General features: G+C 37.1%; 1 protein-coding gene across 1 annotated transcript; it reads left to right on the plus strand.

Moving 5' to 3' along the window:
* Positions 1-20,781: 20,781 nt before the first annotated feature.
* Positions 20,782-42,262, plus strand: SLC25A46 (solute carrier family 25 member 46). The gene is made up of 8 exons (XM_007118093.2): positions 20,782-21,181; positions 23,732-23,774; positions 24,595-24,652; positions 26,827-26,904; positions 27,357-27,457; positions 34,615-34,671; positions 35,909-35,966; positions 40,315-42,262. Exons 1-8 carry the CDS (start codon positions 20,902-20,904, stop codon positions 40,891-40,893), a joined length of 1,254 nt encoding a protein of 417 aa, XP_007118155.1. The 5' UTR covers positions 20,782-20,901; the 3' UTR covers positions 40,894-42,262.
* Positions 42,263-57,757: the final 15,495 nt, after the last annotated feature.

Raw genomic sequence — 57,757 nt, forward strand, 5'->3', positions numbered from 1 at the left:
GGCATGTGAGATCTTCCCAGACCAGGGCTCGAACCTGTGTCCCCTGCATTGGCAGGTAGATTCTTAACCACTGCGCCACCAGGGAATTCCCTGAAAACACTAATTTGAAAAGATACATTCACCTCAATGTTCACTGGCAGCATTTACAACAACCAAGATATGAAAGCAACCTAACTGTTCATGAATAGATGAATGGATAAAGAATATGTGGTATATACATATAATGGACTACTACTCAGCCATAAAAATTAATGAAATATTGCTGTTTGCAACATGGATGAACCTGGAGGTTATTATGCTTAGTGAAATAAGTCAGAGAAAGACAAATACTGTATGTTATCACTTATATTTGGAGGATAAAAAATAAAACAAACATATAAATGTAACAAAACAGAAACAGACTCACAGATATAGAGAACAAACTAGAGATTACTAGTGGGGAGAAGAAAGGAGGTAGGGGCAAGATAGAGGTAGGGGATTAAGACATACAAACTACTATGTATAAAATAAATAAGCTACCAGGATATATTGTACAGCACAGGGAATATAAATATAATAACTTTAAAAGCAGTATAATCTCTAAAAATTTTGAATCCCTATGTTCTACACCTGAAACTAACATTGTAATCAACTATGCCTCAATAAATTTTTTTTAATTTTTAAATAGAATATGCAGGATATCATTGAAGAAGAAGAAATTTGGAAAAATCTATCATGTTGACTATTAAATGTTATCACTAAGTGACAGTCATTAAAGCAGTGTGGTATTAATATTAAAAAGGGACAAAGAGGCCAGTGAAACAGAAAAGAGATCCCAGAAACATACCCACTACATGTGGACACTTGATTTACATAATCGTTGTACTAGAGAAATAGCGAAGAAGGATGTTCTTTTCGATACATGGTGTTGATCAAGCTGGTACGTACATTAAAAGAAGGGAGGGGCTTTCCTGGTGGCGCAGTGGTTGCGCGTCCGCCTGCCGATGCAGGGGAACCGGGTCCGCGCTCTGTTTACTAAATGGTATATCCAACAATTCCATTCCTAGTTATGTACTTTAGGAAATAGACTGGAAAATACCATTTTTTTTTTTTAGTTATTATTATTATTTTTTGGCTGCGTTGGGTCTTTGTTGCTGCGTGCAGGCTTTCTCTAGTTGCGGCAAGCAGGGGCTACTCTTCGTTGCGGTGCGGGGGCTTCTCATTGTGGTGGCTTCTCTTGCTGCGGAGCACAGGCTCTAGGCGCGCGGGCTTCAGTAGTTGTGACTCGCGGGCTCTAGAGCGCAGGCTCAGTAGCTGTGGCGCACGGGCTTAGCTGCTCTGCGGCATGTGGGATCTTCCCGGACCAGGGCTCAAACCCATGTCACCTGCATTGGTAGGCAGATTCTTAACCACTGCACCACCAGGGAACCCCAGGAAAACGCAATTTTACATTCTTGTATGTTAAAGTACAAAAATGAAGGGAAATAATATATGCCACAATTATTATAATTGGAAGGACATGTGGTCAAAGAGCTTCAAGTTTATCTGATCTATTCTTTATTAAAGAAAAATGTTTGAATCAAACATAACAATATGTCAACACATAAGTTTTATTATGTATTCTATCATGTTAAGTTTGTAAAAATTTCTTAAAATCACAAACAATTTTTAAATTACCAACAAACTTTGATTTAGTAACTTAATTTCAGAAACTTTATCCCAAGGAAATAATTTGAAATGCAGAAAAATATTCTATCGTGGTTTAATTTGAAATAGACAAGCACTTAGAAATAACTAAGATGCTTCACAATTCAGTAGTTATTGAATACTTTCTCTTATGCATTTCATGGATTATTATGGCAAATTAAAAGACTGATTATAGGGACTTCCCTGGTGGCACAGTGGTTAAGAATCCACCTGCCAATGCAGGGCACACGGGTTTGAGCCCTGATCTGGGAAGATCCCACGTGCCTTGGAACAACTAAGCCCATGCACCACAACTACTGAAGCCCGCGCACCTAGAGCCCATGCTCCACAACAAGAGAAGCCACTGCAAGAGATGCTCATGCACCGCAACGAAGAGTAGCCCCCGCTCGCCGCAACTAGGGAAAGCCCTTGCACAGCAACAAAGACCCAACGCAGCCAAAAAATAATTAATTAATTTTAAAAAAAGCACTGATTATAGAAAAAATGCTTAGTTTAAAAAGTATAGAATTCAAAATTTTATAAATATATGATCTTTACAAATAAACGTTACAAAAAATCATTCCAAAGCTATTTATTTATAAAATAGTAAACCTTAACATTTTTATTCTTAGATATCGAACTATGAGTGATTATTTTTTACTGTTCAATTTTCTGTAACCTTCTAAATTCTACAATACATATGGGTCTACTACTTTAACAATATGAAGTTTTTTCAAACTTACTTTGATTTTTCATAAGAGGAAGATACTACTCCATATTTATTAATCACAGATGATTTGTTAGCAGGCATGTTCACAGATCGTAAACCTAAAGAGAAATATTAAATTTTATATTAGAATACAAATGCACTCACAGTACCAAATAAAGCACATCACGCAAATTCATGATTTATGGGGAAAAGGGTGGCAACAAGAAAAATCAGGCTTAAAGGCCAAATTATATCAAGGAAGAATTTAAACTGTCAGACCTAGGAGTCAAACCCAACTTTGAACTGAAAGTCCGTGTTATTTCTATGGTGTTATATTATAAACTTATCCTTTCTTCTAATATTCAGTCTTTATTATACTTAACCGTTCCATCAGCAAAACCACTGAAAGAACAGCACAACATAGTAGTTAAGAAAATACAACCAGACTGATTTACCTAACTGTGACTGTCTCCTCACTTGTACAATGGGAAGAGTACCTCCTTATAGAGTTGTGGGAAGAAATAAATAGCTCAACGTATGTAGATCCGTTAAAAAAGAACCTGGCATATGGGAAGCTTTACCTAAGTGCTTGTGATAATCATTAGATTACAAGTAACTTTAAAAAAAACAGAAAGCATGGTAAAGTTCTTTTTACGTCTGTTTTTTGCCATTTAGATTACGCTTCCTCTGCTTGCTCTCACATCCAGATTTATTTCCCTCTTGAAGTATATCTGAGCACATTTATGAGTGTATGACCCAAACTAGGACATACTACCTGTGTTTAGCAGAGTAGTCAAACACGTAATGAAGTAATTGGATAGTCAGACTTACATTGAATTATTTTGCATTTCATTTTTTAAGATAGTTAATTTTTAAAACTGATGAGTCAGGGTCTGGCAGGAAACAGCACCCTCAAATGGGGTAACTGAAAAAAGAGACTTTCCAAAGATGTGGGCAGAGTTATTCAAGAAAAAAAATATAGTTTAAAAAACCCCAAGATGGTGCCATCCTCAGGGGTAGGCAAGAAGAGGGTGAACTGTCACTACTCTCGGGACTGAGGGGAACAGAGACCCAGAAAGAATAGCTGTAGGAGAGTGGTGCTTAATAAAAATCTTTGGCCTTTGGTGGAGAGATGCAACCGATCTGAGGCTGCCTGCTAAGAAGGAGCCTTCCTGCACTCCACTCCAGTCATCTACCTGTGCTTCCCATTTGCTAAACCAAACTAGAGGCCAGAAGGTTCAGGGCAAAGTGGAGAAGGATGGAAGGTAGATCTGGAGGGGCAATGGGAAAATATCCAGCAAAACAGATTATAAACATAAAACATCATTATCTATTGCTATTGGTTACAGCAAGGTCTGCTTCTTATAATCTATATCCATTAGAATATAGAGCAAATGTACTTTTAAGTCAGCAGCTGCACTGAGCTATTACAGGAATGTCATTCAGAGTTGGCCTAACTTTAATATAAAATACAAGTTATTTTCAAGTAGGATTGATATATTCAGGAGTTTTTTTCTTTTTAACAGTTAACATCACATTGAATATTTCCATCTTAAAAGGCACTTAGGAAAATAACTGCAAACAATTATTAATGAATTCATGATAAAATACATGTAAGCACAGAATAAAGATGTAGAAACAATTTGATAAATCTAGTAATAAATGTTACAAATTACATAAGTATTCATTATGAATCATATAAAATTATGAAGATAGATGTTTAAGTAGACTAGGTAGACAAAGTCTGCAAAACACGACCAAAGGAACCCCAGCACTCATAAAACATTACATATTTCAGAAATAGAGCTCAGAAATACAAACGTCAGTCAGACATACTCTTAGATAAATTTATAACATTTAATGCCAAATGAATAGAAAATAAAAAGTACAGGCCACCCAGAGAAAAATAATTGATGAGAAAGTGAATTGAAGGCAAATGGGTCTTTATGTGCTTGTGTTAAGCATACTGACCTAGAGCTTTTAGCTGTCTCCTGATATATTTCAGAGGACTATGATTAGTCATATTTTTTGAAATTGCAAAAGTTAGAGACTAATTATTTTACAAATTGTCCCTTGATCACTGAACCTACTATCCAAAGAGTCCTCACATCTGTGGGTAAAAGTGGTGGGTATTCGCACCATCTACTCAACATGCAAGTTCCACAACACCCTGTTGATGAGACTTCCCCAGCCTGGATGGGTAGAAAATGTCAAATTGCTGTAAAAGACATGCTTACTTTTGATTTCTGGCATATCTTAAGAGTACCTACCTTGGGAGTAAAAGTGCTTAATGAACACTAGTTTATGAACCACTATTTGAATAGTACTGTTATATATGAGAGAGATAATAAGACTCCCTAATGTATTTTATTAGTTATGATTGCTTTTGGCTAAGAGTAAAAGAAACAGTAACCAAATAATCTCAAATTTCCGAAAAGAAAAGATCAAAGTCTTCAGAAATGTCTCCCATAGAGATGTTGGAATTAAATGCTCAGTCAGGTAACTAAACAAAAAAATAAGATTTAAAATGACTTCCCTTCTCCCCCCGTCAAAAAAACCCTCAAAAAATAGAACATAAAAATGTTATCAACTTTCACAAAAGTTTTAGTCTTTCCATAAGAATATTCTTCAAGTTCTCAGTACCTTCCAAAACCTTAAGTCATCAACAAGGAATTGTTATTGTTACTATTATTGTATGTGCAGCAGGGCTTTTCTGCACTGTATTAATATAACCAGAGTCACACATATTAATCATTAGTCAAGCTAAAACATTCAGCTTCTAATACACTATTTGATAAAATGGTTTTTTGAACCATTTATTAAAGCCTACAGGAGAGATCATCTGTACCATTTTTATGCCTCCCCAGGACAGTTATGTGTGGTGATGTTGACTTCCGAATTTTATAGAAAGAGACAAACACAGTTGCCTATCTCATGCTCTTTAGTAACCTTATGAGACAGTGTGGGATCTGGTACCCTTCACTGCAGTGCTTGCACCTGGACAAACAACTCTAGCAACAGAATACAAAGAAACTAAAAGGGACTAAAAATAACTGCATGCATGCACAGTTGAGGCAAATTATGAACAATTCGATACAAAAAGGCCACAAATCAACTGTTATCCCTGAGGTGCCAAGAGGAAAAGCAGGGTACTGTGCATGATCCCTGCACACAGCACCACCAAGGGGGTGGGCAGACGACCTAAGCCACCCCTCCGGCCTGACCCACTGATCCGCCCCTAACCCTCACCCCACTTAAGGAACCTGCCCGCCATCCTCTGGGAGAGTGAGCAAGGGCACCTGTTTTTGTTTTCACTCCCTTGTGCTGCCTGAATTCTTCATCTGGCCTCATCAATTTCTATTGATTTAAAAGTCCAAGGACCAGAGCTAGTAACACCCAGATCACCTTAAAACAGGAATAGGGCTTCCCTGGTGGCGCAGTGGTTGAGAGTCTGCTTGCCGATGCAGGGGACGCGGGTTCGTGCCCCAGTCCGGGAAGATCCCACATGCCGCGGAGTGGCTGGGCCCGTGAGCCGTGGCCGCTGAGCCTGCGCGTCCGGAGCCTGTGCTCCGCAACTGGAGAGGCCACAACAGTGAGAGGCCAAGTCCAAGGACCAGAGCTAGTAACACCCAGATCACCTTAAAACAGGAATAGGGCTTCCCTGGTGGCGCAGTGGTTGAGAGTCTGCTTGCCGATGCAGGGGACGCGGGTTCGTGCCCCAGTCCGGGAAGATCCCACATGCCGCGGAGTGGCTGGGCCCGTGAGCCATGGCCGCTGAGCCTAAAAAAAAAAAAAACAGGAATAGAAAATTAAAGTGAGGCCAAATTATTTTTAGTTTTATGCTATCAAATACAAAAACTCATTTCATTTATACTGCTGGGAAATCGCAATTAAACGTAAAGAGATTAAAATGGACTTGTTAAATTGGATTTTTTCACATTTAGATCACTGTCAAGAAATAATCATGTTTCCTGAATCAGCAAAATGTGATGTAAATGTAAAAATGAGTTTTATAAGTTAAATAGATCTTTACAATTTAAATATCCTTTTATTCTCTATGGTACCCAGAAATGCAGGGTACTGACCGAGTTTGTGGATTGAAATGGAAACAAAGTCTTATGTGAATAAAACTGATCTTAAAGACTGGATCAGAAGATCTTAAAACTGATCTTTTTAAATAAAGTCTTCCCTCAAATTCTGAAAAAAAAGGTTAAAAAAATAAAAATCAGGGACTTCCCTGGTGCCACAGTGGTTAAGAATCCGCCTGCCAATGCAGGGGACACGGGTTCGAGCCCTGGTCCGGGAAGATCCCACGTGCTGCGGAGCAACTAAGCCCATGTGCCACAACTACTGAGCCTGCGCTCTAGAGCTCTCGAGCCCGCGAGCCACAGCTACTGAAGCCCGCACACCTAGAGCCTGTGCTGTGCAACGAGAGAAGCCACAGCAATAAGAAGCCCGTGCACCGCAACTAGAGAAAACCCACGTGCAGCAACGAAGACCCAATGCAGCCAAAAATAAATAAATAAAATTTTTAAAAATCATCATTTTTTACATCAACTACTCTAAGACCCACCTCTTCTCTTGCTCTAATTTCTTAGCGTATACAGCATTCCACTAAAGAGTATGGTCTGCAGTGACTCATGTTTTCTCTACCACCTTCCAGAGATGATTTTCAATAATTTAAATAGATTGTGAATATTTACCTTGCATATTTATCTGAAGTGGGCAAATAAACAGCTTATTTTACCTTTTACTTACATCAGACATTATTTTTATATTAAATGATATTTACCCTTATATTTATTCCAGTGCACAAAACACGTCTGGAATCTAGTTTCTGTTATCCCAATGCTGAGATAATCTTTCCAAGGCTGACAATGATCTCCAGGTGGACAATTCAATTATGAGTTTTTCAGTACTGATCTCATTGATCCTTCTATAGTTACTGACTCTGTCTACCATCCCTTCTAGAAATAAATGTCGTTTTCATTTATTATGACATTCCTCCCTTGGCTTGTCTCCCTGCCTCTGTTAAGTCTCCTTATCAGACTCCTGCCTGGTGTAATAGATAAGTGTGCAAGTGCAGGAATCAACAGCTTACTTTAAATTCTGTTTCTAGCACAGATTACGTCTGTTACTCTGCAAATTACTTAACTTCCAGATGCCTCAGTTTCCTCATCTATAATATAAATATAAACATAAATATGAATATAAAAGTGTCTTCTGGGGGCTTCCCTGGTGGGGCAGTGTTTGAGAGTCCGCCTGCCGATGCAAGGGACGCGGGTTCGTGCCCCAGTCCGGGAAGATCCCACATGCAGCGGAGCGGCTGGTCCCGTGAGCCATGGCCGCTGAGCCTGCGCGTCCGGAGCCTGTGCTCCACAACGCGAGAGGCCACAACAGTGAGAGGCCCGCGTACCGCAAAAAAAAAAAAAAACAAAAAAAAGAAAAAAGTGTCTTCTGTCCTTATTATCCAAGTGGAGAGTACAACTCATTACTATTTGTTCTTTGTGTAATACTCTTCTAACTAATCATATAAATGTGTTAAGTAAACACTTCAGACAAAATTATTACATAATTAATACAAAATATGGATAGAATTGATAATTTTTAAATATGGGTTAAAAGTAAATGGGGATTCATCTACTAGTCTCCCAACTTTTTTCTGCATGATTTTAAGTTTTTATAATCATATATATATATATATATATATATATTTTTTTTTTTTTTTTTTTTTTTTTTTTTTTTTTTGGTCACACCATGAGGCTTGTAGGATCTTAGTTCCCCGACCAGGGATTAAACCCTGGCCCTTGGCGGTGAAAGCACCAAGTCCTAACCACTGGACCTCCAGGGAATTCCCTATAATAAAATATTTTAAAGTACTGGTTCACAATTACATAGATTTAATCAATTTTTCTCAGCATTTAACTAAAAATCACAAGGCCACCATATTTATATATAGATATAGTATATGATATATATCAAATTTACTCTAAATGTTAATAAACCAAAAAAAAGACATAATATCTAACATTAACACCAAAAGAATAACCAGAACACTTGAACAAAAACTACTTTAAAACTGCTAATACAATTATTTAGTTTGTCATTTTCTTTTACTCTTATGCTCATTCTTTCTCTCCAGAATAACTTTCTAAGGTTTTTCATAATGTTACTATTTTTATGCCTTTTTAGAGTTTCAACAATATTATCAGATCTTATACAAAAAGAAATAAATTTTTAGATCATCCAAGGTTACAGGATCTGGGTCAGTATTTAGTCTCAGAAGAGTGAAGATAATTTAATACTATAAAATCTATTGTTGTAAACTATAACATTGATGGATTTAAGGCAAAAAAGTAGAAAATATTTTTATATATGCCAAAGAATAATTCAATTAAATCCAGTTTCCACTCATGATTATAAAAACAAACAAAAACTCTACAAGTTAGGATTAGGAGTTTTACTCAATTTAATTAAAGTTATCTAGGAAAAACTAAAAGAATCATGATAATTAACAAGAAAACTTTAGAAGCTTCATCTAAAAAGCCAAGAACAACAAAAGAATATCCATTATTATTGCCACTCTTCAACATTTTATAGGTAGTCCTAGCCAACAAAAATATAAGGAAAAAAGAGGCATAAACATGGGAAAAGAGGAACAGTATATTTACTTGAAAAATACTTGCATAAAATCTCAGAAGAATCTGCACATACAAAATATAGATTACGTTCAATTAAAAAAGATGAATAAACAATTAATATAGAAAAAATAAGTGATATGGGTTTCAGTTCCAGAAAAGATGACCAATTAACGTAGGCTTTGGATCCTGTCTTTAAAAACAACTTCGTAGGACTAAGAAGGAATCTTGAAATCCAATAAATTATAAGGGAAAAAACCCTGAGCTAATGTGCAGAGGGAAATGAAAGGCTATTAGGAATTGGTTGTATATGGGTAGAGAAAGAAGTATTGATAGTTAGCCAGTGTGGCTCTGAGAAAATAAATTAGTAAAATGTAGTGTGAGCTATGCTTTCTTAACTATATATAAGTCCAGTAGGCAACAAAATCAGCAAAGGTATAGAAGATTTAAATAGTATAATTAATATGATGGACACAGAATTCTGCATTCAATCATTAGAGAATATCATTTTTCCCAAGCAACCAAGTACAATTATCTAAAAATTCTAGCCTAAAGCAAGTCTTAAATTACAAAGAGTAGGTAATCTACATGAGTAGATTATAATCCTGATATCAAAACACAGTTAAATTAGAAAATTGTAATAAAAAGATAAATTAACCCTCCATATTGGAAATAAAAAACAATTCTAAGTCACCTGTGGATCAAAACAAAAAAAAGGGAATTTCAAAAACACTTAAAACTAAATGATAATAAAACGTTACATATAAATACTTGTGAAGTGTAACAAAAGTGGCACTTCAGAGGAAATGTTAAACACTTATCTCTAACAACAAAGAAAGGTTAAAAACTCATTAGCTAACAAAAGATACAGGAAAAACAACCGCAAGATATACTCCCCAAAAGTGGAAGAGAATTCTTAAGAACAGAAATTAATGATATCAGAACAAAATCTGAGAGAGAAAAATCAACAGTCAGTATGCTCAAAATCACTAATCTTCAAGAAAATTCAAATTAGTCCCACAATTAAAATCTGCTTCACTTCAAATAGAACGGCTAAATTTTCTTTAAAAACTGACAGTACCAGGTTTTGTGAGGTGTAGAACCATGGAACTCTCATACATTGCTGATAGGAGTGAAAATAAGCCATAACCACTTTGGAAATCTATTTCCACCTTAGAAAGTTAATCACATACCTATCCTTTGACCCAAAAATTTCATTCCAAAAGAAATGAAAACAATGTTACAAAAAGACATGTACAAGAATGTTTATAGGAATATTATTAATAATAGCCTCAAACTGGAAACACCTCAAACATCCATCAGTAAAAGAATGGATAAACAAATTTGTGATATGTTTATGTGATAGGATTCTTCCCAGTAGTAAAAAAAAAAAAAAAAAAAAAAAAGGAAAACTTACTGCTACATGCAACAAAAACACATTGAGTGAAAAATATTACACTGAATGAAAGAAGCCAAACACAAAAGTGTACATACTGCATGATTCCATATACATGTAGTTCAACAACTATTACATGGTGATGATTCACAAGAGGATGGGAAGTAGTACTGGAGTAGGGACTGAATAGAAATGTTTTATATTGGGGGTAACATGGGTGTATATATGTATCAAAACTCAGCGTAGCAGATTCCATTTTTCAGAATGGTACAACAATACCTCCCATACTGTGTATTGTTCTGCAATGTGGCCCTGTCACTATCCCACAAGAGATGGAATCTAACTCACTCTCCCCATGAATCTGGGCTTAACTTAGTGACTTGTTTGACTGACAGAGTATGGCAGAAATAATACTCTGGGACATAGGAAGCCAGACCATTAAAAAAAAGCCTTGCAGTTTCCTCCTAGGTCTCTTGAGATGTTTTCTCACAGTCCAGCCCCCATGCTAAGAGACCAACACCACATGGAAAGCCATGTGTGAGCACTCTGGTTGATAGCTCTACCTGAGCATCCCACCAGGCTTCCTGGTGACAGCAAGCAGCAACTGCCAGGCATGTAAGTGAGACATTTTGGATGTCCAACCCAGTCAAGGCTTCAGAAGACTAGAGCCTCAGCTGATATCTAATTGAAATCACAAGTGAGAGCCCAAGTATGAATTACCCAGCTGTGAACAATCAACTCCAGAACGATGAGTTGATAAAAAAATTATTTAAGCCACTAAGTTTTAGTGATTGCTACCAGCAACAGATACCCAGAATACTCACTGAATCATACAATGAACATTTGTGCATTTCACTATATGCAAATTTTACCTCAATAAAAATAAGATTATAAGAGAACATATATTAGAATTAGGTTTAATGACATATAACAGAAGTAAAAATGACAATACCTCAGACAAGACAGAGGTGTATTTCTCTCTGATGTTAAAAAATAATAATAATAATATGTCTAAAGCTAGACAATTTAGGGTCTACGCACCGGCTTCACAGTCATAAGAAACCAAGGCTCCATGTAAATCGTCCTTTCATGGTTATTGTCTAGCCTCACCTGGCTTCAGGTTGTTCCCCGGCTCATGTAGCATCAAATCATTGGGGAGGCACTATTGGTCACTATATTCCTTTCTTCAAGGGAGCTCTGTTAATTCAGTCTCCTTTTCATTCCTTCTTCCATTCTCCTAAATCAGGATGCCATTATCTTTGTTCTAGATTAATACAGTGACTTCTTATCTTCCACTCTCCTTCTGATCTCTCTTCCTCTAGGCTCATCTTTTACATGACTGCCAGAGTAACTATTCCAAACATAAATTTCCTGATCATTTCACTCTTCTTCCATCCCCACTGTTGTCAAACCCAAATTCGTGTGCCCTATGCACAGTGAAGCCAAACAAACCAAAACGCTCAGTTTGGAGCAGAGAAAGGTTTACTGCAGTTCCAAGCAAGGAGAACAGGCAGCTCATGCTCAAAAAGCCCAAACTCCCCTCATTAGTAACTGTTTGAATCTACGCTTTAGAACTCAGCGAAGGTCTGGGAGGCTGAAAACCTTTTTCCTACAAACAAGGCAGGACATAGGGGCTTCCCTGGTGGCGCAGTGGTTCAGAGTCCGCCTGCCGATGCAGGGGACACGGGTTCGTGCCCTGGTCCGGGAAGATCCCACGTGCCGCGCAGCGGCTGGGCCCATTAGCCATGGCCGGTGAGCCTGCACGTCCGAAGCCTGTGCTCTGCAATGGGAGAGGCCACGGAAGTGAGAGGCCCACGTGCCGCAGAAAAAAAAAACAAAAAAAAGCCAAAAAAAAACAGTACATGGGAAGGCTTCTGTACCCAGGAGAGTCCCACAGGGTCCTCCTTGGTTTCAGCATGATGGAAAAAAGTGAGGAAATATAAACCATGTCCCTTTTGCAAATAGTTTTTAAAAAAAACTAAAGATGTTCAGTTTGTAAAAGAGAAGTTTGCGTGATGGGGTATCACTAATACCTCTTAAGTATGAATTTTTTTTTTTAAGAACTCCTCTCCCATTTGATTTGTACTTCTCTATTCTGAGAAGATAGATAATTTTTTTCCCTTTCTTTCTTGCCTGAATTTCTCCAAGGCAGAAAGGTGAAACTGCCTGAAGTCACTGGCTTTTTCCTGACTTAAAAACACAAAAATAAAAAATTAACTTTATTGTAGAGATGACACTGGGTGCCCTGTAGGGAGGAAAAAAGCTCCTAGGATTGTGGAGATGTCACGGAGACCCACACTTGTATGGAGGCTAACCTACTTTCTTGCTTTTTTCCACACCACAGTTGGTTCATCAATGCTCACAGCTGTGCTTACTTAACAGAAACTAAAGCAGACGTCTGCATAAACCACAGAACTAGCCTGAGCTAGAAAAGCCCAAGATAGCGACAATCAACTGACCTGAATGGGTTCCAGCCTGACCACGAGGGCAGCTCCTGCACAGATGAGACCTGAAGTGTGGGAAAGTCGCCTTTGCCTCATTATCATGCTAAGACCTCCGCCCAAAGGGGCACTTGCACTGCTAGGCACAATTGGTGCCCTGTGCACAGGAGCCCACAGGCCTGCGCATGCTCCGGCTGTTTCTAAACATCACCGCCCCTTTACCTGAGTTCTGATGGCGCACCCACCTGTGACCTCTTAAAAGCTTCCTGCTTTCCTTCCTTGGAGGAGAGGAGGTCTTCAGAGCATGATCTCTCCTTTCCCCATTCCTTGATCAATGAATAAAGTTTCCTCTCTGCTTTGCCAAACCTGGCCTCCTTCAATTGGCATGAATGGCACCAGGCAAGGAAAGGTCCTAGTTGGGGCCCACCCGATCTGAGAGGGTCAATAACAGAGAGAGAGATTTTCCTGAGACTTGAATGAAGATAACAGAGGTCATTCAGAGCCAACTCCTCTGTTGTAGCAGCACCCCCAGGAGGTGACAGTGTCACAGAAGAAATGTCTGGGCACTGAATATTGAGAGATTGGACCCCATAGCATAGCAGCGGCATAAAATCTTCCCCTGGCCTAGTTGTGGTCCCAAAGAGGAATGCCAAAACAAAGGGGACCACATGGATGCGACATTTGGCCCAATGTCCCCTGGTGCCCCTCCAGTGCTTTGTTGATACATAAGCACCCAGGACTTTTGTATAACCTCAGGGCAGAAGCAGGGTTAGTAAAAACTAAGGCTGAATATCCAACCAGCTAAGCAGAACAGAGGCTTGGAGGGTACATAGTCTATTTAAAGAAAGTACAGAAATATTTCTTGCACACATAAGTCCAACTATGATTCATAAGTCCTTCATGTCTTTTCATCTTTGTACGAGTAAATAAAGTAATTGACATTTTTCCAGAAATAAATATAAATATAATCCATAATCAATGTGAAATAGCAATATTCAAAACACTGAAAACTGAAGTGGTTAAATTATTCAGGTATGACTAAAAAAGCCCTGGACAATGAGGAAAATGAACTGAAAGGTACGATTAAAGTTTAAACATGAACTATTTCCATTCATTTCTCATGAGTCACTTATTTACTCATTTATTCAGGAAAATTGCAATGAGCTGATACTTAAACGATAGTCTTGTTCTGACTTGGTTAAATATCTTAAATCTTGTTTACTTACTGAAAGGATTTCGATCTAAAATGGAACCAGAGACTCTCACACATGTGCCCTCAGAAAAATAAAACTATTGATTTCCCATAAATGCCCAACTTACAGAAAACCAGAACTTATCTCCTGACCAAAGCATATCCACCAAGTCTTTCCCCATCCTTAAGCCAATGAATTTACTGATCAGACTCTGGCGGGATTTCCCACTCTTTGGACTCCCTCTGCAAAAAAATACAGCCCACCACAAATCCTCAATGGACTCATCTGTAGCTTGCTATGGTTTTTATTTCCCGAATTAAAATTCCTCTGCTATTCCCGAATAAATTCAATGTCTGGTAATTCCAGCTTGCCTCAATTTACCTCTTTATTTAGGTTGATACCCACCATAGGAAGCCATTTGGCTTTGATGCAAACTACTCATGTGATGAATGGTTTGTGAAAGAACTGCAAAAATGGATATAACTGTCCATGAATTCTTTTGATTTCCGTTGTATGCCAGTGCTTTATATTTGCAACACTCAACATACAATATGAAATTTAAAGAACTATATCACAGACACGCATGCACTTACATATAAACTAGAAATAAAAGAATGTTTTTGACCATTTTCAGCACTACCAAATAGTACCCACATTGTTCATTTTAAGTGGTTGTCATTTAGGAAATTCAATTTGGTTCAGTTTTCACAAAAATAAAGTTCTAATGATGTTTGAGGTCCCTGTGTTTGAGAGATACAAAGACAATTAAAATACAGTCCCTTACTTTAAGAAATTATAATCTAGAGAAAAAGGACTGGCCTGTAAATCAACATTATCGCAGGTGAAGATACTGAATTCCATTACAGGACTCCAGGTGATTTCAGAGGGCAAAACATGCCCAAGAAAATTATGTGATCAAAATGACATTCTATAAATATGACAGGATCTAGAGAATAGTCAGATTTAAGTATGGATAAGATATGTTTTATACCTAACTGGCCTAGACCCAGAATTTTTTTTTAACTTTTTAACATTAATCCCTAGTGTATTTTTTTAAGCTCCAGTTGAAACAAGGTTGGAAACGTACACTTTAAAAAAATTTCTGAGAACTAGACAATATTAAAATTATAGTAAGCCTTTGGATAGATAACATGCACTAGGAAATACAAGAGGTAGACTATAACCTGAAGGAAGGAACAAAGGTTAATTAACCAAAGACAACCAAAAAGGTGGAATCCATTCAGATATATCGTTGAGATAAGGTAAAAAATGGAATCCTACCATCACCTTACCCCTTCCCAGAAATTTTTCCTAATGGGTAACTTGTGCCCTTTTCTCAAGATGAATTGCCTTTTTAAAAATCCTTTCATTTCACATCCTCAAGGATCCTCCCCCGCCCCACCCCCACTTCTCCAAACTTTTGAAATTTTTTGAAATCCAAGAGTCTGCGGGGAGGGCTGCCATTTCACCAAGGATATAAGGACTTGAAAATCGTCCAGCGCAGAAAGCGGGATTCTGAGTTAAGGGTCCCCGGAGGGCAAGCAAGCCGGAGTCCAGAGGAAATTAAAAGAATTTCCCAACCGATAGCAATGAGAAAGTTCACCCACCTCTTTTAGGGAAATAGCTTTCTGCTGGGGAGACTATCAAATAAGCGAAACTGGAGGCTGATCCCCCACTTTCTCCCTCAAGCCCCCGCAGGAGTGCCTCCACGACCTCGCCTAGATTCGTAGGAGGGGCCTGGATGGCGGGCTTGGGCCGGGAGCGTGAGTAGCAAAGGTTTCTTCCAACAACCAGCGCTACGGGACACTAAGAAACAAGGCTCGGCGCTCCCATTTGTGGGTCTCTGTGGGTCTCCCTGTTGCCCCGGGATGGTGAATATGGCAATAACCTTAGCTCTCAAGTCATCAGAAGCTGGACGTAGTAGTCACTCACCGCGGTGCTCGGGGTCGCTGGGGTCCAAGACTGGTTGCTAAGGACGCTGTGGGAGTCGCTCTCAGAGTTGGAAGGTTGCCCTTTTTAGAGTTTCCTGACCAGGTCTTAGCAATCAGGACCTGTTGGTGCAATTCCACCTTCCCCTCCCCGCCCTCACCACAGCTGTATTCGCTTTCGAACGACTAGATGCAATGATGTGTGAAAGACCTTTATTAGCTTTAAAATACAATCATAAAGCACATGGTAATGATTCGTTTTAAATACTGTGCATACGTTGGCTATCCGGCCAGCAGCTGCGGCAAGAAGTGCCTTGGAGGTGGTTTAGTGTCTCCTCAAAGTTTAAATGCCTCCTCCAAAGCCTCGCCTCTCCTCCACGGGGGGAAAAAAATCTAAGTTAAAAAATAAAAATAAAAACAGTATGCACGCTATACAAAGGTAGCCATGTCTTTTAATCAAATTGCTGTTCGTGAGTCCCTTTTACATAGAACTCCAGACCTGCCAGTGTCTTTCTCAATGAGGGAACTGGATAAACCAAGCTTCCAGTGTGTTCTATATGTACTAACCACAGGAGGGCGAATTCAAACACAAAGGAATGACTAATTTTAAAGGTAGTATACCAAAAAAATTATCCAATTTAAATTCTTACAAAATGTCTATGTCTATTAACGGGCGAACAACTTCAAATATTCTACTAATGCTCACAAGGGTTTTACTAAGAGCAATTGTGATTCAATTCAAAGCTAAGGTGTGGGGATTGTTCTGGTGAAATAAATTGCCTTAAAAAAATTAAGAACTTCAAAAGAGAATTTAACTAATCCTGATGAAATACATCAGTCCTGAATTATTTCTGTTCATAATAGGCACCAAATAGGTCATTTGGTTTTTTTAAACTACATTTTGATATTTAAAACAAAAATTATTGGTCCAAATCCATAGAATGTACCAAGAGTGAATTCTAATATAAACCATGGACTTTGGGTGATTATGATGTGTCAATATAAGTTCATCAGTTGTAACAAATTACCACTCTGATTGGGGATGTTCAATGGGAGAGGCTATCCATTGGGGGAGGGGGTGGGTGTAAATGGGAAATCACTCTACCCTCCTCTTAATTTTGCTGTGAACCTAGAAATGCTCTAAAAATAGTAATAATAAAGACTTCAAAAATAAATTAATTATTTTAAAATAAGCGTTTTAAAAAAAACATAAATTACAGTAGCTGGTCCCAGGCTTCTCTGAAACACATCCTCCTAATTGAGCAGTAAGTTGAGGGTAAGAACAAAAGTGAAATTGAGAGAGACTATGAAGATATTTCTTAGAAAGCAGATCCTAGAGTGCTAACTCACATAGAACGTGTTTCAAAAAGAGAGAAAATATAAATAATATTAAAGAATTAGTAGGGGGGGAACTTCTTTAATCCAAAAAAAATAGACTTGAGGTAGCAAATCAAGAGTTCCTACTATATTTAAAATAAAATGAATGTGTAAAGACTGTTGCACTTAAAAAGATCTTGGTGGGTTTGTTTTTGTTTTTGTTTTTCCAAGAGATCTAGGAAAAATGTTAAAAGCATAAAAAAAGCAAACTGTTAAACAGGTTACTCTCAAAGGAATAAAAAGCAGGTTAGTTAAAAAATTCTTCATCATAATATAAAAATCAGTTGATTCTACTACGCATTTAGAGAAAAAAGTAGTTACCCATGAATTCTATGGGGAAGATAACTAAAGAACTTGATTATATAAGAAAGAATTCACCAATTCGTCCCCTATTTTTCTTATACTTTAAGATTAAACCACTCAAAATAAACCAAAGGACAGATCACTTAGACATTACTCAAAATTAAGAACTAAAAAATGTAAAAGTTGGAAAGAATTTATATTGAGCCCTAAAACAAGATGTACCTAAACAAGGTAATTTTTCCTTGGCCACAAAATGAAATGGCAAAAAAATTTTCCAACAAGATGACATGTTTATAGTTTTTATAATTCAAGTTAAAATAATGAAGTGTGAGAAGCAGTAAGGTCTTTATCAATTTTCACAAAGGAGTATAAAATAAAGATGTTCCACTGCTGTAGGCTGGGGGAATTCAGTTATATCCTCAACTCACACTAAATGATGGATCTCAATAAATAGAAATATATATCATGTTTTTGGAAAAGAACACTTAGTGGCATAAATATAGCCCTCAGCAAATAGAAAACCATGAATCCTTGACGGAAATATTTCACAGAGTTATAAAAACCTCTTAGGGTTACCATATAAATTTTATGCAAGTACACTTCAAATCTCAAAGTGTGTGTATGTGTGTGTGTTTTAGGAGAGTGAGAGTGAAAAATGAAATGAGTTTAAAGTTCATCTGAAAAAATAAATGGCAGGTTAGCCAAAAAAAATTACGAAAAAGAAGCAAGCACAGGAGGGCTTGGCTTGGCTTACTACATATTAAAACTTACTGTGAAAACTGTTTATTGGCCCACATATATGCTCTAGAAATAAAATATTTTAAATATCTTCAGATTCCATCCTCGAAAATGGTAGCTGCATCACAGTACCTAATACAGTGACTTATACATAGTACATGCTTAATAAGTAGTGCTGGGTGAATTCTTGAATAGAAATGTAGATGATTTTTATTTTATCCTGTGAGCTGAATTTATTCAGTGTCAGAATTTCTGAGTAAAATATTAATATAAATGAATGACCTGCTTGTTCTGTACTTTTGTTTAGCAGGTCATATCATTCTGTGCCAACTCTTGAAAACTGTCAAAATAGTCTGCTAATCTTCACTTGTATTTTGACTCAAATCTAAGTGGATAATGATTGGACTCAAAAATATCTATTATACTGTTTCATGATTATAAATATTTCTATCATATGATTCTTTTCCCAAAAACTAATCTTTCATATCTATTTACTAAGGAACAAGATAAAAATTTTAATCCATATCATTCTATTAATGATTGTGTGAAAATGTTCCTAATAATTTTTGGTGCTTACAATATCTTCTATCCATTAATTGTTATATAATGGTTTAATTGTGATGACTTTAAAATATGAACACAAATTGTTTGATAACCCTTCCTTCTAAAGATGAAGCTATATCCCTTCCCCTTGAGTGATGGATTGGATTTAATGACTCACTTCTAGAGTATAGAATGTGGAAGGAGTGATGAGGTGGGATTAGGTCATAAAAGAGAGTGTGGCTTCATCCCTGCTCTCTCTAAGATCATTTGCTCTGGGAAGAAGCCAGCTGTCTTGTTATGAGGACACTTGAGAAGTTCTATGGAGAGATCCATGTGGCAAGGTATTGAGACCTCCTAACATCAAACCAGCAAGAATTCCACAATTAGTTTTGCAAGATATCTTAGAAATGTATCCTCCAGTCCCAGTCAAGCCCAGTCAAGTCTAAAATGACTGTACTCCAAGTTGAAGTCTTGACTGCAACATCTGAGAAACCCTGAGCCAGAACTACTAATCTAAGCCACTTCCAAATTCTCGAATTACAGAAACTACGAGATAACAAAGGTTTTAAGCTGCTTGGTTTGGGTGTAATTTGTTATGCCAAAACAGATAATACAAATATTATACCGTTGATCTCATAAAAGGCATATTGGCCGTTCTTTTTAAATGCTATAGAGAATTACGTGTATTAATTTCTGTGTTATGTCTTTCTCAAACTAGTTTGAAGCCATACACTCTGGACCATTTCAACATCATTATTTTAGAAGATTTTAAAGAAATATAGGATGGAAGGACTTTGATAGTGCTTTAGAGACTGCTGATTAAATGCTATGAACAGATTTAATAATCTAGAAAGAACTTTTCTTCTTAGCAAAAATAAAAACCCTATTTTAGAACAATTAGAAAATGCAAAGTAAAAAAATAAAACTCATAAGCAATCCTACACTCAGACATAACATATATCCTTTCATTGTACTGTGAAATATTTCCGTCAAGGATTCATGGTTTTCTATTTGCTGAGGGCTATATTTATGCCACTAAGTGTTCTTTTCCAAAAACATGATATATATTTCTATTTATTGAGATCCATCATTTAGTGTGAGTTGAGGATATAACTGAATTCCCCCAGCCTACAGCAGTGGAACATATTTATTTTATACTCCTTTGCGATTTAGATGCAGCAGGAAAAAAAAAGAACAAGCTACAGAAAACTGTTTATAGTTGTTTTGTGGCCTCAGAAAAGCAAAATGTTTAATTCCTAAATCCCGGAGAACAGTTTATATTCTTGGGGTGGATTGGGGAGGGGAGGGGAAGAGGAGGATTTTCTCCCGCGACGTTCTATTCTAACGCTTGCTCTAGCCGTCCACAGTACTTTTGGGTTCACTGGGCCGAACCAGATCTCTCAATAGATTTTACCCAAAACGCTAAGTGCGGGAGGCAAAGCCAGATGTACGAACATACCGCAACTCTAACCTCTAATAGCTCCTTCGTGGCAGGCGGGACACCCGCCCAGCGAAGAAATTAAAGAGATAGACCTGGTGCCTTTGTGTGGGGCGGGGTATTTCTGGCTGAGATCCGATTGCTGGAGCCAGCTACACCCACGCGTCAACTCCCTCTAGGAAACATCTTTATTCGACCTCCTCTCATCCAGGCCGCACCTCTTGCCCCAATTCCCTCACAGCATCTCTCGGTACCGTGTTTCATTAACCTCAGTCATTTTCCCACTCCCTACTAAGGGCCGCAGTTTTAAGAGTTACTGCCGCGTCACCTTAGCAACCGTGTCTCTAATGGGCGCCGGAAGAGGCTATGATCACGTGCTCCCTGAACTTCCGGATTTGTAACGTGACTTCCGGTTGTCAGAATTTCCCCAGAGACGGCGATTGCCGAGGAGGAAAAGCTGTGTGGCCCGAGGTCGCCGTGGCCCCAGGGGTGGTGGGCTCCGGGTGGGCTCTTCTCATCCTGCCCGTCTGCGATGCATCCGCGGCGCCCGGACGGATTCGATGGCTTGGGCTATCGGAGTGGTGCCCGGGATGAGCAGGGCTTTGGCGGCGCTTTCCCTGCAAGGTCCTTCAGCTCCGCGTCGGACCTGAGCCACTGGGTAACAACTCCCCCAGACATCCCGGGTAGCCGCAACCTGCACTGGGGCGAGAAGAGCCCGCCCTACGGTGTGCCCGCCCCCTCCACCCCGCTCGAGGGCCCAGCGGAGGAACGCTTTCCCGGCGGCGGCGGCGGCGTGCCCGGGCAGAGCAGCGGTGAGGGACCTGGGGCGCACTGTAGGGGCGGGTGGAGTGGGGAGCCGCAGCACGGGTCCTGCAGACCCCGGAAGCCGCGCGGAGGGTCCCGCCTCCCGGGCCTCCCGGCCTATCGCGCGCCACACCCTCTGCTCTCCTTTCGTCCTCTGCCCCTGAAGCGGGCCTCCTCCCGCTTCTTCACACCAATATTTTCTCCGGGATTACCTCCAAAAGAAGACGACTGCCTTAGCTGTGGTCTGCATGCTAGGATTTCGGAGGGTTTTGGCGTATTACAGTCCATGACCTGAATCAAGAAAGAAGGAAATGGTTTACTGTTTATTGGGAATCATGTGAAAAATACCTAATTGATCAACAGCTATATTTCCTTGAAATGTGGAAGGAAAGAGAAGTATTTCCAGCAAAGGCAGTCTTGGGCTCAAATCTGCCTCCACCATTCTTAAAAGCTGAGAGACTTTCTTAACCTCTGTGATTTCGTAGTGTTCTCATTTTTAAGGTGTGTAGAAGAATAACTCAGGGTTTTGTAAGAGTCAAAAAAATGAGGTGTGAGTAATGCCTAGTACAGTATGGGACACACAGTAGGCTAAAAGTGTATCTTCCCTTTTTCCATTTACTCATAGGAATTGTATCTGTTCTAGATCCCCAAACTACCCCTGTATTTTCCCACCTCCTGCTTTCTTTCTCTGACTTAACTCCACTAAAAAGTCAAAATCACTAAGAGATTTTCAAGATAAGACTTTGGAATCAAGACATAATTATTCTCTGTAGGATGTCAGAAGACTTTTTTAAAATTTCAACACTGTATGATCTAGATATTGTCAACATCTGCTGTATTCGTAAAATGGAAATAATGCCTGAATCTTCCCATTCTCCTGAAACTGTTAGAATAATAGATTATATCCTTAAATATTATGTATCTTCCAGACATAAATTGTATTCTCATTTCTTTGATTTCGACTTGGAAATACAGTAATATTTATTTGATTTGGGTTACTGGGAGGAATAGACTTCAAATGTCATCCAGTGAGGATAGATAGAGGAGGATTAGTGACTTACTCAGTGTCATACAATTAGTTTTTTCACTCTGTTTAGTTTTTTTTTTCTACAGGTCCCAGAAAGAGTGCTGGAAAGTTATTAATGATTGAAAATGCATGTACGATTGCTACACAGTTACCTTCTTAGGCAGTATAGCTGATGTTTTTATTTTTTCATAATGTATGCTTTGATGGTTACAATGAGGAGGAGCTCTTAATAACCAGGGTTTTGTGGGGGTTTTTTGCAGCAGTTTAGAGGCTGGTGAATAACTTTGCAAAGAGGATAGAAGCCTGAGAGACTTACACAGTTAACAATAGTAAACCTTCCTAACACCTTCCAGAAAATGTCAGTGGTATTTTCTGTTAATATTAGCAGATGACCTGTACACACACAAAAAGGGAAAAGCTGAAAGATGGAAAGTATCTTAATTGGGCAAAAGAAGCTTCTCTCTACCTTGCACGTTTTTCAAGGCAATAGTGAACCAAGTGGTTTCCCCAGAGACTGTTTACGTGACCTTGTTCTGTCTGTCAGGGAATAGTGAGGGCATTACTTCATTCAAAAGAGCAGAGATGAGAGGGAGGGATTGGAGAAGAGAGGGGAGAGAGAAAAGAGGATGAGAGAAAAATTATCCCTTGTGAATATTGTATTATAGCTGAAATTTAATGTCTGGTCTCTTGGGGTTGTGATATTTCACCATTATGATTTTAAGTTTTCCAATTAAGGAGAAAAATGTTTTATTTTCTGTTTTGACATATGCATAGGAATTTTCCAGCTGTAAACTCTTCTAATAAGACTATAGATATGCCATCAGCTATACTGCATATGTACGCCGTAGTCTATCACCGAGACCTAATTAAGCAGCTACTATCAAAGTATTTAAAACTTGGGGAAATAGAGAAGAGAGCCTTATTTACCCATTTCAGTTACCCTAAGTGCTCTTTCAATTTAATAAATTTCATGGGTTTTTTTGCTTGTAACTAGTGGCTTAACATAAATGCTCTCCATCAGTAACAGTGAAGGACGAATTTTACAACATGGGAGGTAAAGTTGGTGAAAGTGTCAGAGTCTTCTCTAGAAAAAATTTTAAATTATTTGTAGTCAGAAGTTGAAAACTGGTAGCCTTTAGATTCTACCTGCAAATGTGTTTGATTTGGTCCACACAACATTTTAACGCTTTTTAAAATAGTTGCTAGTATTTTAAGATTGGAAGATGCTATAAAAATGAGAATATCTCTTTAGAAAAATCACAGCTTTGAAACCTTGGACTCAGAGTCCCATGTGGCAACAATGGATTGGAGCTGAAAAGCAGTTGGGCCTTTAGAAGGTCTACACCTTGCAACTTGCCACAAGCCTCCACAGAGCTCTTCACTTCCTCAGATGGCCTCTCTGGCCCCTATCAGAATTTGATTTTGGTACATGGAGTTTAAATGAATATCATGTTAAAAAGAAAATACTTTTTGTTGTTTTCACAGTAAACCTAAATAATGGTTATGAGTAATTTTATTCCTTCTGTTTTAGAACAGCTGAATAGATTTGCTGGATTTGGTATTGGACTTGCAAGGTAATTTTGTCTAAAGATTTTTAATTCAAGTTTTTATTTAAAGTTCTTTCTTTAATGTAATTTATAATGGTAGGTAATTAGCATTGCTTTCTTTAGAGCAGTAGTTAAAACATTGAAAAATATTTTGCAGAAAAAAATTATTATTTAAAATCGATAACTTGATTTTTTTTTCCACTAAGGATAGAGAATAGTCATTCAATTTTATAAACACAAAATAATTTTATAAGGAATATTGTAAGAAGTTTCATGTGTCTACCCAAAGAATAAAATAAAATCTAATCTTGTCTCCCCTTCCAAAAAAAAGTAATTGTGCATTGAACCTTTTTGCTGAACATTAGAATTATAACAAGATATTTAGCAACATAGCATTTAGGTTTTACTTACATGGCCATTAAAATCCATATAACTTAAGTGCAAAGTACATCAAAACCAAAATTTACAGAATTTATAGGACAGATGGCTCTTCTGATAAGAACTTTGTTCATAGGACATCCTCTGAAAGAAATGGAAAGGGGCATTTAAATTGTCTAGGAAAGAAGTTTTCCATATCAGGCATACAAGATGTAGTTTCATCTTTATACTGTACTTATTAATATTATATGTTGTTGCTTTTGCTTACCAGTTTGCAAATCTGGCTTTAGTTTTTTTCATATTGAACCTTGTTATTGGTACAACGATTTGCAAACATGTCTAGACATTTGAAAACTTTTTTTTTGTAATTTTAAGAAAAATGCATAATTTAAATAATGCATGATTCTTCAAGAATAAATTCAGATTTATATGTGTTGTAAATTAAATGTTATAAATTATTCTTTTATAGTCTTTTTACAGAAAATGTACTGGCCCATCCCTGCATTGTTCTACGCCGCCAATGTCAGGTAAATGTACTTTCTATGATTTTCTAAACAGTAATCCTAACCCTGATTTGAAGTACAGACCTCAGATAAATGACTGAGACCATGTAACCATTATCCCATGTGACATGCACCAAAATCTATAATATATCAGTTCTCAAACTTTTTGGTCTTTGAAAGCTCTTAAGTCCTAAACATTATTGAGGTCTCCAAAGAACAATTGTTTATATGGATTATATCTATCAATATTTGCCATTTCAGAACCCCAAACTGGAAAAATTTATGCATACATATATATATATATATATGTTTAATTCACCAAAATATTAATAAACTCATTAAATATTGACAAATAGCTTTTTTATGAAAAATCACTATTACTTTTTTGAAAATATCTTTAATGTCTGGCATAATAGAAGGCAGCCAGATTTTCACATCTGTTTCTATAGTCAATTTGTTGCAACACTTTGTTTTTGAAAGAAACAAGAGGTAATTGGCAGATATTCTTCTTTGATACTACACCAAAACTCAGTAAGTGGTAACTTTTTAAAAGTTATTTGCAATGTAAAATCTGAAACCACGTCAATTAACTTTCTATACCCTGTTACATTAAAATCTATTGATTTGTACTTCATGTTGAATAGATTTTTTACGCATGCATGCTTCTGTTACATCATGCATTGATTAATTGAAAAATATTGATTTACTGAATTATATAGATCATCGAAATGTTATGACATTTGATTTTATAGTATCAAAAGAACACCATCATTAAAATCGCTACCAATCTCACCAGAAAAGTGTTTCAGTTTTCATATGATCTTGATAGTGGATATAGGTTTTCCAGAATTATAATTTTTGCTTGTAAGCTCAAATTTATCATTGGCAACAAATACTGTTGTTGTTGTTGTTGTTGTTTAATCAACAAGCCCACTTTGTTCAGTTTTAAAAACATGTTGCCCCAGGTGTGAATAACTATATTCTGTTAGTTTTTCCAGAAAAAAATGGTGATCCATGAAAAAAGTGGTTAGTTCAGGCTCACAACTCCATCGGACAAGTTCTTTTCCTTATGACAGCCATCTTCATTATGCAACACACAAAATATTAATTAGAAAGATGATGTGTACTCAAGAGTCAGCATTTTATAAAATAAATGTGTCTTACTGCTTCACCAAGGGCATTCTTTAGGCAAAGTGGCTTTTGCCTCTTTATAAGTGAATCGGATAAATAATACAATAAGTACAAAAATATAGTTTGGTGCCACTGCCTTCATTCATGCTACGGAGTGAGTAATTTTACCCACCATTGCTTTTGCAGTATTACTGAAAATGTCAACACAATAAAAAGGCAGATGATGCCTTAGTATCAAGAAAATAATTTTGAACTTGTCAATCCCCTGAAAGGGTAATGAGGCCCTTGAGGGCTAGTGGACCACACTGGCAAAAGCTCCTATAATATAACTTATCTTCTTTGAAAATTGAGTTAGACAAGATAGAAGTAGTTAAAAATTAAGCTATTTATGCTTAGCACCAAAAAGTAAGCATATAGAGAGAAATAGCTATTTAAATAGCACTAACAGTGTTATGTACACTAGAACAGTGAATTTCAGGCATATATTTTACATTGTGACAATATCACACTGTGATCCAGTATATACTTATATATGAGTAACTTTAAAAAATGTTTTAGCAAATAATACCTTCAGAATGTATGATGCATTGTGATACTTTCTTTTTTATTATTTCACTTAATAAGTTTTAGTTCTGACCCCCTATACTGATTTCAAAATTTACCAATTGTTTGTAGCTTGTTATTGCTTGCCATTGGTAGACAGGAATCTGCTGTTCCCTGAGTTCTTTGTGGTTCCTATGTGTTAATGGCATGAGCATTTTGACACACTGAATGTAACTCTGGTGTTTAAGGAAACATAAATATCAAACACCAAGGCCCTCTTTATTATATATTCTACATTACTATGTATATCACACATTGGTCTTCAGGGCTGTATTTGTATAACCTCATGTACTGTACTTTTAAGTTATTTAAAGCACTTTCAAGAGTGATTTTGCTTATGTGTAATTTAGGCTGACTTTAGAATTGAACTTTCATTTATGCTATGACTCACTGTATCTTTCATGCGTTTTTATTTCTTAACAAGGCAGTAACAGAAAATAATCATGAAGTATCTTTTTTTTCAGGTTAATTACCATGCTCGGCATTATCATCTCACTCCATTTACAGTCATCAATATTATGTACAGCTTCAACAAAACTCAGGTGAGAATTAGTCTGTACATTCTATTAAAGTTATTTGTAATGTGCCATTTTGCCTTAGTAATAATTAAAGCAACAATAATTCCTTTTAGTTATTAAAGATATTGTAACTCTTATACTAAAACTAACTTAACATGATCATGACATCTTTTTGATATCACTGAATAATCAGTAAATTCACACCTTTGCCAAAATTAATTAAATATTAGGGGTATTTAATCCTAGAGATACTTAATTAATTGGAGTGTTTATCTTCACCTAAATGTAGGCCACCCAACAAATATTAAAATAATGATAGGACTGACTTTAGTTGTAGTTCTTTACTAAAATGTCCTTTTGAATAATGCCTTACTGGAAAACATCAGTAAACATTCAATATCAAGTTTTATTAAGACCTTTGTTTGGTTTCTTTTTTAGGCATTAACAGAAATAACCATAAATTTTGTTCATTTTAGGGACCAAGGGCTCTTTGGAAAGGAATGGGAAGTACATTTATTGTTCAGGGAGTCACACTTGGAGCAGAGGGAATAATCAGTGAATTCACACCTTTACCGAGGTACCTTTTTGGCATTTTCTCAGATTAGCTTCATATTAAATATATGACAAAATATGATAGTTGCTAAAAATACCTTGAATTTGAAAACTTGCCTGAAGTAGCTAAGAGAAGAAACTGAGAATAAATAATTAATTATATCTTATGGAATTAGTATGTGATAAAGAAAATGCTTCCTGGTCTAATATCTATTGAGCTCTTTCAGCTCCTACTGCTATATATCAACAATTATCAACTAAGGAACAAACCTGAGTATGTGAGCAATTCCTGTTATTTAAGTGGCTAGTTTGGTGAAGGAGACACATGTAAGCAAATTTTAGTACATCGTGATTAGTGCCGTAATTAAACAAACCCCTTTCAGAGCGCAGGGGACGCTTTACGTGGATTTATTGGCAGAGATTTTTTTAACAGCCTGAAATCTGAGCTAGATCTGGAATTATGAGTAGGAAATAACTTGGCAGAGAAGGAGAGCAAGTAGAGGTGACAGCATGCCCAATTTTGTGGAAGTTGGAAGATCCAGGTGATAAGAAGTCTTGTGCTTAGAATATTGGGCATGTGTGGAGTAGAATAACATGAAAAGAGGCTGAGGTGCTAGACTAAAGCATGGTTCTGCCTTTGTAAGTGACTTAGGCTTTATTGTCTATACAGTTGGGAATCTAAGGGGGGGATTGTTTCTTTTTGTTTAATATATGGGTTCTTTGATCAAGGATTTCTCAAGTGGCTGTGTTTTTTTAAAACATGGAGTGTTGTAGACAGAGACTTACGGAGAACTGTTACAGTAATCTAGGCCAGATGGAGAAGCGTCTGAACTCTGGAGTAGAACAGAAGGGAGGAGCTGGATAAACATTTCTGAAGTATAATAGATAATTGGTGATAGATTGGGAACGGGATTATGGGAGAGTGAATTAGCAGCAGTGACAGATTTCTAGATTGGAATTGAGTTGGAGAATTCATAAAGAAGAGTAAGTTGGAGTGGGAAAGAAGATAAGGAATGTAACTGTCAATAAATGAACTTTGAGGGACTTCCCTGGTGGTCCAGTGGTTAAGAATCCGCCTTCCAATGCAGGGGACGCGGGTTCGATCCCTGGTCAGGGAACTAAGATCCCACATGCCACGGGGCAACTGAGCCCGTGTGCTGCAACTACCGAGCCCGCGTGCACTAGAGCCCGAGCATTACAATTAGAGAGAAGCCCGCACGCCACAACGAGAGATGCCCGCGCACTGCAACAAAGATCCCACATGCTGCCAACTAAGACCTGATTAAGCCAAATAAATAAATAAATATTTTTGGATAAATAAATAAAGTTTGAGATTCATGCAAGACATCTAGGGGGACATGCCTAGTAGTGGTTGGAACTGTGGATCAGAGTCTCAGAGACAATTTGAAGCTGGAGGCATAGCTTTGAATGTTGTGGCACAAAAGTGACAGTTGAAGCTTTAGGATGGATGAATTTCCCTAAGGAGGACGTGTAGACTAGATGACAGAGAGTGGACAAGGACAGAATCCTGGGCGATGTGTGAGTGCGTGTGTGTGTGTGTGTGTGTGTGTGTGTGTGGTAGGAGAGGTAATAGAGGGGAGTAGTAAGAGATGTTCACAAAAAAAAATTAACAAGAGCAGTAAGCTGTAGGACAGTGGTGGCCTGCAAGCCAAGAGAGGAGAATCAGAATTGTAGATTCTTTTGGAGGGAGAGGGTAGAGAAATTGGAATGTTTGCTTCTGGGTATATTTTCTCTCTGAAACAGGATACAGGTGAAAGAAGGATGAGTTCTGAGGTGATTTAGATAGAGCATAAGAACAATGATAGACATTTGAGACAGTCACAGCTATGAGTAACAGAAAGGGAACCTTACAAGGAATACATGAAAATAATGTTAAGAGATAATGTTGGAGATCATAAATTTGTTTAGGTGCTATTTGGCAGGACTCTGTGATTTTCTGTATCAACAGTAAATCCCAGGGATGGAGTTAAAGACCGAGTGGTTTGTTATTCCAAAATTGGCCCCTGGCAGGGTGAATTTTTTGGATTGACAAGGAAGTGTGAGGTAGTTGAAGGTGCAGCCACTAGCATCTCAATCTGAGAATCAGTCTTTGTAGGGAAGGAAATAAAGGCAGAAGAGACTGATACCAGGCTTTTTGCCAGTGTGATTGCTTTCAAAGGACCACATAGCTTTGAAGTTCCTTTAACACAGCTTTGCTGAGTGTTACAGAGAAAACAAAATGTTTTGTCAGCTAAGTTTCTCCTCTCATACTTAAAAAAATCTGAATTTCTGCCCTTGGCTAACTTTATTCACCCCATCGTTTTTCATATCACGGGATAAGATCAAAACTTAGTACTTGTCACCAAATGTTCTTGAAGTTCTCCCACAAACACAAAATTCTATAAAAATTTAACAAAATTCAGTAATTTCTATACGGCAAAGAGTAAAGAATTCTGTATTTGCAGTCAGAACACTGTTGGTCCTGACTATTCCACTCTTTAGTTCTGGGACCTTAGGCAAATAACACCATTTCTCTAAAGCAGAGATGAAATAGTAACTTTAACTTCAGGTTGAAGGGAAGGGAAAAGAGAAATGGGAATGAGAAGGCACAAAATTTTGTTAAATTTTATTATCTAACTTTCTTAGTCTGTAGACATACAGACACATCAGTTGTGTGGGTATGTATTGTCTCTTGGTCATTTTGAATCTTATTAAAGAAGACAGAAAAGGTTATCTTTGTGGTATTCTACTTGGGTTAAACTTTTGTGGTAAACCTCACTCATTACTTCATTTATTTATTTAGCTCATACTTCCTGAGTCCCTACTGTGTGCTAGGTTCTGTGCTAGAAATCAGGTATACAGTGAGGAGAAGAAACAAAAGGTACCTGTGACCATGAAACTTGGGATCTAGTGTAAGGGACATATGTTAAGTAAAATAATCCCACTAATGAATGAATAATTACAAACTGAGACTTGTTCTCTAAAAGAAAAGAATATGGTTCTATGACAGTATTAGAGTGTTAGGAACAGTGTCCCTAATAAAATGACACTTAAGCTGAGATCCGAATGGCATTCAGGAGACACAGACCAGTTGGTGCAGAGGCAGTGCGGCAGGGGGAATGTGGAGAATTCCTGTAATTGAGGGAAGGCTCATAGGGTTTGAGCTCAGAGAGCAGGATGGAGAGCAAAAGCCAATCTGTGCTTGGCCTTGTAGGCCACTTTAAGAATATTGAGGAATTTTAAGCAGGAGTCAATGACATGATCAGATTTATGTTTTTAAAGGGTCATTGTAAGTGGAGATGAAAAGATTGCAGGAGGAGCAAAGTAAAGAAAAGGATACATGTTCATAAGCTATCACAATCTAGGTGAGAAATTTGGTAGGGTGGTATCTTTTGAGATGGATGTAAACGGATGATTTTGAGATATATTTAGGTAAAATTGATGGAACTTGGTGATGGATTAAAGTTGGTTGATGATAGACAAGGTGTTGAGGATGACTTCTAGGATTTTGGCTTGTGTAACTAGATGTCAAATAAAGCCATTCTCAGACATACAGTGTAAACTTTTTTTTTTTTTTAATTCTAACTTATTTGGGCAAGGTTGACTTTTCTTGGGGGAAAACTAAGTCATAGCAGGCACAGTATTAAAGCAGAAACCCAAAGCATTTCACAGAAGTTACCACTTGAGGAGGATGAGCTCTAGGGTCTCTGAGACTGAGGTTCACGGTGATCACTAGGTACAATAGGTGAGACAGTCTGGATTCACCAATATTTTTTTATACTGATTATGATCACATCTGAATTTGTGATCTGATCACATTATAGTTTCTCAGTATTTATTACTTTTTTAAAAAAATGTATAAAGCCCAGGATCATCATCTGTGATCTCTTTCTTTATCTACTGTTCAGATCCCTCCTAAATCCTTCCCCAGACCCTCCCCCAGGTGGAGTGAGTTAGACTTTGTGTTGCTCTACCCTGAAGTACCCTTTCCTTTCATGTGGCATTTCTCAAATCATTAACATAAGGAGCACCTCTAACCAAGGCTACCTGTATAGTTCAGTCTCTCACAGAATCCATTTAGTTGAACTCCAGCTTAGTTTGACTCATCTCACATTTGTAGTTGAACCAGTACCGTTTTACTGTTTTCTCCTCATGTTGTCTGTTTCTCCTAATGACTCCTCTGAATTCACTGACTTTAAACACATTCCATTTTAAATACAATGAACTCTTTCTCCAGTTCAATAGATTTCCTTTCTCATTAAGTTCTCAATTAGGGAACAGTAAAAGAGTCTAAGAGTAAGAAAGAAAAGTCATAAGTTTGATTTTGGACAAGTTCATTTTGACACAGAGAGAAGTCTAAACTGAAGATAATAGATTTGGGAGGTTCTGAAGCATCATCTTGGGTAAGATTGCCTGGGGAAGGAATGTAACTTATATAGTAAGAAAAGAACAGGGCTTGAGCCTTTAGGAGCTCCAGAATAGGTTGCTGAGTTAAGAATAATGCCCCTGCAAAGGAGTCAAAAGTAGAGACCAGAAGAGAGGAGAAAAACAGGGGCAGGGAGTGCTTCCAGACGGAGGGAAGAACACAAGTGCATGTTGGCTGCTGAAAGGTCAGATAATGCACAACCTTAAAACTGCCTGTTTGATTTAGTGATGTGGAGGTCATGGGGACCTTGGCAAGAGCTGTTTTCGTAGAATAATAGGGTAGAAGCCAATTTGGAATGGGTTCAGAGGTGAGTGGGAAGCTAGGACATGGAAATAGCAAGTTGAGACAGTCCTCTGTGAAGAGGAGAGATGAAGAGAAGGAGCTGGAAGATGAGGGTCTTGGGTTAGATTGAGAGAAGATTTTTTTTTTTAAGAGGGCAGTTGTTTGAGCACAGGAAAATAAGAGGCAATGGAAAGTAAAGACTGTATAAATAGAGCGTTATTTAAAAATTCTGTTGCTTTTGTGTATTGATTATGCATGGGAGTATGTGTGTTAGTCTGTCAAATGAAAAACTGATAAAAAGCAAGTCACTTCACTTAATTTTGTTGCTCATTTGAAGGGCAGTTTTTGCTTGTGAAAATAGTGAGTTAAATATACTTATATATTTTGGTATATGATGATGAAATATAAAAAGGTTTAATCACAAGTAGATTTTTACACTACCCTTTTTCCTGAAGCATTTAATTGTGCTAATTTAAATTTCTAGAGCTGTGGCAATAAGTTTTACACATTTTATAAAGGAGTAGAAAGCAGATACCAGGAAGAGCGTCTCAGGTTTTTTTTTATACTTGATTCTAAATTTCTTTTTTCACTCTTTTTACCTTAATCCTAATGATCTTACGAACTGGCAGCAGTACTTAGTATTCAAAGGAAAGGAGGCTCAGTCCTTACAGAAATTCAAGTCACAGACCCATCTATCCATAATGTTAATGGAGTGTGCAAACTTAATGTCATAATAACCTGTGGTAACCCTTTCTGAGTAATAGTAAGAGTAATAGCAGTGCCCAGAAGATTTACAAAACTTTTAGCATATTTTGTTTATAATATTTTGTTTAGCATATTTTGTTTTATAATCATAAAGTCACTGTCAGTAAGTTAAGTAGCCTAATCTTTTTTTTACAATTTTCATCTTAATCATTAAATGTCATTCCAGCTGTATTTTTCGGTAGTTGTTCAGGCCTCATATAGTATTCTGGTATTAATTTAATCAGAATGTGACTCAGAACACTCTCTAAGGTCTTATATGAATCAGAGATGGTTGTTCTGTTGTCTAAAAGTTTCTCTGCAGACCTTTCAGTCTCCTAGAAAAATGTAGAAAAGTTCACATACCACCCATGCCATAAGCGTACTGAATTTGTTTTTAGAGCACTTACATTATCAGTGATTAATTTCCTTTACCTTTTTAGTATAAAATATATTCCTTTGTCTCCTTATGATTGTCATACTTACTCATTTCAAATAGAAAATGTTTTTCTCAGGTTCCTGCTGTGGCCGTGGTACATGGGTGCCAATGTCATCAGGGGAGCAGGTGGCAGCCAGTCTCCCCTTTATTTTACATTTTCCTTTTCTCTGTTACTCTGCCTTCCTCCCTCCCCTGCCCTCCCTTCCATCCCCTCTGTCTGCCTTTTCATTCCCCCCACCACCACCTCCTTTTTACTTTCCCTTTTATTTTCCATGTTCTTTTCTCCTTTTTGACTTTTCTCTTGATATAACTTTCTCCCTTTTTGTTCTTCATTCAGCTTGCCTCTCTTCTTTTTCTTCTCTCTTTTCTGCTTTCCAAAGGTAACCTAAATAGTAGGAATCACGCAGTCCTAGACCTTGGTTTCAGACCTGGCATTCTGCCTCTCTCCTTTGAACATATCCCTGTGATCTTTTTGAGCTTTATTTTTCTCGTAAGTAAAAGAAATAAGACAGTACCTGCTCTGCTTATCTCACAGGATTCCTTCTTGTATCAAATGAGATGAGAGGCAGTACAGGCAGATAGTATAGACTTCAAGTCATACGGACCAGGGTTTAGACCCAGTTGCACTGCTAACTAGTTGCATGGCTTTGGGTAAGTTATGAACCATCTCTGAGCCGATTTCCTCATCTGTGAAATTGGGGGTTATAGGTTCATTGTGAGGGTTAGAAGTAATTTATGCAGAGTGCTTTGCACAATGCCTGGCATATAGTAGGAGCTGAAAAAGATAATAGAATATAATAAAGGTCACAAAAGTAATGTCATCTTAATAAGTAAAGGCACTTTGAAAATTAGGGGCTATACAAATGTATGTGTCATTCTGCATTACAGTTACTTAATTTTGTTTTGTTTTCTAATTCTCATTCTTACATACATTTTAAAGCTTTTTTTATTCCTTTATCCTGTTTTATTGTTTCCCTTTCTCTTCCCCGTCCATTGTTTTCCTCAGTCTATCATTTTTGTATCTTATCTAATGTCTCATGTTCATTTTTATAATCAGTTATAACTCTTCCTCCTCTGTCATCCCCTTCTGTCAGCACATACAGAAAGACCTTCTATGTTTTTTCTCTTTTCAACCCACTGTAATTGTTTGATGGGTCCCAAAAAGGAAAGTGTTCATCATGAGACTATATTTCTCCTACAGATTAAAAGAAATTAAAAATTGATTACTTTTTTAAAGCTTAAGCTAATTCAAGATGTTTTAGAAAACATGGATTTTATTTTATTTATTTTTTAGGGAGATCTCACATAAATGGAATCCTAAACAAATAGGAGAACACCTTCTACTGAAATCGTAAGTATCAAAAGCAGCATTTATATTGAAATTTACATCCATTTTTATAGTGTTAGAACTGAAAAAAAGCTTATTAAATAAACAAAGTGAAGGAAAGTAGAGCAATGAAATATTTGTGGGACTAGAACTTAATCAGAAAAGTAACATAGAGTTTAGGAATAAAATCCTGAAATATATGTTATCTTTTAAATAACCCTTCTAATTTGAAAGGCTAAAATCACAACCTAATTTTTCTTTGTGTTCTTAGGAAGTTAGCAAAGATCTTCAACTTGTTAAACCTGAATTGCCAGGAAAATTATTACTCTTATTATTATTATCATTATTCTCTTAGTAAGCAGACATACAAATTTATTTGTATGGTGATGAGTAAACTCAAAACCTTAGTGTCATTAAAACATAGTCCTAAAGGCACTTAGTGACTTTACAACACTGACCATTTTTATAGATTAGAATTTTACTCTTCACTTTTTAATTTTTTTTGAAGATTGGGAATTGGAAATCCCCCAGCTTGCTGGCTCCCTCTGTGGGACATTCCAGCACATTATTACTTAGTGATGTTCCATTCACCTTGAAAACCACTACTTGCCAGGACCTGTCCCATAGGGTTAGGTAAGTCCCACCTTGACATTATTTTAAATAACTATATTTTGCAGGCTTGCAAAGTTGTAATATTACTATGTCTAAATAGTGGCAATAGGAGGCAACTTTGCAAAGCTGTACAATATTGTTTTTTAATAATAAAAAGGGACTTCACTTACCATGGAAGACTGGCTTAGCTCTGCTGGGTGGGAAATCTGGGAATGGATAATGATAATAGATGGGACAATAGCAGAACAGTAGCCTTGTTCAGATATCACTAAAAAGGCAAGCAATGGAATGGATCCCTCAACCTAAATTTTAGGTATCAGATTTACAGGCTACATTAGCTATGTGCAGGTAGACGTCCAAACAGTGAATCATAAACAAGCCTACATTTTACTGGTTTAAAATAATTTTCTTTACAGGCTGTCACTGTGTTATTATTAGTACTTAATTTTTCATCTCTAATTGTTGAGTAAAGCATCTTATGTTACAGTCTCTGAAGTATCTTTAGGCTATAGATATTAATAGTTAAAAACCTTGAAGATATTATTCAAGCTTGAATATAAATTATGTTGATGTATTAATGTAGATATTAAAAAATTTAGTGTAAGCATCTTGTTTCAGTATACTGATAAGTTTGTTTTAATTTCTACAGCCTAACTTATATAGTGGCAATGCCTTTTTATTCAGCAAGTCTAATCGAAACAGTACAGGTGAGCTATTTTTTCCTGTCATTTTTTAAATTAAAAATGTTTTTGGAATATTCAGTATATTGTGTATGTCTGATAGTATAACAGAAAAATTTAAGACAGTATCCTTCTAAAAAAATTTTTTTTTCTCAGATACCATACATATATCAAAGATTATATACTAGGCATATTGGTGGTGTGTCTGTTTCCTTTGCAGATTTACTTCACACTTTTAATTCTTTTTATCCCTTACACAGGCAGCTGTACTCTTCATTCAGATATCTCAGAAACCAGCCTATGACCTGCTCTGAATACAAAAAAATCTATAGGGTTGTCTTTTGTTTTTGTTTTTTTCTCCAACTTTTTAATAACTCAAATAGTTATGGCTTATCAGAAAATAAATTACTAATTACCTGAACATAAAACATGATGGGTAATCATCCTAACAGTGAGAAGGTGGTCCCCATAGGTAGTTTACTAACAGCATTCTTTTTAAATATGCCTTTTAAGGAACATTTGATGCTATGGTGTTTAGTGTATACTACAAAGCGAAAGCAATCTCCTGCTAGCATTTTAAATTGTTTCACTATTTCTAACCACATGGTGGCACTTCAAGTACATTGAATTAATGTACTTTCTCACATACCGTTCCTGCATTTAAAACTGTAAAAGAGCTAGCTTAACTTTACCCTGTACACAAAATCCAACTAACTGTCTACCACATGTCTTCTGTCTCCAGCATCATTCTCTAGCATATTTTTTTCTTTGTCATAATCAGTGCTTATGAGTTTCCTCTCTATAAAACCTCACTGGATCAGCCTTTCCTTTTCTAATTACTCTTTTCCACTTAATTGTTTCTCTGGCCATATCGTTGTTTTTCTTTTTTTTTTTTTTTAAAGGCAGAAAAAACTTTATTCATGCATAAACTCGTAATGACCCCATCTGCCTGCACAACTTTAGAAACATTGACTTATTACAATACAAATTGGACCAAATGGTGAAGGAACTCCAGAACCATCACAGACCTTTCTCGCTTCACTACACGGTGCAGTGGAGCACGGCACAAATTGAGGAAGGAAGTCCTTTATGTGTTTCACATTTACCTGCTTGCCTTCAAACCCCAGGGCAGAGATTCAGTTGGGGGTGGGTTGGGGGCAGAACCTATTGTTGATTTTTTATGTGTTTATTTTTTAGAATTATTAACTGAAGTTAACATCTTGCTACCCAAATATTGTCTCCTATCCCCTTGCATTTGGCAATGTGAAAGGATATAACCTTTGTATGGGGCTGCAGTTTACAGAATTATCACTTTATGATATAGCCTCATTTTATAGATAAGGGGAAAAAAATAGCAGGAAGATAATTATTTAAGGAAAAACAACGAAACAGCGTGATATATTGGGGTAAAACAAGTTTTAGCTTTGTTCAGACCCATATCAGTCACATTTCTCTACTTAAATTAGACCTGTGACTTTAAGCAGATGTCCTGACCTTTCTTAAATCTTAATTTTCTCATATATAAAATGGGAATAGTATTTTATTAACTGAATTATAAAAATTAAGTGAATTATTTATGTAAAGTGCCCAGCTCACTCTATGTTCATTTTGTTTTGTTTTTTTTAACCAAAATGCCCTGTTCTTTTCTGCCCCAGGTTCCACCTGCTGACCGCCTCCTTTTGACTCCTTTTGTCTGATTTTCTAGTTCTCTTTTTTTTCCTTCAATTTCTACTCTCTCGAACATCCTCCTTTTCGTTTAGTAACCTCTTACCATCTCCTCTCCTGTAGCTCCAAGGCACAATCCTTGACCCTCTCTGCTTTGTATCCCATATTCACTGTCCTGGAGAACTTATTTACTTGCATGAATCCTTTTAACTCTCACCTTTATATGAATCTAAAAATTATGAATGTCTTGATTTTCGTACTTCTTTCATCCTTCATAACCAATCAGCCATCATGCCTTCTCAGTTCTAACTTCAGGGAGTATCTGAGATTGTCTGCTCTTCCCCACCGATAGGCCACCATTCTCTTTCCTTCTTGTTACATCAGCTTCTTTCTCCCTACCATGTTCAGTGGTTTTTTGCCTGTCTGGGGAGCTCAGATCTCTTTGAGAACAGTCTTTCCCTTGAAAAATACACATTTATATATAGATCTCCTAAAGAACACCACCATTCTTCAATATGAACTTCCTAGTGATCTGTTGTCTTTACTAAGAATCTTTGTTCTGTTTCCTGCATTTTAAAGTCCATTCTACATATTCATGCAAGATTAGTGTTCTTAAGTTGCAGTGCTTATATCCTTTTGCTGATTAAGGATCCACATTGACTCATATTCTCTAAGATCAATTTCGGACTTCTCAGCATAGTATTAAATCAAGGTTTTTACTGACTTTACCTTTCAGCTAATCTTTCTTAACTGCTAATTTTTTTTAAAAGCTCATTTTAAAATTTAAAATTTTAAATAAATGAATTAAATTCATTTATTGAGTGCTAACCTATATCAGGCACTGTTATAGACCCTGGGGATAACATAGCAAACAAAAACTTTCTGCCCTCATGGCATTTACATTCCTGTGGGGAAGATGGACATAAACAAGAAAAACAAAAGGATACTTCATGGTGCTAAGTGCTAAAAAATAAAACAAGGAAATTAAATAAGATGTGTAATGGGTAGCAAGGGATGTTACTATTTTTTTAAGATCAGGAAAGTTCTCAGAAGCAAAAGTCATTTGAGTAAAGGTCTGAACATAAGAACTACATGGATATTTGGGAGAAGAACATTCTAAGCAGAGGGAAAGCAAGTGCAAAGGCCCTGAGGTAGGATTATATCTTATGTGTTTGAGGAGCAAAAAGAAGGCCAATACAGTTGAAGCTGACTAAGGAAGGGAGAACAAGAGGAGATGAGGTCTGAGAGGTAAGAGGGAGAGAGATCACACAGGACACTGAAGATCACTGTAATAATTTGGCTTTACTTTGAGGGAGATGGAAAGTCTTTGGTAGGTTTGAGCGAAGAGTGACATGATCTAACTTATGTCTTTAATAGGATCTATTTGGCTGCTGTATTAAAAATAGACTGGAATGGGAAGGGGGCCAGAGGCAGGTAAATGGATTAGGTTAGGTGAGCTCATTTTAGTCTCATGGTTTTAAATATGTTCTCGTCACTGTAAACTCTCACATTTGTACATGCAGCTCAGACCTTTTCCTTGTAGTCTAGATTATAAACTCCACTTGGAGTTTACACCTTAGACTTAACACTTCTGAATTCTTGATCTTCTCCCCCAAATTGCTACCACAGGAATATTGTCCAACTCAGTAAAAGGGACTGCTATTCCTCCACTTCCTCTGGCCAACAGCTTTGAGGTCATCCTTGTCTTCTCTTTTTCACACCCCAAATCAAATCTACCAGTAATTCCTATTGGCTATAATTTTAGGATAAAAGCACAGTTGCAGCATTTTATTTCCTTTGCAACCTGCTAATCCAATCCACCGTCATATCTTTAACTGGTTTCTCAGCCTCTGCTCTCATTCTCCTCTACACAACAGCCAGTGTAACATAAATTGTATCTTACCCATCTTATGCTTAAAACCAACTAGTCACTTCCCATCTGACTGGAGGCCAAGGTCTGCACAGTGGCATGGTATGGCCCCTGACTACCTTTTTAACTTCATTTTTTGCTGTTCTCTTCTTCAGTCATTGCTGCAGCCAAATTGGCCTCTTAGTTGTTCCTTTTCTGCCTGTCCGTGCCTCTGTAACCAGTATCACAAACTTCCTAATACGTATCCCCATAATTGTAAAACAGCAGAGACAATGCAGATGATAATGACTCACGTTTATTGAGTGTGTTCTGGGTACCAGGCCTTTTTTCATTTAATGCTCCCAGCAACTCTGTGCATAAAAGGTAGGTAGGCCTAATTCCATTTTTATAGAACATTAAACTGACTCTTAGGAGAAGTTAAGTAAGTTGCCCATGGTCACGTGACCAGTAAGTACATAATAGAGGTGGGTTTTAAAGCAGTGCTTAAGAACTCCGAGCACTGTGCTACCTCTTCAATGTCATGTACAATATTTGTTGCTTTTCAAAATGTGTCCTAAGGAGGTTCTTGAGGGTGGGGAAACCAGGTGTGTCACCCTCCACATCTCTTCCCCTGTTTCCCTCCCCCAATAAGAATAGCTCCCAGCTTCACTGCTATCTGTTTTGTGAAATTTTATTTGAAAAAAGAATCTAATGCCTAGATAACATTTGAAGTTTGCAAACCATTGATGTTTTTCCTCTTTAGTCAGAAAATTAGGATTTAAAAGGGACCTAGAAAGAATCCTTCTTTGTGGCAGAATAAGCAGGTGTTAACTTTTACTCATTTCATCATTTTCATTTCAGAGTGAGATAATTCGAGACAATACTGGAATTTTGGAATGTATTAAAGAAGGAATTGGAAGAGTGATAGGCTTGGGAGTGCCTCACAGCAAACGACTACTTCCGCTTCTTTCCTTGATATTCCCTACGGTGCTGCATGGGGTTCTTCATTACATCATCAGCTCAGTCATTCAGAAGATTGTCCTGCTAATTCTAAAGAGAAAGACTTACAATAGCCACCTAGCTGAGAGCACTAGCCCGGTGCAGAGTATGTTGGATGCTTATTTTCCAGAGCTTATTGCTAACTTTGCTGCCAGTCTTTGCTCTGATGTTATACTTTACCCATTGGAAACAGTTTTGCACCGCCTTCACATTCAAGGAACACGCACAATAATTGACAATACAGACCTTGGCTATGAAGTGCTTCCAATTAATACACAGTATGAGGGAATGAGAGACTGTATCAATACCATAAGGCAGGAAGAAGGAATGCTTGGTTTTTATAAAGGGTTTGGTGCTGTTGTGATACAGTACACGCTGCACGCAGCTGTTTTACAGATTACCAAGATTATTTACTCTACACTTCTTCAAAATAGTGTTTGAGATTTAGATTCCTGGTTAGTCTGAAAGACATCATCTGGATACTTCGTTATGAAATTATGAGGGATAAGAGTGAAATACCGTTGTTGGGAAATGGATTAGAAAGTGAAACTGGTAGAAAACGTCCCTTCTAATTATACTCTTCACTTTTTAAAAAGGTTATTGGTATATATTTTGGATTCAAGGTATTCCAAATTTGAAAACTGAATAAAGACACTCATATGAATTAAATTCTAGCTAGTGTAGCACTAATGCTGAACTAAAAATGATCTCGGGAAGAAGCAAAATTTTGTCAGCAAACTGAAAACAAAATTTCACAGAGCTGAATTTATTTCATATGACTTTAATGTTTATTACATGTTTAGTTCACCTTCTAGATTGATATTGGTATGTCATTCTTAATACAGTGTATAGTAGCAGGAGGTCATAGTTTACCTTTAAGCAAATAAGTTATGTTATCAGGAACACGGACAAGAAGGATTAGATTTGGCAATCTGTAAACAGGAGCTGAGAGTTTTAAATTGCACTGTCCCTGTATAACTTTAATGGCTGTACATTTATTATATAAAGCCACTTACTTATATGCATACATATAACTTGGAATTTCCTTCATCCCTACAAATTTTCCACTCTTAGATCAGCTTATTGTATAAAACGCAGTTGTGTATTTTCTGCTTGAATATCAGAACAAAACATTAAAAGCCAAGGTACCCCAAAGATTTAAGGCAAACAGCTTACTTGTCCATAAGCAAACCCACCGTTTCAGTGCCAGCAACTTAGAATTTGTCATATGTTTATAAAGTTTGATTTGCTTATCTAGCCTTATGAATCATCAGACTGTTTTTAGAGCCACTCTTAACAGAGATAGAATATAAAATAATCATGACAACTATTCCTGCTTCCACATTTACAAATTGTGCACTAAAGTGAGTATCACTTGCCATTCGTTTCTGAATGACTTGACTTAGAGGAGACACGATTAAAATTCACCTGGGAATTTGTGCCTCTTGCCTTCCATATAGCCATCATTAAATGATGGCTTCAATTTTTATTTTCTTTTAGTTTTTGTTCATAGTTTCATTCTCCAAAATAGATATACATAAAGGGAAACACAGGTTTATTCTTATCACCTTTTATTGAAACTTGTTTGGATGAATACTGATGAAAAATAGAAACCTTAAAGGAAGTTTGTCCTTGCTTTTTATGGGTGATTAAAAGAAGTAAATTTCAACAAATAATAAGCAAAGAAGTTGGTCATCAGTTTAATAAAAAAAAATTGTCTGTTCCTAAATTGAATTTGGTGGGTGAGGCTCTTCATACAGTAAAATGATATGCATTTGATTAATCCATCATTAAATGTTTTCAAGTTTCATTTCCTCATGTGAATGATCAGTTTTACTAGGAACCATTTAGCACACTGAAGTACAGTGACTTTGCACTGATGTTGTGCAACCTAGAATGCAGGTTCTATTTTACTGAGATCTATTTTACTTACTAAATGTCAGCGAAATGGTTACTTTTTGTGATTAATAATGTTGGAACCAAAAAATGACATCCAAAAAGTGTGAAACAATACATTTGTGGCAACTCTGTCTACTATCTTGTGTATGTGTGGGTTTTTTTTAATGACTAAAACATGTAAGTTTTCCATTTTTCCATTCCACCATGAGGGAGAAAATAAAATTAAACACAAGTTGTACTTGTTCAGATTATGGTTTACCTTGTCCAGTTTATAGCATTTAAATTGCTCTCATTGCTTTTGAATTAATAAGTAAATTTTTAGATGTTTATAATATGTCCAACTTCCTAAAAACATTTCACTTTTATCATAATCAAAGAAGATAGTTTCAGACAAGAGTAAACTTCTGAAAATTTCAAGTTTCAGAAAATTTCTAGAAGAACAGAATCTGAATGGAAGCAAGTATCTACTAGTGAAAATCTGGGATCCTTTAGCTAATTACTAGATATTTCAAGATTATTTTATGAAAGTTATGAAGATTCAGTTATATAAATCTGTCTCGTGGAATCATTTACAAGACTGATAGGCTGAATCACATACAAGTAGGTTGGTCTTATTTTCTGTCTCTTTGGAGAAAGAATACAAATTAATATTAAAACTAAAATTGGGAGATTGGGATGGACAAATATACACTAGTATGTATAAAATAGATAACTAATAAGAACCTGCTGTATAAAAAAAAATAAAATTCAAAAAAAAACCCCTAAAATTGAAAGGCGGCAAGTAAAATACTAATTTTTTTAGTACCACTCCAAATTAGTTGAAATATAAAAAAATCCTTAAAATTCAAGCACTTAAATGCCGGCCAAATATGTTTAACTGAATTTAGAAAGGAATAAGCAAAATAAACATTAGACATGCTCTTTCCCTTTTAAAATTGCTCTATTTCTTTAGCATATAGGTGCCAAAATCAAATACCTATGGGCTATATTTCTTAAGATGGTAATAGCTTAGAATAACATTTTTAATTCAGTATGATTAATAGTATCATAAGTAAGAGTCTATTAAAATGTTCCAACAGTCCCAATGATCCACTTACATAAGCTAGATTTTGGCCACGGAGCTGAAGTATGATATGCTTGCCTTACATTTTTGGGTTTCTTAACTTGAGTCAAATAGTCTGAAAGCAATGGAATTAAAAACTCAAATACCTAGTAAATATTAACTTACTATGTTAAGTGAATTTATGAATTGATTTACTAAATCTGTTTATAAATCCCTTTCCTTCGAGAGACTCTTTATTTTATGGTTTCCAGAAAAATAATCTCTAAGTTTACATAGTTTAAGCCTCCGAACTCCAGCACTAGATGTTATAATTATGAAATAGTAAAAAACAAACTAATTTCAAAATGGTTATGGATTGTGGAGTTTGATAGCCAGTGTTTTCAGAAGTAAAACTGAGAGGCAAGAGGTCTTGCTCATTTTGCATATGTGCTTGCCTGCTCACAGCTGTCTTTTCAGCACTGTGTTTGTTATAACTCCACAAAGCATTCACTTACTGACTAGGCACAAACACTTCAGTATTTCCGTGTATTCATACATATGCTCAGAAAATAAAAGAAAACACATGGCTTTTTGTTTTTTTCAAATGAGATTGTGGAGGATGTTTACCCTCAGTCTGCATACTGGGAGTACTTGAAAAGATAGCCAGGTTTGAATTAATTATTTTTAATAATATATAAGCAAAGAAAATCCCCATGGTAACAACTCACACTGCACCAGAATTTAAGTGATACTTAACTTCGGCATTTCTGGTTCCTCTTCTCTTTCAAGTAGTTATACATTTCTCTCCCTTTCCTTCTCTCTCTCTCATATAAACTGGATATATAATGTCTTTCTTTTGAGTCACTGATTATCACTGATATGCTACCAAGTTGTATAATAGAGTAACAAAAACTTGTGATTTGACAATGAATTTTATACAATATTACCTCAGCTAGAAGAGGTGTGTTGTCTGTATTTTCTTTTTTTTTTTTTAACTTTGTGTCTCACTGGTACTTTGTTTTCAGTAAATTGTGTAATATGAAAAGGTTAAATAAAATGTTGAAATAAAATCACTAATTTTCTCTTACTGATGCTAGAGAACTACTAAGGCTGGTGGTGTAGGTGTTCAGAATATGTCCCCTCAAAATATGCTGTGTTGGCATATTGATTATTTTGTATTAAAGGTGCTTGAGAAACAGTGGGTGCAAAATGACACTCTGACCCTCCTTTGTTCCCCTGAAAGCAAATTGCCCATGTGAAAGGTACCCTTCCTGTACCAGAAGAGAGAATTTAGGGCTGAGAAAGCTGTATAAATAAACCTTCTCGGGCTTCCCTGGTGGCGCAGAGGTTGAGAGTCCGCCTGCCGATGCAGGCGACGTGGGTTCGTGCCCCGGTCCGGGAAGATCCCACATGCCGCCGAGCGGCTGGGCCCATGAGCCATGGCCGCTGAGCCTGTGCGTCCGGAGCCTGTGCTCCGCAGCGGGAGAGGCCACAACAGTGAGAGGCCCGTGTACCGCAAAAAAAATAAATACCTTGTTACTTCTTCACCATTTACTACCCCACCACAAACCCCTCTGCTTATCAATCTTCACAAATTTACTGTTTCTTCGTCTAAACGTTATAAAAGCTTTCAGCTCTGGTTCCCTTCTTTGAATCACATTTTATGGGGCTCCCATAAAAATTAAATTTTTCTCCTGTTAACCTGTCTCATGTCAATTAAGTTATTAGACCAGCCAAAGACCTAGAAGGGAAGAAGGGAAGATTTTTCTACACCTACAGGGGTAAAAGAAAAGTTCACTTTTGTAGGTACAAATGAAAATCAAGAAAAATATATATATAAATTTTTTTGCCCATCATTTAAAAAATCATTCTGATGTGACTATGATGTGTACAAAACAAGTAACATATTTCCTTACATAAGTTTGCCTATGTATCATCTCTGGTATTACACAATCCCATATTTGGTCCTTACAACTGTCCTCAGGCAATTTTCTGAGTAGTGCTGTTTAGGGAAGAAATAGATATAAATGGTGGGCATTGCTTGAAAACACTAAGGTAATCAAAAAAACCCTTTAGCCACCTACGGCTAAGCATAACAGTTGAGACATGTAAGAAACCCCCTAAAGAAAGGGAGGAAAAGCCAGGGAGATGGTTTCTTTGGGAAGTTAGGGCATTCCAAAGTGGTCATGTATATTAGGGAATTTAGAAAGCCACTCACATACCCAGGACAGGACACGTTCTCAGAAAAGAACTGAGAAGACCCTGAACTTTCACTACTGGATAATCTAAAAACTCAGTATAAGCAGGAAGTGAAAGTTGAGGCAAAGTTGTAAGAGCCTGGCTAAGGATTAAAGGGGTACCCCAATACAGAGCCAATCCACCAAGTTAAGCAACAAACTAAATACAAAGCCAGAAATCAAACCTAGGTCTGGTAATCTAGTTCAGTGTCCTTCCATAATGGGACCTCTCAGAGTCAGGAATAGCTGGTCTAATAATATCTGCCCTATAGAAAAAGAACAATGACTAACATTTACTGAGCACTTAGTATCATACCCAGATCATTAAGAACTCAAATGCATTAACTCATATATTCCCTACATCAACCTTGTGAACGAAGTAGTTACTGGTAGTATCTTCACTTTACAAATGCAGGAACTGAAGCTGGGAGTTTAAGAGTTTTGCATAAGATCATTAGGTTAGTAAGTAGCATAGCTCAGATTTGACACACCTCGCTTAATCCTAGGCTGGTCATCAGGTCAAAGTTTGCCTTGCTTTAAATAATGACCTTCAACAGAAGAACTGAAGGACACCACTGTTCTCACTCACTAGTGCATTAATTCTCAGCTTAATCTGTACTGGTGTCTGCATGGGAAGGCTCTCGAGAGCTCTTTGATGGGTCCTTCCTCAGTCCTCACCATTCCCCTCCCTTCTCCAGGATGGAAACAAGCTTCCTCTTTTTCTTGAGCTTTCATAGCCAGCCTCTTAATTCTTTCTTATAGTTATATGAACTTTCTAGCTTGCAGTTTCTGTGAGCAACTCTTAAATTCTCTAATTTTATGCTAGAGATCATGCTTTCTCCCTACTCCTGCTACACAGAGGCATAGACATAATAAATTACACAAACATAATAGACATTGAATGAATAAATGAATCATAAAATCATGTACCTAATCTTGTCTATATATTTTGAAACTTATTCTCTTTTAGCTTAGAATGTCAACACTGAGAGTGACCTTTGGAAATCATCTCAACTAAACCTCTCATTTCATGAATTTATAAACTGAGTCCTAGAGATGTTTGGTGATTTTACTAATGTCACAGAATAACAGAGCTGGTGCTGCAGCCCACATCTTCCCACTCCCAGGCTAGTCAGTTTCTCCTACATCACCCTGCCTCTTAGCTTTCATTCACCCCTGACTCCCTCCTTTCCAGCTACATATCCGTACAAACATACTCCTGAAACTCTTTGAGCTCTGTGGCACTTGGTAGATCCTACTTTCAAAAAAAAATTTTTTTTACTTGTACATTCCTTATTTCATTTTTTAACGTTTCTGTTCCACCTTCTGTCTTCTTCACTGACTCCAGTTTCTAATCCTGTCCTTCGCCTGATTCTGTTCCAAGGCTTTACTTTTTGGGCCTGGCACAGATCATCCACTACCATTGTTTCCACTGACTTCCCAATGTTGCTCTACAGCCCTCACTTGTCCTCTAAACTCCAGACCCACATCTCTAATTATTTCATACATATTGGCACTCCCGTTTCCTCAAATTCAATATACTGAAAGCTAAATTCATTACCTTTTGCAAACTGGCTCTCTGTTTTCGGTAATGTTAACATTTTTCCAATCATATGCAATTGATTTGAAATAATCTTTAATTTCTTCCTAAATATTTCATAGTCAATCAATTATTAAAGCCTATCAGAAAGAATAAGCCTTGGAGACTGGAAAACCTGGCTTGGAATTCTGGTTCTATGGCATGTTAATACACTCTCTGAGCCTCGGTTTCCTTGCCTATGGGGATAAGGCCTACCTTGCTGAAAGCTAGATGAAATAGCATCTGTAAATAACCTGCAGTATTGAAAGGTTTCCCCTTTCCAATCTCCTTTCTGCCCCTGGAGTTTTTCTCATTGTCTCACACACGTGTAACAGTTTTTCCCTGTAGCCTCACCTTGTAAGAATTCTGCAGACTATAAAAAGTTACTCTTCTTAATTGTCATTCTATTAGCATTGCTCCACTGCTCAGCTGCTTTCATTAACCACCCAGTGCCCATAAAATTAAGTTCCTACTCCCCATCCAGGTGCTTACACCTTCCCAAAGGCTTGCCGTCTCTCCTCGGGCTTCTCTGACCACTCACTGCCGCCCCACGTGAGCAGACGCTAGTTAATCACCATTACCTCGGCACTCGTGCCACTCTTGTTCCTGACTTCACACCCTTGTTCAATTTCTGCTCCACTGCGATTGTATCCTGCCACTCAAATCCTAAGTTATTCACGGGGCCAAAGTTCTTTGAGCACATGTGATATGCTAAGTGCCCTGACATAACAGGAGAGGAGCTAAGAATAAGACACCATCACATGCACAAGGAACTTTTAGCCAATATTTCTCAAGCTACTCCTATCCCTATCTTTCCTTCTTTGAAGTCTCATGGAAATAACTGCCTTTATTTTATCTTTGGCAGGTACCATGGGTTGCTTATTTAACAACTATGTTTATTATTGTTTCGACAGACTGTAATCTCCATCATAATAATGGCTAAATTTTATTGCGTGTTGGCTGTATACCAAACACTGTATTGAATGCTTTACAAACATTGTTTATAAATTTTACAAACATTATTTCATTTAATCCTTCCCGAGACCGCATGAAGATTATCCTCCTCAGTTTCTTTCATATATTATTATATAATTATTATATTATAATAATATAACAATTATATCAGTATAATCATAACATATTAATATACTATATATTATTATCTCATTTTAAGTAAGAGAAAATTGAAGCTTAAAAATGTTCATAACTTGGCAAAAGTCACATGCTTAGCAAGTAGCTGAGGTGGCAGAATCCCTGGCTGGCTAATTACAGATCCCTTACTCTTAACACCTCCCAAACAGCCTTCTCAAGGTTAGAAATAAATTCACTGCCCCATCCCACTCCAGTCCCTAGCACGTTTCTTGATACATATAAGTATTCAGAAACACAAACTGTATTTACTACAAGCAAGTAGCTTGTTAAGATCATAATTTTACAATGTAGCAGGGGCCCTTTTGATAAACAAATTCTCATATCTAGAAAATGAGTTCTGAATCCTATAACTGGCATCCTGAAATCCAGCCTTGAGGCTGGGGCCCAGCCTGAGAACTACCTTGAGTGATGGCTCACGGCCTTGGAACAAAACTAGACTTTTAAGGCTACTAAGAGAATCTCTCTACCCCCAAATCAGATTCTACTGGAATCTGACTGAAACTATCTTTAAACAGAAGTATCATGTGTGTGAAACAAAGCCTTTCTGGCTGTTGTAAAATCGTATTCATCTGATCTAACCTGTTGAGGGAGGAAAATTTTCCATGCCTCCCTCCAACACCAGGGTTCAGGGAAAACATGTGTTTGAAATACCAACTTCTTTAATGACTGGTTTTGTCATAAGATTACTGCATCCAACAATGGAAACAGAGGGCCCAAGTGCATTTTATTTCTTTAAAAAGACCTATGATGTGCCGCAGCTAGTGAGCAGATACTTCTTTGGACTAGTTGAAGTAGTTCTGAGCCAGGCAGAAAAGAAAGATCTATGGCTTGGAAAAGATAAACTTGGCAGGATCAAGCTTTGAATAAAAAAAGAGGTCTGTTTTCAGTTACAAAGTCTGCCATAATTGCTGAAAAAATGCACAACACTGACATCATTCCCAACCTTTTATAAACCAAAGGGAAGGTCTTTTAGGTTCCTGGGCCCAATTCCAACATGGGTCACCACACCAAACAAACAATTCTTGGATACCAGCAAAGCAACGGAGAATTCAACTCAATTCTGATGCTATCCACCTGGAAATAGCAACAGATTCCACAGGTTAAGTATTCAGTCCCACAAGACTACCCCCCCCACCCCTCCCCAGACACACCTACACTTTAGATGCCAGTCAAAAACCCAGGTTGTTACCTATATTTCTGACCCATTATCTACAGATTGGAGATTCCCATGTCCTCCTTGGGTTTGATTAATTTGCTAGAGAAGCTCACAGAACACAGAGAAACATTTTACTTACTAGGTCACTGGTTTACTATAAAAGGATATAATTCAGGAATAGACAGATGAAAAAGATGCATAGGGCAAAGTATGTGGGAAGGGGCACGGAGCTTCCATGCTTTCTCTGAATACACCACTCTCCCATCACCTCCATGTACCAACCCGGAAGCTCTCTGAACTCTGTCCTTTTGAGTTTTTATGGAGGCTTTACTTCAGAGTCATGATTGATTAAATCATTGGCCACTGCTAACTGATTCAACTCCCAGTCTCCCTACCCTCCTCATAGGTGGGAGGACAGGACTCCAAGTTTCAATCCTCCCATAACATGGTTGGGGCGCCTGGCAATTAGACCCCATCCTTAGATGGGCTCCAAAAGTCACCTCATTAACATAACAAAAGACACCTTAAAGGCTCTCATCCCCTAGGAAATTCCAGGGGTTTTAGGAGCTCTAAGCCAGAAACAGGGACAAGGACCAAGCACATATTTATTATAAATCACAATATCATAGATGGTAAGTAGAAAAACCATCTGTTATGTAACTTTGGATGTAGCATTTTCTTGAATGAGATCCTGAAGCTAAATTACATTCTTTCCTCAACAAAAAAGGCTCTGTTCATGATGGCTCTGCAAAATATCTAACCCCACTTAAAATACAATTGGAATGTTTACCGTGACATATATGTATTTACACAGTATAGCCAAAGAGGGCAAATTTTGATAATGCTGCTGATCTCTGCTTTTTATTGAAATATTTACCTTCAAAAGATAAAGTAAAGCTAGAGACTGGGAGAAAATATTTACTAAACATGTATCTGATTAAGCACTTATATTCAAAATATACATACAACTCTTAAAAGTCAATAAGAAAATAAACAACCAATTAAAAAGTGGGCAAATGATCTGAACAGACACCCAGACATCTCACTAAAAAAGATATGTAGATGGAAAATCAGCATATGAAAAGATGCTAAACATCATATGTCATTAGAGATTGCATATTCAAACAATAATGAGATACCACTACGTCCCTATTAGAATGGTTAAAGTCCAAGACGGTAACATCAGATGTTGATGAGGAGCATCAAGAACTTTCATTCATTGCTGGTGGGAATGCAAAACGGTACAGCCACTTTGGAAGACAGTTTGGCTGTTTCTTACAAAACTAAACAGACTAAAACTATTGTCTTACAATACAATCAAGCAATCATGCTTCTTGGTATTTACTCAGTTGAGATGAAAATGTATGTCCACACAAAAACCTGTACACAAATGTTTACAGTAGCTTTACTCAGAGTTGCCAAGAATTGGAAGTAATGGAGATGTCCTTTACTGAGTGAATGGATAAACAAACTGTGGTATATCCATTCAATGGAATATGATTCAGTGATAAAAAGAAATAAGCTATTAAGTCACAAAAAGACATGGAGGAAGCTTCAATGTTTATTGCTAAGTGAAAGAAGCCAGTCTGAAAAGGCTGCATGCTGTATGACTGGAACTACACGACTTCCTAGAAAAAGCAGAATTGTAGAGACGCTAAAAAGATCAGGGGTTGCCAGGGGTTGGGAGTGGGAAAGAGAGGGAGGGGAAACAGGTGAAGCACAGGGGATTTTTAGGGCAGAAAAATAATTCTGTATGACACTGTAATGGTGGGCATGATATTTGTATTTGTCAAAACCTATAGACTACACAACACAAAAAGCAAAAATTAATGTGAAGTATGGACTTTAATTTTTTTATTTTTAAAAATTTTTTTTATAGAGTAGGTTCTCATTAGTTATCTATTTTATACATATTTGTGTATATAGGTCAATCCCAATCTCCAATTCATCACACCACCACGACACCCACCACCACCACTTTGCCCCCTTGGTGTCCATACGTTTGTTTTCTACATCTGTGTCTCTATTTCTGCCCTGCAAACTAGTTCATCTGTACCATTTTCCTAGGTTCCACATATATGTGTTAATATACGATATTTGTTTTCCTCTTTCTGACTTATGAAGTATGGACTTTAGTTATTAGTGATGCATGAATATTGGTTCATTAGTTGTAGCAAATGTACCACACCAATGCAAGATGTTAATAGGGGAAACCATGGCAGGGAGGTGGGGTGTATAGGGGAACTCTCGGTACCACTTGCTCAATTTTTCTGTAAATCTAAAACTGTTATTAAAAAAAAAAAAGTCTCTTAATTTAAAAAAAAAGTTTCCTTTTCTCCCTCAACATGTTTCCTCCAATGTTAACTTCCTATATAAGCATAGTAAAATGAACAAAAACAAAAAATTAACATTGAAAATATATTACTAACTAAACTACAGACTTTATTTGAATTCCACCATTTTTGTATAAAAATGTACATATAAAAATACATAATTTATAAATAAAATTGTATGTATAACATATGGTATATCATATATAACATATATCATATATGTATGTGATATGATACATATATATATATTTGGTTTATTAACTATGCTCACTTCTTGAATGTGAGTCCATACAGGTAGGAATCTTCTCTTTATTATTCTTCATTTTCTCCCTAGAGCCCAGCATGGACTCTAAATATTTACTGAATGAGGTAATGAGTGGGGTAGGAATCTTTTTGAGAGAAGAAATAAGAAAGATCACAAACTTAAATATGTTTTTAGGTGGGATGGTGGGAAATTGAAGAAATTCTACAGGAAATTCTAAAATGTAACCTACAACTTATTCTTTAGGAATTAGAGGATATAAAACAAAACTGAGGGTTTTTTTTTTATGTTTCGGGATTATCATTATCAATACCAGTTACTGTGTCTCAATAGGAATAAGATAATATTGAAATACTATATATGCAAACACTGGTGTTTCCACTAGGTATCCTGTCCATGTTAGTTTTTCTTTCTTAGTTCCTTGCCAGCTACACCCATGATCACTTCTTGTATTATTTATAAACTTATCTGATTCCCGACTTTGAGAAGCTTGCATGGTATACTGAAGAGAAAATGGATTTGGGTTAGATAAGCCTGGGTTAGTTTTGAATTCCAGCTGCATCTTTTATTACTGTTATGTCCTTGAGAAAGTTAAACACTTGAGCTTCAGCTTTCTCTTTGATAAAATGGAAACAGTAATATCAAACAAGAAAAAAATGGTGACAATGTAAGAAAACATATGTAAGGTTGTTCTCAATAAAAGGGAACAGTTCTCAATAAAATGGTTCTCAATGGGTTCTCAACAAAAGGGAACAGTTATAAATAAAAGTAGACCTTAGGCTTCCCTGGTGGCGCAGCGGTTGAGAGTCCGCCTGCCGATGCAGGGGACGCGGGTTTGTGCCCCGGACCGGGAAGATCCCACATGCCGCCGAGCGGCTGGGCCCGTGAGCCATGGCCGCTGAGCCTGCGCACCCGGATCCGGAGCCTGTGCTCCGCAACGGGAGAGGCCACAAGAGTGAGAGGCCCGCGTACCGCAAAAAAAAAAAAAAAAAAAAAAAGGAGACCTTAGTCATTTTAGAACACTTGGCACTTAGCCCATTTCTTTGCTGTATCAGGTGGCTGATAAATGTTTGATGAACTGAATTCCTTCTGCTGTCAAGGAATCTGTTTCCTTTTGTTTTCATTATAATTTCTTTTTGGCTGATTTGCTGTCACTTCTAAAAATCATAACTTCTCTCTTTTCCTTTTTGATTTTCTCTCTCCAATTATAGCCATTTCTTCATTGCACTGTTGCAGTAAAATTTGATTCGTGTATATATCTCATGAGCCAGTACTTGTCCTACGTGAAAAATCATGTAGTCGTTTTCTCTTCCAATGTCTCCAAATGTCTGCTTGGTTTTGTTTCTTTGGTCTCTCTCTTCGAGCAGAAGATTGTTCAATTCTTTTTGTTTCTGTAGTTAGAGAAGTCAGGTGAGGAGTACTTTTAAAGTTTAAATATGTTTTGTTGATTGAAGAAGACATCTGCAGTGCATTCTCTCCCAATTTCCTATGGAAAAACCTCCCAGAGAAATAAAACTCAAAGCAATAAAAACAAGGACGATCAGTCAACCAATTGCCAGAATCTTGGAGGATTTTCCACTCATTAAATGTTGTGAAACTTCACTGTATGTTGCTATCAAAGACTGAACCACAAGGAATAAAACAATTCTAAATGTCCAAAAGTAGGTATCAATACTATCTATCTTTTTACCCTGTTGTCTACTCAATCTTATTTTTGTAGTTCATTCAAGGAAGAAACCTTTATCAACACTTTCTCACAGAGTTCCCATGCTAGCAAATGGTTTGACTGGCCAGGAAAGACTCCACACATTCTTACAGGGCTCAATAGATAAGTATATTAGATTTTATAGACACAAGTAGCTCCTCAAGAAACTTCAGAAGCCCAGAATTCTGTAATTGGCTTTCTGAGATCCAACCTTAGGTGCATTATGTATAGTTTGGGAACATACCTTCCTTAAGAGCAAGTCATCTTTTTGGCATTCTTCACGTAGATGTGGATTTATGTTGTTTTACAAGTGTTCGTTTTTTTCCTGCACCCAAATTCCATCACCTCCAAGTCCATTAGCATAAGTACAAAAGGTTGGAGGTGGTGCCAAAGAGCAGCAGAGTTTATAGGACACCTGATGAATGGTAATGGAGGGTTCCACTGCCTTGCCATTTCATCAGCTGGTTGGAAAGATAGATATGCAGTTGATTTGGACTTTTGTGATTTATAAAGGCCCACTTAGTCACTTGAGGTAACTTTGACTTTAATTAATTATAACGTTTGTGTGGGTTATTTGGGCCAAGGTAAATAATACCAGAGGACTTAACTAATGATATAATTGGAGAAATAACTTAAAGGGATACTAAACTACTTTCTATGGAAACCAGCATATAGAAACAGAAAACCATGGAAGTTTATTAAATTTGACTAAGAGACACAAGGTATGGACATGATCTCTTAGAGACAGCAGGCAAGAAGTATGTATAGTCAACTTCTTGGGGCAAATATGACCTCCCTGCAACAAGTTTTGCACTGGAAACTAAGGGTTTCTATTTCAAGGAAAAATTGAAGTCTAGTCTGTTCTCCCACTCCTTGTTCGTGACCCATGCATTTCCTTGCTAACCTTTACATAATATACTTGAGAGGTGGTTCTTTTATGGTGATTATAGTTCCCTCCCCATCATGGTTCTCACAAGAGGTTTTTCCAAAGGCTTTAAGGTTCCCCTGTAGATTGGGCCTGGACTATTTCTAGATGTGATTTCTAGACGTACTGCCAGATTACCTGTGAGTCTGTATTTTAATTAGTCAACTCTGTCAATCCCTTTATATTTGATGGTCCATCTGGCATTTGACCTCTGCCCTACCTAGCTATCAGTATCTTCCTGGTTTTTGCTGGACTGGTTGGTTTCATTTGTTGCTTCCCTACAGTCGACTGCATATGTGTCCACAAGTGCCTCTGTCTCACATCCCTACCATCTTCCTTGAACTCAAGATTTTAAGTGTATCTCCCAGACCCAGATTAGTTTTATGTCTACCCTTTATTTTTTCATGAGCTTGACATCCTAGACCCTGTGCACATCCCATAATCCCAACTCATAAGATGCCTAACATGACTTTGATTTCAAGTGTTCCTAAATTGAAGCAGCAGAGCTGGCAACAAATAAATGTTTTGATATTTAAAACAACAAAAAGACACTATCTTTTACTCATCAGATTGGTAAAAAAATTTTAAATTTGAGTGTAAAAAGTGTTGGCAGTTTTAGGGAGGAAAGAGATTTTTTTTTAACAATTTTATTGAGATATAATTTACATTCTAAAAAATTCACCCGTTTAAAGTATATGGATCAGTGGTTTTTTAGTACACACATAGAGTTGTGCAACCATGTCCACAATCTAAATTTAGATCATTTAATCACCTCAAAAGATACCCCATACCCATTTTCAGTCATTTCCCATATTCCATCCCATCCCACCCCGCAACAGACCCAGGCAACCATTAATCTACTTTATATCTCTGTAGATTTGCCTACTCTAGGCATTCCATACAAGAAGTCATACAATATGTGGTCTTCTGTGACAGACTTCTTTTACTTAATACAATGTTTTCAAAGTTCACCTATTTTGTAGCATGTGTCAAGGAAGAAACTTTCTTCCTTGTTACGGTTGAATAATATTCCATTGTATAATACATTATGTTTTGTTTATTCATTCTTCAGTTGATGGACAATTGAATTGCTTCCACTTTTTAATGACTATGCATAATACTGCTATGGATACTTTTGTACAAGTTTTTGTATAGACATAGGTTTTCATTTCTCTTGAGAATGTACCTAGTAATAGAATTGCTGGGACAAAAGATAACTCTACGTTTAAAATTTTCAAGGATTGACAGGGTGTTTTCCAAAGTGGCTGTGCCATTTTACACTTCCTACAGCAATAAAGAGGGTTCCAATTTCTCCACATGCTTGCCAACATTTGTTATTTTTTTGTCTTTTTGATTATAGCCATGCTAATAGATGTGAAGTGGTATCTCACTGTGGTTGTGATTTGCATTTCCCTAATGTCTAATGATGTCGATCATCTTTCATGTGCCTGTTAGTCATTTGTATGGCTTTCTAGAGAAACATCTATTCATATCCTTTACCCAGTTTTAAATTGGATAGTCTTTTTATTATTGAGTTATAAGTGTTCTTTTTTTTTTTTTTTTTTTTTTTGGCCACACCATGAGGCATGCAGGATCTTAGTTCCCTGACCAGGAATCAAACCTGTGCCCACTGCAGTGGAAATGTGGAGTCTTAACCACTGCACTGCCAGAGAAATTGCATAAGTGTTCTTTATATATTCTGCATACAAGTCTCTTTATCAGATTCATAACTTACAAATATTTTCTCACATTCTATGAGTTGACTTTTCACTTTCTTGATGATATATTTTGCAACACAGAAGTATAATCTAAGATAGGCAATTTAAATATTTTTCCTTTGTTCCTTGGGCTTTTGGTGTCATATCTGAGAAACCATTGCCTCACCTAAAGTCATAAAGATATATTACTACGTTTTATCCATAATTTTATAGTTTTAGCTTTTCTATTTAAGACTTTGATCCACTAGAGTTAATTTCTATATATGATATGACGTAGGAATCTAAATTTATCTTTTGCATATGGATATCCAGTTCCCAGCACCATTTCTTAAAAAGTCTATTCTTTCTCCCACTGAATTGTCTTGGCATCTTATTGAAAGGGAACGAGATTCTTTTTTTTTAACTTTATTTTTGGCTGTGTTGGGTCTTCGTTGCTGCGTGCAGGCTTTCTCTAGTTGTGGGGAGCAGGGGCTACTCTTCCTTGAGGTGTACGGGCTTTTCATTGCAGTGGCTCCTCTTGTTGCAGAGCATGGGCTCTAGGCACATGGGCTTCAGTAGTTGCAGCACGCAGGCTCTAGGGTGTGCGGGCTTCAGTAGTTGTGGCACGTGAGCTCAGTAGTTGTGACTCGAGGACTTAGTTGCTCCACAGCATGTGGGATCTTCCCGGACCAGGGATGGAACCAGTGTCCCCTGCATTGGCAGGTGGATTCTTAATCACTGTGCCAACAGGGAGTCCCAGGAAAGAGATTCTTATATACTGCTGGCAGTGGTACCAATTGGTACAATATATGGAGGAAAATTTGACAATGTCCATCAAAATCTTTTAATGAACAAATCCAACACCCTAGCAATTCTTTTTCTAGGTGGCTGTAGTCTGGAAAAAACACTTGCACATCTTTACAAAGAGGCAAATATAGGAATGGTTTTGTATTAGTGAAAAGTATTTGTAATAGTCAATAATTGAAAGTTTCCATCATTAGGAAAATACCTAAATTAACTATTTTATATCCAGACTATCAAATACAATGCAGCAGGGGGAAAAAACAGATTAAAGAATGGCATGCACCATATATTAGAATTTATAAAGAAAAAAGGAATAAACATATCATAAAACACACACAAACATAAATATAATACAAACGTACATAAAAATACAATATATAGGGCTTCCCTGGTGGCGCAGTGGTTGCGCGTCCGCCTGCCGATGCAGGGGAACCGGGTTCGCGCCCCGGTCTGGGAGGATCCCACATGCCGCGGAGCGGCTGGGCCCGTGAGCCATGGCCGCTGAGCCTGCGCG

This window comes from Physeter macrocephalus, chromosome 8 (genome assembly GCF_002837175.3).
Source record: "Physeter macrocephalus isolate SW-GA chromosome 8, ASM283717v5, whole genome shotgun sequence".
NCBI classification, from domain to species: domain Eukaryota; kingdom Metazoa; phylum Chordata; class Mammalia; order Artiodactyla; family Physeteridae; genus Physeter; species Physeter macrocephalus.

Bases quoted from the DNA above. Each gene is read 5' to 3' on its own strand.
- SLC25A46 (XM_007118093.2), top strand. From the start codon at position 20,902: ATGCATCCGCGGCGCCCGGACGGATTCGATGGCTTGGGCTATCGGAGT. The intron at 23,775-24,594 runs GTAATTTTGTCT...ATTCTTTTATAG, and splicing joins TTTGGTATTGGACTTGCAAG to TCTTTTTACAGAAAATGTAC. The intron at 35,967-40,314 runs GTGAGCTATTTT...TTTTCATTTCAG, and splicing joins GTCTAATCGAAACAGTACAG to AGTGAGATAATTCGAGACAA.